This window comes from Rhopalosiphum padi, chromosome 2 (genome assembly GCF_020882245.1).
Source record: "Rhopalosiphum padi isolate XX-2018 chromosome 2, ASM2088224v1, whole genome shotgun sequence".
NCBI classification, from domain to species: Eukaryota; Metazoa; Arthropoda; class Insecta; order Hemiptera; family Aphididae; genus Rhopalosiphum; species Rhopalosiphum padi.
The window spans coordinates 42,540,871-42,610,732 of record NC_083598.1 but is presented as its reverse complement, the minus strand read 5'-3'; the positions used below and the strand labels follow the sequence as shown (position 1 = coordinate 42,610,732).

The following is a 69,862-nucleotide window of genomic DNA, read 5'->3' as shown; positions in this document are numbered from 1 at the left end:
GAGATATAGCCTATAGCCTTTAGCCATACCCCTGTCCGTTTATATCGTCGTTTACCTCTCCGTTTCTATCGGGTCTTATGGTCCTTTACACGCGTCCAAAACGGTAAATCTCTTTCTCTCTGACTCCGTGTCTCTCTCTCTCTTTCTCTTTGCACTGAAGTTCGCGCGAATTCGTCGCGTCAAACGGACCGAGCACTCGCGGAATCGTGTCGGTCGCAGAACAATTTCTCTTCGCAATATAGTCGCTGCTGCTGTTATCCGTCGACGACCTCGATGACGGCGTAACGAATATACAATATATAATATTTGATTTATATAAGGCGTATTATGTATATATATATATATATTATGTTTCGACATGAATCGATTATCGTATAAGACGACCAAACGTACACGATCTTTACCCATATACTGCAGGGAACGGTGAGATAACAATATTATTGTCGACAATAGTTTTCACACGGAGTTTACGACGAATTACCAATAATACCTATTTTTCAAGTGCGCAGTATAATATTATTACGCACTTGAATAAATCATATAATTTATGACGAACGTGTACGGATACCTCCAAAATATATTTTTTGCCCGGAAAATATGATGTTTTTTAAAGAATTTAAAATAATATTTCTGCCTATTTATATTGAAACAAAAATAATTATTTATTTCACTTAAATTCTATTTTATGACAATTATTATAATTGTACCAAACTTAAATAATAATTGATAAATGTATTGACAAAATTAACGATATTCAGTTATAACAAATAAGTGATATAGGTACATTAAGACAGAGATACAACGATAGAAAACCATCGTGCGTTCGTTCAGGCGGAGATAGTTTTAAGCTCATTCTATAAGTAAATTAACAATCAATAGTTATTCATTTTTAAAATAATTAACAACTACGTATGTAGAGGTATAAATAACAAATGTCAATCGCTGTGTCATCTGTAAACAAAGAGTATAAATAACGAATTAAACAAAGTTTGAAACATAATATTATGGTTAGGTTACGTTAGGACTTATATTATAAGAGGCGTAATTTTAATGTGCAAAAGGATAACTGTCTATGTTGTTTGCTTCCGTGTAAGATTGGAAAAAAATTATAATCTGATCATCGATAGACACTGAAGAATACTTAAAAAAAAAAATTTAGTCTGACAACAGCTATCCGAGTAAAAAATACTGCTTTTAAATAATAAAAAAAAAATTCACAAGCGACGACATTAGTCGTAATAGTTATGCAAAGTTGATGATTTATCAAAAATATTATACCTATGTCCTATACATCAAATCAAAAAAACGAAAATATTATTTATCCACACGCGTTACGCTAAATTTTGGCATTCAACAACCAAATTTAACACGGATGTATTTTTTACAGGAAATGACATGCACGGAGACAGTTGTAATATATATTATACAAATTTAAATTAAAATATTATCACCTAATATCAAATAAATGTAAATATAATATTATAATTATATATTATTGTGATGCATTGATTGGTAACAGTATGTTACAACTTTTGAAAATGTTTGAATTTTAAAAACTTTTTTTATATTTTAATGAGCAAATAATACCATTTTATATCATTGAAAGAAGTCCATGATTCGTTCTATAGTTTAAATTATGCAATGGTCGATGAATAATGATAACCTGTCAAACGGTTAGTAATTCACGGTTCATACATTTATGCTGCGATATGCCTAGGTATAGAATTTAATCGATTTCCGCATTAAACTTCGAGTTCATAAATAAACGATACACTCGAAAAGCTGCAGCGGCAAACCTTTTATAATCCAACTTCCATTTTTATTGTTCACGCTACCAACGATCCGACGTGTCAACTAATAGTTAGATTACGTGAATTTTTCCACTAAACACTTTTATTTTAGTCTCTATTTAATATAATATTTGAAAATGATATCAAAATACGTTTTTACATTTTTGCATGCAATTCAACTCCATTAGATCGTTGAAAATACTAATACTAATACTTTGTAAAGTGTGTAGTCATCATCTATAGTATAGTTAAAATATAGACGCTATACGTAAGTTACAAAAGAATTTCAATACTGCAGAATAAATACATATTATTGTCATGGAGAAGTCGGACAAAATTATTGAGCTTTCAACAGAAATTGTTTATTACATTGAAATAAATTTAAAACGAACAATATCGTATTTAAATTATTTTAACTGTGCAGAAATTATAAATATCATTTGTATATTGTAAATACTTCAGTTTATAAACAAACAATAATAATATTAATAATAATAATCGCAAAAACAAATTTAAATCAATTTTCGAGTTTTTTTACAGTAGAAATTGTAGTGCCATAATTTTTTTTTAAACATACTTATAATATTGCATTACTCCGAAAAAAATAAAACCACAATAATGTATTAAATCTCTAGAAAATATGAAAAACTTTCATTTAATAAAGTCCATTTATTATTTTTATTTACTCGAATATACCTCGCAGCGTAATATTGCGATATTACCTTACTGTCAGAATAGTGTTTGTTCAAATAAAATAAACGAAGAATAAAACATGATCGTGTAGCCTGTCTGATGGTTTGGTTTTCGTAACTATACTTCAATAATCTTTTATAACAATATTTGTATTTTTAACTTTATATAGGATACTCGTCTCTAGTACACGAGTATTCAAAATGGTTAATTGTTTTAATTGTTAAACAAATATTATAAAATGTACCTTCACTCTCCAGGCTTCAGTAAAATTAAACTGAATATCATTTTGAATTTTAAGCAATTAACTTTTTTAATTGTTATCTACAACAGTAGTTATTATCTCAGAAAACATTTACGATGAGTATCTTGCGATTCGTATATTATTCGATTTTGAACAAAAAACGATAAATGCATTTTTATTTAGTTCTGTTATTTAAAATCAATCTTTTTAATACAACGCTACTGTACGCCGTGTACGATGACCGTGTGAAGAGGAAAAAAACCCTTGCCAGGTCTAAAGCCTTCCGCCGTACACTAGAGCACGGTACGCCTATAAATATATATCATCACACAACGCAAACAAAAGTTCTCACTTCCCATTTTTGTAGTTCGTTATGAAAGGGCTTTTTTTTACTCTAAAACTTGATACGACATGCATATAATACGGTCCCTCATATCATCCCATACGATAATGGTGTGTAATGTTTCGTAGGATCGAATAACGAAAAACGTAAACAGGGGAGAGATCGGTCACTGATTACCAATAGAAAACAAAACACATGAATCATAACGCACGCGTTGTATATACTCGTATAATACTATATAGCTGTACATTTTTTAAACATTTAATGTCAAAATAATTTTTTTTTTTTTTTCTACTGTGGAACCGTTTAATTAAATGTACGTTGCGGTTAAAAACATTTGTCATTGTAGATGAAGTAAGAAAACACAAATTCCAGTGTAATTATACACTACACTATTTAGTTTTATTTTAACCTAACGTCTGGAAAATATACAACATTATGTATTTATTAAATATTTAGATATTATTGTTACCAGCACAAAAATGTCAAATGTTTATAAAAAAAAAAATCTCATCAACTAAATATATAGTCATAGTGTATGTATACGTAACATATTATGCACTATTATATCTGAAATCTGAATTAAGAATTTAATTTAATTAAAATCGTTCGAATTTTGTTGCAGTAGGTATTTTAATATTTCTTTGTGTATAAAATATTTCCCTTTTGTTTAATGCGACTTAAAAAATGTAAACGTTTCAAAACTATTTTAAAGTCGTTAATTTTTTTTATTTTTTTTTGTGAATTTTTATGTGTCGTTTCAAGAGAAGATATTATAATAACAATTAAAAGTGAAAAAATATTTACACAAATGAGCCTATATCAATAATATACTATTATAGAAATAGATGCTTAAAATCGTACATTGCAGACTGACCTGAATCAATATGCTTACACGTATTTTATGTCAATTATAAATATAACAAATCAATTGATTTACGACACTTTTGTAGTCTTAACGTATTAAGTTTTTACGATGACACTATAGGTATTGTATAGGTATATTTACATCTGACACTGCACATTATTATGGTTACGTATATGCGTCTAACGATTAAGAATGTTAATTTATCGAGTGCAAATTGTCGATTTTAACAAATCGTTTGAGAAATAACTATAATATAGTTTTATTGTTATTATTAATATAGTAGACAAGATAAATCGGTCGTTTTGGTTCGACAATCAAAACAGCGACGTACCAAAAACCGTTCATGGTATTTAATAACTAATTTAATGCAGTCACAGATGTCAGACAGATTGGTATAAGCCGTAGCTTTGTTTATGCCTAAAATTTAAACGCAATGACTGCATTTAAAATTAGCTGTCTATCATAGTACGAAACATTATTTTTTGTTGTGGTTTATGTAGATATATAATATTTTTCATTGATTAATGTCGCAAACTAATTTGTTTACAACAATATACATCTATGTACCCAATTCAAACATAATATAATATTAGTATTATTATGATGCAGTGGCGGATCCAGGGAGAGCGCCGATCGGGGCCCCCGTTCTCTCTCAAAAAAAAAAAAATAGTTTGAATTCCCTGATTTTAGTTTTTGACGTGATTATACTTCAAGGGTAACGAAATTATAGTGATATATTTTTTTATTACTATTATTATAAAAAATATTTTTTTAGAGACTGTGGAAAGTAACATATGTATGTACCTAAATAAATACTTTATCAAAATTAATGTGTGCCCTTTAAAAATCGCCCCCCTGTTATCTTGGTCTGGATCCGCCCCTGTCACGATGTATAATATGGAACGTAATAAACTATTAAATGTTCAATAATTTCATTAACGCTTTGCATAAGTATTGTGGTAACATAAGATTTATATTAAATTCATCATATACTTTCTAGCCAGTGTTATTATTGTAATACACTGAATAAACGCCGATTATGCGATATAATATATACTATTACGATTCTGCGCGCGGAATAAATAATAATAATATTCTTCTTTGCGGTAATTAATGTTTATTATTGTCGGAAAAAACGAATTTAACGTCCCCTCCATAAAGTTTACGGTTCACGATGACGATCAAAATAAATACAATCTCACTCGGCAGTTTCGGGACAACGGAGTTTGTGAATCCTATACCGGGCGCGGTGTAATTAGTCCCACAGGTCGTTTATTTGTGTTGTTTACGTTTGTGCTGAAGAAATTGAAAAGTTATTCCCAGCGAGTTTGCAGCACGCGTCGGGCTTAAAGGGCTGTTTTCGCGCTTCCCTATTTTTCGTCGTTTTCTTTTCCTTCTCCTTCTTTTTCCTTCTCCGCCTCTTCCTCTTTTTCTTCTTATTTTTCTCCTCCGCATCATCATCAGACCTGTTTGTTGGCTTTTATCGATTCGTCGCGGGCGAAACGGACTTTTATAATATAAGTCCAAATTATCATATTATGATAATTTGGAGGTTCGGGGTGAACAAGCGTCGGACTGTTTTAATCCTTTTATAAAAATAATTCTCATGCACCTATTATATTATATTATATATACTCTCTCCGCAGCGCAAAGAAAAAACGACCAAAATAAAAAGTCCTTTGAAATGATAAAAATAAATCTCCTAGCCACATTAGCTATTTAAATGTGTATATATATATATATATGTTATTACCATACTGTTATAGTGTATAGTGTTTGCTCGGTATACCTACTTGTGTTTTTTGAATAAATATAGGATGTGACGACGCGAAGAATAAATATGTTAAGTGTAAACACTATAAACACTTAACGATTGTATATAATATGAATGGCTTAATTATTCTGTTTAATATGGTAAATTTATGCGTAATCGGTGTATAAGCTTTAGCTGTTATATAACATTATAGTAGATAGTTCATTATCATTCATCACATATTTTAACTAGGTACTTTTTTTTTTAACATGTATCGTTTTTCTTATCATGAAATCTTAAATAAATCTATAATTATTTAAAATTCTAATAATCTGTTTTTATTTTTAAGATATTTGTTCATATGGAAACCAGAAATCAAGTGATACAAATTTTCGATTTTACTTAGGTACACATAACTGCAAATACTGAAATACGTATATTTAGTATTATAGTGTTATACATCAAATATATACAGAGTGTCTCGCGGTATTTATATTCGTACACACAAGTCGCTAATCTTGCAGGTATATCGTCGAACGCTTGTAAAAACTTTAAAACCTACATACGAGTATCATGTGAAAAAATAAAAATAAATTAGGTACCTATGATGACGTGATTTCAATTTTAAATCAAGGGCTCAGAGGCATAGCAGTAAACCAAAATATGGGAAATATGGAAATATGGAATTGATTCCCGGGTAAAACTCAAGTGTATACGAATTGGTTTTTCATAAAAATTACTCATCGTATCGCAAGTTTCGAGCTTACAACTCGTAAAAAATGTTTGTAATGATGTACCTATACCACATTCATTTTTTTATAATTATTTATTTTAAATTAATATTTCAAGGTTAAATTATTACCTTTTGTTATACCTATTGGCTTTTTCATTATTATTAGTTATTATTACTTATTAGTATTGACAGTATCTATATCTTATAGATATTTCGGAAACTTCTAAATCTGTATAAACACTATTAACTATTATATAAGGAAACTATTTCCGATGATTGAATATAGAATAATTTTTCAACTTTAGTTAGGTTAGTTCATAATCATAATAAATTTGTTTTTCATCTATTTAGTCCACCGAGAAACTAATTTATAAGCGTGTCTGCGTGTACACTTTTACATAGAAGTACCTATATATAACACCTGACAACCAATTCGGTAATTGGGAACCAACCCGGAGACGTTCAAAAAAAAAAAAAAAATATTAATATGACATTACTATAACATCAAAAATCTTCATAATAGTATGATTACTAAAATATAATAATGTTTGTAAAACAAATTTACAGATGCGTTCGGGACATACCCATAACCCATCAGCTGTATATGTATACATAAATATATAATACACAACGTACTTTCAGCTAAACCCTGTGGCCTGCAACAACCACGCGAACGACACAGTCGACACATTATATACTGAGTACGTACATCTATTTATACTGTGAATTGTCATTATGGGACATTATATTTATGCTTCGTTTTGGGGTCGGTTTTCTAGCCTCTCGCACGTGATTAGCGTTCGAAAAACAAACAAAAATAAAAGGGAAAAAGGTTCGTTTCCGAGGACGACTCATGTTATATGTGTTATATATATTTGTGTGTGTGTGTGTGTGTGTATTTGGCACTTGTTCTCGTTTTGAAGGTATTTCCCTTCCTACCATCCACCCCGTTCACAACGGTGTCGCTTAAATTACGCAAAAACAATCTATACCAGATGACAGTTGAAATGTGGCACATTTCCACTGGGACCCCACGAACGCTGCGCTATATAGGTACGCCCGTCGCTGTAGACGATTTTCGTTTATACATTGTCTAGAATACGTTCCGGCGACGAAAACGACTAGATGTTTGTAATATATTATATTATTGTTTTTAGAGGTTGTAGCTATTTTTCGTCAATTTTCTTTTTTCCGACAGCCTTGAGCGCAAAATATCTCTACTACCTATAACGTTATACAACATAAAATGCATTCGTCTTGTTTTTATATAACAATAATAATATTATATGCAGTCCTTGGACAGATTTCGCGGTCGACCCAGAAACAATCGGATTCGTCGATCGCGGCCTCGCCGAGGTCATACCATTATTATTATTATTATTATTATTACTATCGATACGACGACAAAAGAGAAAAAAAAAGGATCGCTTTTCTAGATCGATCATCGTCTTGACACGGTGTTTTTAATAATATGCGCATCCGTGTAACACATACAGAGTGATTATTTTAACCACAAACACTCAATATTTATTGTACATACTACATGTGTATGTTTTATATCTTTGAAATTTTGTTTTTAGATAATTTGAATTTATTACAAATAATATAATATGGAAACTAATTTGTTAGTTCAATACTCGTTCGTTTTTATATGTACATCCGTATATCTTAAAAATTGTTAGAAATATATTTTGCACTACGAACGTAAAAAATAAACATTTTGTCATTCAAAAAAGTTTAAAAAAAAAACCGATAACAATTAATACCTAATCTAATAGTAAAACGTGTACTTAATTTTTTTCAAAAATTATTGTAATATAATAATTTCAAATTATATGTATAATCATAATGTAACATAAAAAAAACATATTTTCAAAAACTACGATACTTTTTGAGATGGTTATAGTGTTAAATATAAAAAAAAAAAATAAGCACTTAAATAGAAATTACAGCGTGTAAGAGATCAAACACGGCCGATTTCATATAAATAGTGTTTTGCTCTGCCAATATAATAAGTACCTAACCGATAATTTATAGTATTACTATATAGGTGTGAAGTGTATAATAATGTATATTAATTAGCTACGTAATTTCAATCATGTCGGACGAAATCTTAAAAAACACGAAACGACCGTCGCTAATGTGTTTTTAATTATTCTTTTGTACGGAACGCCATTGCGAATAAATACGCTCGTATTATATAATCAATCACCGTCCTCGTTAGTCGCTACTACAATCACAATTAAATTTCGTTAGATTTGTACACCAGCGTTTGAATGGAGCGAGACTAAAATCATGTAAATAAATATAGTTTCGAACACAGTATCTTTGAATTCAGTCATTCAGATTTCGTGCACGAATTATATATTTTATACACCTGTGTGGTCTGGCTATTATATATAATATATTGATTGTTATATATATCATCTAATTTAAATTTTAACCACTGACTTAAAGTTAAGAAAGAGTTAAACAAATTTTTAATTTTAGTAAATTTTAGCTAATTATGTTGTTGTTATAAAATAGACATATCACATATGCCATATATGTAATGTTGATATGACGATCAAGTTAAAATCCAACAAACAGCGAACAAAGGTATAGAATGACCTCTAAATCCAATCGAAATATTAATTGAGCATTGTACACAGTCATAAAAGTGTAAACCCATAAAACGGTGCGCAACGTTTGAACATCCGAACACACTCCACGGTTAGGTTAGGTTAAGTTAGAGCAGAGATTCCCAACCAATCGGGTTGGCGCGATATTATTTGAAATATATTTTTAGTCTATAGGCCATAGGGTGCCTCCGGATTTTTAGAAAATGACTAAGGGTTCTGAGAGTCAAAAAAAGTTGGAAACCTCTGAGTTAGAAAACAAAACGATGATAATCTGCGCCTTAATACAAATAATATTGACGACTCAAAGTAACGTAGCTTGAGGGAGGAATAATAAAGTGTATAAGACTACGCAACTACATAGATTAAATGATTATAAAGTTGTATTTTGACGATACGATTGAAAAACGTATTGATTAAAACGTAAAACGAAAAAATAATAATATATTTAATATTAACGTTTATCGAAAACGTAATAAATTAGCTTTTTACTATTTAGTATGAAAAAAAATCAAAGCTGAAAAAATAATGTTAAAATAGTTTTAAAACGTTCAAACCATGAAAAAATTTTATTTCCCTATACCACGTAATTATATGCCGTTGATATTAAGGGCCTAAAGATGGTAGGACATTTTAATTAAATATGATAATCCTATCCTAGGTTTCCAAATGTCGGTTTGGAATTTTTCTGTATCGGCTTGTAATGATATGCTGACAATCGTATAATTGTATAGCAGTTTAAACACATTAGATAAATAACGGTCAAGTGGCCACGCGCAGATAATGGTTAATTTCAATATACACATATTTTATCACTGATGAAAAGGACGATTTACACTGTAAGGTCACAATGTATAGAAACTCACACGTGTTTGTGACAATGGGGGCCCAGGACGTGTGATGTTTTCGTGTGCCGCCAGAGGCATATAAGGGATGGTCCAATGAGAGTGTCTGCCACCAAGGATAAAGCTATATATGTCTTTGGAAACGCATAGGCTTTTGATAGGATCGCCTGCGACTCTGGCCGGCATGACCACGTCGTCTTTCTCATCAGTGCATGCGCACCAGTCACATTAGAAACGTCTTTTGACAACCACAGATCCTGCAAGCGACAACTGTGCCTCTTTTTGAACGGGCTAAGTGTTGTTTTTATTTGGATTCACGTGTTCATCAGAGAGTTCTTTATTTGTGTCACCTTACTGTATCACTGAATATGGCATTTATATACAGCTGCCAGTCAGGTAATAATGTACTATATAGTATATATATACAGCTAATAGCATTATAATTTATACACATATTCTATACATACAGTGCACTTGATCATATTATTATCGAATACACGACCTCGTGAGTCCTCCGAACATCAGGAAAAAGATTATAGCGTAAATCTGAGATTAATATCTGGTATGTAGTTTTATTCCCAGCACTTTTGAGTGTAGGGAAGAATCACCCAGACCTGGACTCATATACCAATGGGCTTGTGACCTTATTATTACTATCTATCACTTTTACCCTTTTAACATTATTTTTAATTTTATATTTCTTTTATTTCTATTTTTACGTTATTACGCAGGCTCGTCACCTCAAAGTGTATATTAATACACTATTGCTGTTTTACGATACGTAATAATAAATGTCATCGTCAATCATTATTTAATAATAATAATATGATCGATACGATCAATAATGGTAGGCAATAAGCTATTTTATGTGATCGGCATGATAGATTTGAATAAATATATTAATATCTATAACATCCTTTGTCAATCGTAAGATTTTCGGATTACCCTTTCCTTATTTTTACGAAGAAAATGGCGTCTGACGGTGGCCACGAGAAAAAAGTGTTAACCGTCGGTTGACACGAAAGATTTTAATCAGAAAACCGAAAAGTAAAAACACGAAAAACGTGTATACGGCATCACAGTCTAGTGGTTTAAGTCTGTTATAAATTTGTTGATAAGTTTAAATACACGGCGGTAGACGGCGCTGCTGTCATCGTCAGGGTCGCGGTGTAGATAAACAAATACAATGTGCATAGATTTTAGAGTAAAAAACGTTATTTTAATTGCATATGGTCCCGACTAGCCTAATATTTTTTACGGTTTATACATTAAAATGGTATTGCGGCATTGCGCGGAACAGACTTATAACGGAGACAGTGTTCATATTAAATGTTTGCTATTCGTATGTAATGTGTATACTTGCTGCACGTCTTGAAGCATGACCTGGCGGCGGTCGATTTAACGTCAGTTATGCGCAGTCGGCTTCAGATTGGTTTTCCAAACACACGTCCATCACCTAAAATGATGGAGGAAGTGTTGTTTTTTGGAAGTATGGCTTTAACTTGCGACGAGTATATATTATAGAAGAGACTTATGCATGCATAATATCATCATGTACTCATATGTCATTGAATGCTACACAAATATTAATTATTATTATGTAGTTGTTTTTTGTCTAAAAGTACCAATATTTGGAAAATTATGCTAATTAACCTCTATTTATCAATTTATCATACAAAATTTCACGTATTTGAATTTGTGTATCTGAAATCAACCTTCTTATATTTTTAAATCAATATTATAATTGGCATTATAAAATCATTAATATTTAAATTTAATAATAAAATTGAAGTGCTTAAGAATTCTATTTCAAAAAAGCGGAAAATTTGTTTTCAAATTAACTTCAATGAAAATTAAATTATGTTTTCAGATAATATTTTCCGACTATACAATTGGCATAAGATTGGTCTATATTGGTATAAATCACAACCGGGATCAAATCTTACAAAAAAAGGGTTTTATCTAATGCCATTTTATGCTATTCATATAATATTATTGGTTCAGTATCCATTAAATCATTACAATCTAATGGATGGCAAATGATCATATTGTGGTAATTTAAAATTTAAATAGATTTATGTGCGTTTGAATCCCTATAGAAAGTCCCTTGTGACTTTATTATACGCGTCTTAGCGAAAACTATACAGGTAAATCGATAACTCTTAAATGTTATTTTATTAAAAACATAACCTAACCTGTTGTGAACGCATGCAATCGTGTTTCAATTTTCGTAACGATAATTTCATAAATATATCTGTTTGTTTATTGCATCATTTAATTGGACTTTTACATTTACACCGACATATTTAGATGCTAATGAGACCCATCTTAAAGTACTATAGGTCAGAGGTTCCCAAACTGTGGGTCGCGACCCAAAAGTGGGTCGCGATTATACTTTTGGTGGGTCGCGCTATTTTTTTAAATAATACAAAAATATAATCATCTATTACTTTTCGTTGATGTTCAAAGTTCAAATTCAGTTTTATCGTCAATCCTTATCTGTGAGTGTGACAATTACGAGTTTACCAGCGGCCGTGTCAAATCGACACAATCAGATTAATAAAGAATAGTTATTGTAAATATAACGATTTACCTATCTGAAACAAATTAGTAGATACGTGAATGTCGCTTGACGTTCAAAACTTTTGATTATTTTCAGTAACACGCGGCACATCGAATACGATACACGTACGCAGTTTTATATTAAATAGTACTTTTTGTTTTAAATAAATTCATTTTTTGTACTATGGACAATTGGTTAAACAAAAAGTCAATGAGTCAAAGTCAAGAAAAAATGGAGACAATATCTGTGTCAACAGTCAAAAAAAGAAAATTAAATTACGATGAGCCTTCAACAAGTTCTTCGGAATTAAAACAAAAAAAAACTTGCAGAAAATATTGTCCGGAATATTTGCAAATTGGATTTACGTGGAACGGAGACGAAGAAAATCCACGACCACAATGTGTTATTTGTGGATGTATACTTGCAAATGAGAGTATGCGACCAAACAAATTACATCGACATATCGATACGAACCATCCAGAAATGAAAGGTAAACCACTCGATTTTTATAAAAAAAAACTAGAATCTCTAAAAACATCCAAAAATAATATTTTTAATTTTACTGCAACTACCCAAAAAGCTACGTACGCTTCATATAAAATATGTTTACGAATTGCTCAAACTGGTAAGCCTCACACAATTGGTGAGTCTTTAATTTTACCAGCAATCAAAGACGCAGTCGGAATCTTGTTTGATCAAAAATGTTTAAAAGAAGTTGAAAAGTTATCGCTTTCAAATAATACAGTGTCGCGTAGAATCGATGAAATTTCTGAATGGGTAGAAAATAAACTGATTGAAAGAGTTAAATTGAGTAGATGGTTTTCATTACAGCTAGACGAGTCCACAGATATCCAAGGCTTATCTCAGATGATTGTTTTCGTACGTTACATATGGATGAATGAATCTCACGAGGATTTTTTGTGCTGTGAACCGATTATTCGAGGTACAAGTGATGAAATTTTTAATACTCTTAATACCTATATAACAGCGAAAGGAATTGAATGGACGAAATGTGTCGGGTTATGTACGGACGGCGCCCGAGCATTGTGTGGTAAGAACAGTAGTGTTATTACTAAAATTCGTGAAATTAACCCTAATGTGCCATGGATGCACTGCAATATCCATAGGGAGGCATTAGTATCAAAATCTTTGTCAGATGATTTTAGAAGTGTATTAAACACGTCTGTAAAAATAGTAAATTTTATTAAGGCAAGGCCGTTACAGTCCCGTTTATTTGAGAAGCTTTGCGAAGAAATGGGCAGTATTCACAAATCACTTCTCCTTCACACTGAGGTACGTTGGCTATCGAGGGGGAAAGTTCTTACAAGACTTGTCGAACTTCGCGAAGAAGTCACTTATTATTTGGACGAAAAAAATGATTACGTAAAATTCTTACGTGATGTGAAGTTTATTTTAAAGCTTACATACTTAGCAGATATATTTTCTAAATTAAATGAACTTAATTTATATTTGCAAGGTATAGGCGGAGATATATTTTCAGTTCACGACAAAATTCGAGCATTTATGAAAAAACTTTTGTTGTGGAAAAATAATATTGAAAACAAAATGTTTGACTGTTTTGAATCATTTTCTAATTTCATAATTGAAAATCAAATAGAAGTTGATGATAGCATTATTACATCTATTTCTGATCATTTACAAACACTAAAAGATAATTTTGATTCATATTTTCTGAGTGAAATGGAGAACTATCAACAAATGAAATGGATTTCAAATCCTTTTCAAGAACATGACATGACAAGTGGGTTATCAATAAGAGCTAAAGAAGAATTAATCGAACTATTTGAAGATAGTGTGTTTAAAATGAATTTCAATCGAAAAAAATTAATAAGTTTCTGGTTATCAGTTCAAGAAAATTATCCAACTGTTTCCAATGAAGCTGTAAAGATGCTACTCCCATTCATTTCATCATATAATTGTGAGGTTGGTTTTTCGGCAATGGTTGCTATTAAAACCAAATTACGGAGCAAATTGAAACTTTCAAACTCACTGCGTCTCAAGCTAACCAATGCTGAAGTGGATATCGATGATGTGATGAAAAAAAATAGGAAACAATTACATCCTTCACATTAAAATTATATACTTATTAAATTTTACTAATATATTATACTTATTATACTTTTTTTTCGTAATTACATAAAATTTTATAAAATAGTTTAATTTTCTGTTGTATGGTAAAAAAAAAAAAAGGTCATTCATTGATATTGTGGGTCGCCATATTTTAAAAAATTTTCAAAATGGGTCGTACAATAAAAAGTTTGGGAACCTCTGCTATAGGTCATGAATTTGGGATCCACATACTGTGAACTGTATTCTACTTTGGCTTGAAAGAGTTTAAGAGTCCAATGTAGATTTTTAAAACTTGCAATTTTTATTTTAGGCATTTAATGTCCTCGTCACGGTTACACTCCTGTCAAAATAATTCTTGGCCTAAACTCCTTAACTGGCCGTGGACACAAATTAAACAAGACTTTCTAAGCGATCTGTTATCTAGTGCTGTTAATTCTTTTACTATCGTATCTCTCATTAATTTTTAAGTTTCACAGTATTTTGTCCGTTCACCCATATCCTTTCATATTCGTAATTTGAAATCAATTACAAAAAAATTAACCAATGAGAATTATATCTATCGCCAAGTGTCGGCCTTTCTTATTTAATCATATTTCTTTTTGTTTAGTTACTTTATAATTGTGTGTGAATTTGCAGTCAAAGCACCGAAATATTTTCACACCAACCAAGAATTGATCATCATATCCGAGAGAATATTTGATGTTACAGCTTCAATCATTGAATTGTCTGTCATCAATGGGATGATGTTAGTTGCATGGATAAATAATACGTACCTCAGTTTGCGCTGTCCGAGAAGGCGTATACTAAATATAAAATCATTTTATATAAAAAATATCATCATATAAACAATTCATATTGGTATAAGTTTAAGGATAACAAACCTGCGCGGCTTATCAAAGATTTACAAAATATTCAAGTTCGACTTTGATTATTTTTTTCACGAAAGTTATATGAGGAGATTTATAAGATTAAGTCCGACGACGTACATGCTTTTTGGAATAAAATGTAGAAATATATAGATATTATAAATAGTAGTTAAGTTAAAAATGTAGATTCAAGTGCAATTGAAAAAAATAGGTAAAATGTTAATTTTAGACGAGAGTACGAGACTGTAATGGCGAGTCTTATCTTTATAATGATGTAATATAATAGATTATTCCGTTTAACGTTAAGTATAAGTTTTTCAACATCGCGATCCTGTAAAAAATGAGTGGAAAAAAACACTTGTCATTTCTGTGTATCTATATAATTTCTAGAATCTTCGTGTTCTTCGTCCTTTACAAAAAAAAAAACGTTTTATAATTATACGGGATTCGGGGATTGTATAATATGCTGCAAGCACGCGCATCAATCGGGGGAATCGCATAAAACTATACGTCGGCTTGTTACGCAATATTAAAATTGATTTTTATTTAAAAAAAAAAACAAAAACCGACGTCTTCGCGATCATCAGTCGTCCGAACCGAAGACCATCTCGAAAAACGGCCGTACGACCGCGTCGAGCACGTACGCGGAGCCGTTTTCCCGGATCGGCACGAAACACCAGACGAAAAACCACGTCCGGCACATCTGGTACAGCGGCACGAACCGCAACACCGGCCGGCAGAGCGATTCGACGATCAGCGCCGCGGCGAACGTCATCCAGTACGCGAACTTCTCGTTGCGGGCCTCGTCGGCGGCCGTCACGCGGTCGTACTTGCGCCACACCGGCGGCGGCGGCAGCGGCGAGACGGTCGCCGACACCGTGGCCACCGCGGGCAAGACGAGCGCGAACACGTTGCTCATCAGTTCCGCGGTGGGCTCGAACATGAACAGCACCGACGCGACCAGGACGACGCACAGCAGCACGCGGAACCTGGGCAAACCGGTCAGCGCCTCGGCCCGCACGAACGCCGCGTGCCACGGTTTCGACCTGTCGTTCAGCGCGTCGTCGATGACGCCCCTCACCAGTTCCACCCTCGTCAACCTGGCCATATTGTACGACGTCGGTATATTATAGGCGTACCGCACGTCACGTCACGTCATGTCAGCGCGGGCCGATCGCGGAGGTTCGGTATTATTACGTCGTAGAGAGCGTCGCGAATATTTTAAATTGTCGTGTTCTGCTGCAGTTTATTGCGCGGTCGACGACCGATGTGTGTTTGTTATTGATTCGCGAGGATATAATATAAACACGTCGTTATCGGGTTAGCAACGCTTAGACGAGCACGTCTTGACGACGACTCCGCTCCGGCCGCGGTGTAGGTATTCCGTAAAATAACATAATAATATTATGTAATTTCGTTCGCTGCGGGCCAGACACGGAAAATCGGTCGGCGCGACGTTACCTATTACCGTGTTATCGTGCCATCACACGAAGTCCCTATGTCAGGGGTTACCAACTGGCGGACCGCGAACACTTTTTCAGGAGTGGACGACAATTCAAACGGCAGGCCCCCCCACATCACATTTTGGCCCTGGTACAGAACTAAATTCGGGCCCCTCTTAAATAACAATTAATTTTTTGACATCCCTTAAATTATATTAGTTTTATGTTTAGATTATAAGTTATATATAAGTATACCTAATTAAAAAGTAAAATATCAACAAATTTATAGGTACCTATCCCTTAAAATTGAATACATGTATAATATTACATACATAGTACCTTTGATTATAAATACTATATACTATAATATAGTATTTATAACCAACGATAGTAATATAATAGTACACACTAAAAATGTATGTTAAAAGTAAAAATCTCGAAAAAAAAAGTTATAAAACATTTGTTAGGTAAAAATAAAATAGTGTAATTGTTATAACTTATACTGTAGGTATAATAGGTATTTGAATGTATGTATGTATAATTCTGGTAAATATAAATTAAAATACTATTAGTACACATCACTTTAATTCAAATTTCTATTACCTACTTATATGTCAACAAACTCAAAGCGTTTGGAGCCGCAGTATTTGTCAATGATGCTAATGTGATTATCTACATATTATTTCTTTTATACTTATTCGGCGCTGTTGACGGTTGAGTGTTGATTATTTATTTGTTTTATACTCATAGGCGTAAATTTGCTTTATTAGAAGGGGGCAGGGGTGTATTTAGAAATGTCTTAAGGGGGTGGGGGGGGCACAAACAAAAGGTTCAAATTTGCGTACATATACATGGGTCGTAGAGTTAAATATCTCATATAATAAAAATAAGTATAAAATACGGTGAATGCGGGGGGCACGGGCCCCTTCCTTAAATACGCCCCTGGAAGGGGGAGCTAAAATTATAAACATAGAACAGGCCCAATCATTTAAATTTTATTACAAATTTACAGTTCAAAATTCATACATGCAGCTTAAATGTTCACATAACACATACTTATCAGATATCAGATATCCTGATTAAGAATTACGTTTTACATTTTATAATTTTCTCTCATAAATAACCTTAAATTTCTTGAAAATCTTAAAAAATGTAGGGGGGCTAAGCCAACTAAGTCCCCCCAGGCCCCAATGTATGCCTATGTTAATACTTATTTTAATAATTCCCGGTTAAAAAAGTTGAGTGGTTGTCAGAATTGTAAGCAAACTTTGTTAAAACACAAAAAACAACTGTGTTATTAACAACTATTAAAAAACTCAAGACTTGTTTCGTAAAAAAACCTCAACAGTTGAAAGTAAATATACACTATTATTATAGTATATAACATGGGTTACCAAATGGCGGCCCTCAAACACATTTTATCCGACCGGCAGACAAATAATAAATAAGTTATTTATATGTTATTTAAAATAACACATTTACACATATTACGACAACATTATATGTGTTATTATTGTAAATTATTATTTTTGATAAATATTATTGGTTTTTATATAATGGAAATATGTAGTTAGAATTTTGATGGCCGTGAAAAATTTTCAGATCCCTAATGTGGCCCTTCAAAAATATTAATTAAAACCCATGGTATCTAACATAAAATATGAATTATACTTGCAAGTTACAATTAACTACCTATGTATTAATCAGAGCTTTTAACTTTACACTATAAAGATTAAAATGTACAAAATTAAATAGTTTAAATTTTAAACTTCTAAACTTTAAAATATAATAAACCAACTACATATTAGAACTTGATAAAATGTGTGTAGATAAATTAAAATTGAATTTGTATTAGAATTGTATTATCAATTAAGTAATTAGTAAATAGTAGGTGCAATTGTACAATAAAATGATACAAATAACCCGAGTATTTTACTAATATATTTATTATTATACATGAATTAGTATTGACTGATACGCCTCATTTGTTTATTTCCCTATTTACCAAAAAAATTGAGTTATGTTAGAATATAATCTTATTTTTGAGTAGGCCCTTTAAGGGGGCACCAATTTTTTTTTGCTCCGGGGCGCAAAATGTCTAAATATGCCATACGGCACTGCCAACTTGTTTAACATGTGCCAAGAAGTATGCACAGGCTGTTTTGAAGACTAAAAGAAAAATTATTGGAAATGCTCAAAATTCAATTCAGATTTACGAAGCTCATTTCTCTGGCCAATGAAAGTACAGAAGTAGATTATTAGCCGGAGATGCTCGTAAGTAACCCTAAAGTTCGAAATGCGAACGAAACACAATCACATACACAATGAAACATAGCTAATAGCAACCACAATTACAGAATACAAATGATCGAAGCACATTTATAATTTTAAAATGAATAATACAGAAACTGACTTGTTAAATGAAAAAAATGGAAAATTGAAACGTAGGCAAAGTTTTAGAAAAAAAGTAAAAACATATTTATATACTAGAAAAGCAAAAAGTTAACACATTTCATAATATAGGTAATGTAAGTGTATTGAATTATTGAATTTTAAAACTACTTAATAATTTTTGGAGGTAGAAAGGAATAAATGCAAAGTGTAACAGGACAATAAAAGAGGTCAACATTAACATTAAATACTAAATAACTAATAACAAATAAATACCTTTCGGTAATCAGATTACATTCAAGGCTCACTAAATTTTAATTTATGATACTTCAATATTTTCACAATATAACCAATATGTATACTACCTGTACTCTGTATACATAAAAATACTTTTTAACTGCATCTAGTGTATAAATGGTTTTATATTTACCTAATAGTTCCATAAATAATTTAACAACATACTATGTAAAGAATACATTTCAAAATATTTTATGCTACTAATAAGTATTTAAATTTTTTTTTAGTTGATTAGGTTTATTTTTTTTTCAACGATTATTTTGCTTTGCCTTGTGCAGCAACAGCTTCAATTGCCTTTTTTACAGTCTCTTCGTCACCCAAAAACTTCATTGAAACCACAGGTTTAAAGTTCTCATCTAATTCATATTCAAATGGTATACCAGTAGGTAAGTTAAGAGACATGATTTGGTCTTCAGTCAAATCTGAAAAATATATATTAAGTAAATAAATATGATTATTTTTTTAAATTTAATTTACAAAAGCCAGTGAAATTAATACAAAAAAAAAAAAAAAATTGTCAAAATTAATGTACTTTTTCAATAAAATCAATAATTGTATAGTAATACAAATTGTAGCCATAACCCAAAAATGAATACTGATAGCACATAATTAAAAATAAATTAATAGGAAACTCACTGTCTAAATGTTTGACTATTCCTCTAAGACTGTTTCCATGAGCAGCTATTAATATTTGTTTTCCTTCTTTTAGCTGGGGAATAATAACATCATTCCAGTAAGGCAATGTCCTTTGAATCGTCAATTTCAATGATTCAAACATAGGAAACTCTTCCTTTGAAGGTTCATCTTTGTAACGAGGGTCATTTACGATTTGATCATAGTATGCATGGTCTGTATCCATGGAAGGTGGAGGAGTGTCGAAACTGCGTCTCCATATTTGAACCTGAAACCAAAATATTAAACAATAAATATTAATACTGGAATTAGATATGGAAATTAAACTTATGAATATAATGTTAAAATAACAAAAAATTGAAATGAGTATGATTATATTACCTGTGCTTCACCATATTTGGCTGCAGTTTCAGATTTGTTCAATCCAGTAAGGCCACCATAATGTCTTTCATTCAAACGCCAAGTTTTAGATATCGGAATGTCTTCTTGGCCAAGTTCTTTCAATATTGCACCCAGCGTGTTTTGTGCTCTCTTTAATACAGATGTGTGTGCCAGGTCAAATTTGTAATTGCCTTGTTTCAATGCTTTACCAGCATTTGCTGCTTCCTCTTCACCTACTCAACAAAAAATAATGGCACAAGCCTTTATTAAATTGAAACTGATAGAATATCAACATCAAATCGACAATACAACTCGAAATAAGCCTCAAGTTAGGTATAACAAATCTGATTCCATAACATTTGAGGTATCAACTCTTTTAATTATACAAAATTCATAATTTATGCACTTTAATCTACGAATAGTACAAAATTACAAACCTTTGGGGCTTAACGAAGCATCATACCATCCGCAGAACAAGTTTTTTTGGTTCCATTCACTTTCGCCGTGTCTAACCATCACTACCTTGTACTTGGCCATTGTATTTCGTAAATTGAAAATCGGAAATTTGGAAATATTGAAGTCTTCTAACGAACTATTGAAGGTGAATTGAAACTTTTTATAACCTTGTCATTTGCTAAAAGTCAAATTTCAATAAATGAGAAAAACACCGTGACGTCACTACTGATAAGCATAAAACCAAGTGTTACCAAATTTCAAAATGGTAATAACCTTTAAGAGCTCCACTGGAATGATAATTTCACGAAACACACCTCGGGCTGTTGAAAATGTCGACAGAATATTAATATTACTACATCGTCACAGACACATACGACGTGTGTAACATAATTCAAAAACAGAGTAAAAATCCTCGCTTTTTACGAAAAATCGAATACGTTACCGGTGGACTATTATAAATTTTCGAGTTTCTAGCCGTTTATTTGAAGTGAAAATTTGTGGGCATATGTTTTCGTGGAGGAAAAAACTAATTGTAAACTTCTTCAATGAAATTTAATTTATTACAATCACCGATTACGATAAATACGATAAACGCACGTGATGATATCATAGACCAACAGGCAACAGCTATATAAAATAAATTTATTTTAAGTTATTTTATATATCTGTGCATAGACCTATAATAAAAAATTATAAATATTTTATTATTTTTATAATAAAAACTATAGGTTTATGGATGATATTAACTGTTTATCAGGATCTCAAAGTACAAACTATTTACTATCATTATGTATATGGCATGTATACTATTCTAATAGTATTTTAGAATTTAGAATATTATTAGTGTTTTAGTTTGTAGTATTGTAGTTTAATGTTCAACTAATAACTATTAACAAATAATATATTATTTATCCATAATATTTGGCGATGATTATTGAATAATATCTCCCGTCATAAATGAACAGAAGTCAATAATTCAGTATTCAAATAAACAGACAGTACTAAGGTTAAATAGTATTAAATGTTTAATTTTAAGCATTTGTAAACTTCAGTCTGAACAACGACGTTGTTAACACTTGAATTGAGATGACAAACGACACTGCAAATTTCACTATGTTTTCTACTAACACTGTAAAAGTCAAGTGTGACTGGCAGTCAAACGTTTGTGGAATGGACATCGAACACTGTGTTGCGGCCCGTCCAAAGCAATCTGACATTGATGCGGAAAAACTGTAAAACAATATTATTTTTAAAATATAAATTATTATTATTTTTATTGTTATAATAATTGTTGCAGTGATGTATTGCAATTAATAACAGAATTTGATTGCAAGAGCGTGAATTTTGAGAAACCTGAACATCTAAGTGACTTATTCATAAATATCAACTGTGATCCGACACATGTAATTGATACAGTAGCTGTGTGTTCAGAGGTAAGATTGTGTCATTTTGCATTATGATGTATATTAATGAGAACAATTATTTTTTTTGTTTTTCAGGCCAGAATCATAGAACTGTTTGGGAAGACTGGAGAATATGTGTCTATACATCAGTCTTTAAGTCACAGTGATTTTGATGGAGTTCAAATGTACTCTCATTTGATACCCATTGACAGTACAGAATGTGCTTTAAAATTAAAGCAATTTAATAATTCAGATTTCATTTGGATTTTTGGTATAATTATTTATTTAACCGAAATCAAAGAACATTCTAACAAATTCTTGGGTCCTATAAATATGCAGAATGTTCAAAATTTGTTGGAGTCAAAACCATTAGACTTAAATGCTTTAAAACTATTTTCTATGTTGAGCCTTAAACAATCGCAATCAATTAATAATGATGTTTTAATGTCGATTTTTAAAAATATGGATAATTCCAAATTTTCAAATAATGATCCAGAAGGTGGTGAATTCAAATCGGTTAGTTTCAAACAATTCGAAGAAAAAGTAGAGCACCGACTTCAAAATATGGCTGTTCAAATGAATACGATTGAGAATAAAATTGAAACATTAAATAAAAAGTTTGACTTGTTGATAAGCGCATTACACGATAAAAAAATTTTGGTGTGATATTATGTTTTGTCTAAAATGTTTAAATGTTACTTTTATCCTCAAACTATGACAAAATCGAAGATGGAATTTTAATTCTATTTTGTCTTGTTTTTAAATGTATATATTAATTTTATTGTATAAACAGACTGAAATATTTAATGTATAAAACTAATAACAAACTTATCTGATATAATTTTATTTTATTTTCAAAGAATTTGTACTTGTATTTATGTACTGTTGCAACTATAATATAATTTATTTGTGTTAAGAAGGAACCTTAATGTCATCTCCAAATAAATAATACAATAATCTCTCAAATATTGGTGTGCTCGCCATATAGTAAAGTTGTAATCTTGGACCTTGGCATACAAGTCTGCAGCCAAAATCATTCTAAACAAGCACTGATTTTCATAAATTAAAAAAAAAATATATCTGAAATATTTTAAGATTTATATTTTGTATTAATACTGCTCATAACTTTGATAATATTATAACACATTCCTTTGCAGACCTTGTAGGCCTAGGCCAATTTGTAATAAATAATAGTTTTCAATTTTTATATAATAATACTGTAATTATTTAATTTTTCACTTCAAATCTACTTGATAAAATTGAATATCTTATAATATTATACCTGTAGTAGCGTGGACAAGTACACAGAAAAGTTGTACTATATGTTACAAACAAACATAAGAAATGCAGTTAGGACTTAAAATTGTATGCGCATTCAACAATTTCTACTATATATACAGTGTATTATTAAATGAATAATAATAGATGATAAGAATACTATTATATTATAATATTCACGGCAGAGATGCCTATTTAAAAATTAAGTATACAAAGTTTGAATGTAATACAAATATATTCAAGATTTAATTATTAATACATTTACATAGTAATAAATAGACATTATAAATTTAAAATGGTTATAAATTGGTATAAAACATAAATATGAAAGCCTTAATTGTTCGAACAAGGTTCTAATTGATGGAAATGGAACACATAGTTTATAATATTGTAAAACTGACTCAATATGAATATAATTACAAAAATAAAAAATAAAAATTATATACACATACCTAGATAGTCATACATATATTCAAATTAAGTAACTAATATTTTTAATCAAATTTAGTTAATAAAATAAAAGTTGGTATCCATTAATTTTAACATTTAACACATGTTTAGTTTTTACTGTATAGAAAATAAATAAAATTCTTTCAAGTTTTAGAGAAATAAACATTTTATAATTAAATATAATATACATAATAAATAACCTACAGATTATCAAAAATATTTTAATGAATGGTCAATAAATGTTATGGGTGTAAAATGTATGAATACATAGATACCTAATTTTCAGATTTTATTTATTTCTTAAACTTCTTCTGATTTAAAGTAAGACCATCTTCATGGTTTTCTCGTTTTTGTTGTGATGAATCTTCAGACAACCTCAATGGAGGCGTTGATGGCCTTGAATCTGAGGCCTGAGAACTTGAATCCAAACTAGTCATTGATCCTAGTCTATAAATTAAACACAATATCATCAACATGTCTATGTCAGAATTATGGTTCAGATTAAAGTTTAATGATATATTGTGTCATATACTATTTAATAAATAATATGGTATTGAATATAAGATTATTATTCTTGAAAGAGTTTATTATTTGTTCAGTCATAATTTCACAGAAAAATTAATTAAGTTAGAAAAGTTGTTAACTAAATTAAGTAAAACATGAAAAACTAAGTAATGTTTTTTTTTTGACAGAGCTAAATTTTCATTTATTACGTATAACTTCAAGCTGTATTTCCAAATAATAACTCCAGAATAATTTTTTTTCATGTTTACATCATCAATATTGACAATTTATTGAATATTTTAATTGTCATTCAAATCAAAATTTTTTGACCAAAACATTAAATGCTGATGATGAAATTTATTAAATACAATATTTTTTTATCATTTTAATAAATATATTTTTCTTTTAATATTAGATTGTTTAGTATACATTTCTATAATTTGAATTAAATATTGAGATCATTTTTTTTTTTTTTTGGAAATACAATGAACTAGTTACATATTGTAACATAGTAGCTCTGAAAAATATACCGTTAAAAAAATTACATATCTGCCCACGTTGTAACATACATGATTGATCCGATCAAACTGAAAGTATTCACTAATATTGTTGTATTTATTTTATTAAATGTTATTTCACAAAAAAATTTTGGTCATCAAGTATAAATTAAGTTTGCAACCCCCAAGACTAGCCCATAGGAAAAGTATTAAATTTCTTAATTTTCCACTCAGACCTATTAAAGGATAATACTAGTTACACAATGCATACAAAAAACTTTAATGATATTAATTATTATTAGATCAATCTTAAATAATGTATAAATATCCACATTTACTTTCAATCATTGTAATGTATATATAAAGCACATGTTTCTTATATTCATTTACTTACGAGCACAAATTTGAACTTGAACCCGTTGTCAAGGCATCATCGTCATCATGTCTTCTATCAGGGTCCCATAAATGTAACTTAACTCTCCAGTTTTTAATTAATCCATCCCAGGCTCGCCTAGTATATTTCAAATTTTTTGGAGGAGTTTTAGGATGCCTCTTTGTACGTTCATGTCTAAAAATATAATACTTATAATAATTTATTTACTTTATTTATAAAATATATAAAAGTACATACTTAGGAACCTGTTCTAGATACTTGACGTATCCAATAGTATTTTTACCAAAATCTATTTGTTTTTGTCTTCTTGCTAAAATTAATGCGTCTGTTTCACGTCCCAATTTTACTCTACAAAAATATAATAAAATATAAATCATCAAAATAATACTGAATTAATAAAAATATTTCAAAATAAATTACTCCATTCTAAAATAAAATACTGAAATATAAATGGATAATTTTCAGTGTAATAAACACTTAATATTGAAGTAACTAACTAACAAGATACAAAACATTTCATTAAACAATACTCATTTATTTTATTAAAATTTTTAACAAAAATACATGCTTACTTGGGACTTTCTACAGAGTCATGTATATTCTTATGATCTGTGGATTTTTTGTTAACTTTGTTGACCCGCTCAGGTGACACGGAATCAGTAACCACAGACTCGCTTTCAGAAGTTAATCTTCTCTTAGCATGCTGTACATCCTTCTTGAGGTTTTCTTCTTTACAGACCAGCTCTTTAGGTTTATCATCTGATGTTTTATTTGACTCTTCCTTTACAAATGGACTACAAATGGTATCTTCGTCAAACATATGTGTCTTTTCATCAAATTCCTGTTTGACTGGCGTTACCATGTGTACATTGTTCATGAAAGAAGTCAAACTGAGATCGTCCTGGGTCGAAGCTTTGACAAACTCCTTTTTAACTGGCTGGAAAACCATATCGTACAGATCGTCCTCGTCATTCTTCACGCTCGGATCGTCGACGTTCTTTAGTGGCGAATCGGTGTCTGTCTGCGACTGTGATGATTGCGAACTGTCGCAGAGTTCGGCCCAACTCTTACCGGATAGATCAGTGACAGTGGATTTAAGTTTTCGTTTAACGTCGGCCATCGCGGTATCGTTACCAAACAAGTCGCGCGGCGGGACGACGTACCAACGAAAAGTGTAATTTGACTAATTCGAGCGTGCCTCGGTGCGAACAGTATAAATAATAGCCAGAGGTCAGCTACAACGATATCGCGTGATAGTAGTGGAACGACTGACGATATAAATAATAAATACTTTAAATTAAGTTTTTTCAGCCTACACTTTGGTAGTGACGAGTGACGACTTACGAAAAACACCAAACAATGAAACAACAGTAGTACTCGGACTGCTTGGCGCGTGCACTAGAGCAACAGCGACAAACTGGCTAAGCTACAGTCGAACACTTTGTGCCTTTGACAAAATATGATTGTACGATATTTTTTGTCTTTTCATATAATCGTTGAAAAAAAAATTCCAAAATCGAAACGCAGTATTACGCCGCAACGACGTGCTAATGTAACAATGTAAAGATATCACTAAAAATTAATAACATTAATATTTATTATTTAATAATATAATATCATCAAATATTATAATATTTGGTAACATTATTGTTAAAATTTAGTATACTATTAGATACCGCCGAACCCATATGTAAACAAAAATCGCGGGAAATCGGTATTTTTACTAATACAGTTGCGCCAATACACAGAAATTCTCGTTTTGTGCGTTACATAAATTTAAATACTATTGAAAACACTGAAAACTAACATTCTATTCATTCAACAAATTTAAACACGAGTATTTACGAGAAATTATTATTTTTAATATATTACAACACGACGGGATGTCATGCCGTCGTCAAATATAATTATTAATACAACAACAACTTAGAATAAAAATAATATTTTCGAATTTCAAAGGTTACATCTGGTAATTTTGAGTCGACATTCTGTCAACCCTGTGCACAAAATCCAAACAATTCGGCCATATTTATTATCGACGTTTTTTTGTTATTGTTTCTTGCTTGTCGTGTTCACCGGGTTTTGCGGTATTAGATATAATCGTCCAAAGTTTTGCCGAAAGCTCGTTTTTTGGGTTTTTCGACAAACCGGCCCTATTTCGTCGTCCGATCGTCCACTACCCGACGCTACGATGTTGGCCTTGGGTCCGAAAAAGGACGGCAGTCCGAACGTGAAATTTTTTGAATCTCCCGAAACGCTGAACATGTTGGAGGGCGTTAGGACGTGGCTAATGAAAAATCACAAAAAGGTTCGTACATTTTTGTTTAACAACATCTAGCCTTTTATGTCCGGACGTATCCGACGGTCCCGTCGCGTTGTATTGGCTATTAAACGTGTGTATTGTGACGGTTTTATTCTGTTTCTTGTTCAGTACCTTCAAGCAGATCCACCAACCAACAAGACTCTTGCAGCCCTGGTGTTGCAGCTCATTCAATTTCAAGAAGACAATCTCGGCAAAAATGTCAGCAAACCACCACTCACTCGCTTGCCTGTTAGTTGATTTGACAAATTCTCATTGGTTCCGTTCATCTGTGATTTTTTTTGATCCACCGATTGTTATCGACATTCTGTTGTAGATGCGCTGTTTTATGGATTTCAAACCTGGAGGTGCTCTGTGTCATTTGCTAGCTACCGTGTACAAGTTTAAAGTGGAACAGGGGTGGCGAAGATTCGATTTCCAGGTCAGTAAGGTATGATTTGGCGAGACGAGCCTTCATTTCACCTCACCACTAACCACTAATCGGACGTGCACGCCTGACCTGTTGTTATAATCCCACGCTGTCAATTTGTATTGCTATAGCTCGTCTCCAATTTATTATTATTGGTATTATAATATGTGTACGAAATTTGTTCATGTTGCCCGTGTTGTGTGCTTTTTCTGTGGTGACCACAAAGTTAATTACATGCCGAGCACGTACTTTCTGCACCTGTCTCTCCTTATTCCTATAGGATAATGTCCTAATCCTTTGCAATATGTACATCAATGGATTATACAAGTAACACAAACTACTCAAGTACTTTTTTGTATATGTAGATTAACAATTTAGTAGTTTATCAATAATTATGTACAGTTTATCTACATAAGTTCTAAATATTTAATTGAACACATATTTATACTTAGGATTAAATTAAATTACATTTAATAGGTACATATGAGATTAAAATTATGAATACCTATAACATTTTTTATTTTCATTAATATTTATCAACTAACTTGGATCCACCGAATCATAGGTTGTATTATAGGTCAGCTAATGAAAGTTAATCAATTTATTGTTATCAATACTACTCATTTATTACTTTTTTCAAAAACTAAAAAACCTTAAGTCTTAACACTATACAATTGTGCCTCTCGTATGAAATTATAGTAGAAGTCATAGATTTTAGCAAAATTGTTATTAACATAAAAAGACATTGTTTTCGCCTAAGTTTACACCATCATGTTTACACATAACAGCAAATATTTATGTTTATATTTTCAGAAGAATCCATTTTATTCTGTTGCTAGAAATAATAGAGCAAATTGACGAATGTGTTATCCAAGGTTCTACATTTTTTTTTTATATTTTAATTTTGAAGCGAATTATAAGCAATTGAGTTGAAAAATACATTTAATATTTTAAATGCTTATAATTTGTTGTAAACGTGGAATCCTGGATAATATTATTTTTAAATTTGATTTAAATTGACAGATTATTTCACCCTTTTATTTTAGTAAATTAGTTTCTTTTTAATATACAATTTCTATGTTATATTATGTAACTTAAATGAAGATAACTTATGTTAAAAATGATAACCTCTTTAACTCTCAAATGTTTATTACATTTTTAATTTATAATATAGTTAAAACTTAATATTTTGTTTTAGTTATAAAGTCATATAGACTGCACAAATTATTTAATTTTTAGCATAATATAAGAAATATTATATCACCTTTAAAATCATCAATAAAAATTAATTCTATGTAAATATTTTAAGCTATACGCCTGGAAAAAAAACGCCTTTTACGCATGATTCTGTTATAAGGCATGTAAGTGATCAGTAACACTTGCTATCAAATGCCTATATGTTTTTTTTATATTTGAGCCAATGAAAGAAAATAAATTTGTATTTTAATAATAAATGGAATATATTTTAACTGTATGATCAAAACCATCAAACAATTATTAGTCATATGGTATTTACATAATTACAATTATATTTGATTATAGGTTCTATGTTGTGATAGTGAATTCCAAACAATACATATAATTTAGTTATTTTCTATTATATACATTTAAATAGTTTACTAAGGTTGAAACTTTTTTCACAATTTTTTATCAAAATAATATAGGTATATGTGTATTGTATGCATTCATATGTATCTATATGAAGCATAAAATTATACAGTTTTATCATTAATATAAATAATAATAAAATTGTTCACAATGCACTACTGGCAAATAAAAATAAATTTAATGGGAATTTATAAGTGTATTATAAGTATAATTGGGACTAAGAACTGCTTTATATGTTTAAAATTATAAATATTTTGGTGTATATAGAAATAGTTTTAATAACATTTGTGTGCTTGTTCATGTGAACTAATATTTTTCTTCTACATTCTTATACTAATTCAGTTATTAAACAACATGTTAGAGAAAATACTTGTCAATATTTTATGTTATGAATAATAATGTACAGAACTTAAAAATCTTAAGACATTGTTTAGTAGTCCAAAATTTATATTTCTTATTATTTATTCAAAAACTAAAACTATCATTTCTACAACTTAATCAACATTTTAAAATGTCTTTTACTTATGATCTACAATATTTTATTATTATTTTTGTCATTAAACACATTAAATACATGTTTGTATTAAATAATATTTTAAAGTACTGTACATGTTTATTATGTTGTCTTAACTATATACTAAAATTATATTTAACTTTTATGAAGTATACTAAAGTAAAATTTATATTCTCATAAATACTGTTTTATAAATTTGAGATGTTGGTATATTATTTTCAATATAAAATAGCTAGCTCTTATATATGTATGTATATATTTTTTAACAAATCTCATTACTTTTTTAATTTATTTCATAGCAATTTTACTAAATTTGCATAAATGTTTATCATTATTATTTTTAGTATCCTTCATAGAAGTTTATGTGTTTATCTTTAAATGTATTAAAGTAAATTAATTTTTACTTGATCATAAAAGTGATTCTGGTTTATTCACAGAGTCCTTCTAGAATGGACAGAAGTATTGAAATGTTTATGAACGTTGAAAAGGCTTTAATTCATGCCAAATGTCTATCTATGCCAGTTATACTTATTCATCCAGATGTTGATAAAATAGTTCAAAACCGCATTAAAGATATTATCAAAAGGCATCAAGGAACACTTACTGGTATATATTTACAAAGTTCATTAAGCATTTTACATTCAAATGAACTATTATTCTTAAAAAAAAAAACTTTTAGAAAACGAACAAGAAGCTACTCATGTCTTATTTCCGGTTGTGGATCCATTGGATGAAGAATATGCTCGTCCCGTTTACAAAAATAAAGAACGTTGGATACAAATGCATTGGTATTATTTTCCTGATTCTCATGATTCATGGGTGACTACTGAATTACCAGTTGAACCACCTGAAGTATTATATGGCAATCAACATCCAACTCCATGGAGGGTAACTTAATTTAAATATTTATTATTTATTTATTATTCATTTTGAATTTGAACTGATTTTTTAATGCTCCACCACAGGACATTTACATTATGTTTAACTTGTAATTTTAACATACCTAAATGTATGATAAATATGTTTTCTAATAATTCTAATATTATTATATTACATAATTTACTGTTTAAGTATAATTGTTTATTGGTATAACAAGGTGCTATACATTTCATTAAACTAATAGACTTAAAATATAATTAACAATAGTTATAGAATATTTTTTAATTACATTCATATGACAAAAAATTCTATGTTAGGTAGTTATTCTACTTAAAATGCATAAATAAATTTATTTAAAGATTAATAAACAATTACTGTATTTTAGGTCACAGCGTCTTGGGTCTTAGATTTAGATACTTATAATGAGTGGATGAATGAAGAAGATTATGAAGTTGATGAAACTGGCAAAAAAAAAGTTCATAAAGTAAAATAATAAAACTTGAACCTTATTTTATATATTATTTAATATTGAATTATTTTACTAGTTACGTCTCTCAGTTGAAGATTTCATGAGTAATGACCCATCTGGAGGTAAGAAAAAGCCTAAACGAAAGCGAACGCCATCACCACCTTCAAAACCAAATAAACGTAAAAGGTAATAAGATAATTTAATAATTTAACTAGGGAACAAATTTAAATGCTCTAAAAAACAAGAAAAATGCCTTAAAAAAATATGATTTTAATGCATTTATAACAGAATTTTTTTTTTTTTAATGCTCTTAAAATTATTTTTAACATTGAAAAAAATTTTTTAATTATACAAATTTTTATTCTTAGGTATTAATTATTTGTATTGTTTTCATAATCTTCTAGTTCTCCTATCTTGTTTTTAATTTGAAATTTATTTCCAAAAAATAAATATACAATTTAGATAGATACATTTGTTATACTTTTACCCTGTGTTTCATAATAGCACTGTATAACCAGGTGCTGCTTATTTTTTATCAAATTATATCAATTCCTTTATAAAAATTACTTAAAAACATAAATAATACAAAATAAAAGTTACAAATTTTAATTCCTTCATTTATGAAATAGACTTTGTGCTTGGATATCAATGTTTTCGAACATTCAGAAAAAAATGCAATTTGCATTTAAATTTGTTCCTTAGATGTAATTAATAGTTGTTATTTAACTTAATTATATTTATTAATTGTATAGTGGACGTGGAGGTTCTGTGATGAGTGTAAAGAAAAATAAAGTTGATGATGATAGTGATGATCTAACTAGAGATCTTGAAGATCCGATTTCAGAACCCAATATTTCTGAAGTTAATTTAAATATTTCTCAAATAAAAACTGGTAATTCTTTATAATATTTTGTATGTAAAATACCTATTAAACATAATATATTTTATATAAAAAGGATCATCTTCATCAAAGAAGGATAGTGATTCTCAGCCAATTAGAAGTGGTACTCTTATGGATTTAGATGAGGATTTGGATAAAAGTGAAGATAATAAAAACTATGATAATAACGCACAAGATGGTACAAGTTGTCCTGCATCGGGAGTGTCTAGTACTGGAGGTGCTTTATCAATAATTAAAGAAGAAGGACCAGAAGATAATGCCACTGAACAAATGCATCATATTGTTATACCAAGTTATGCTGCATGGTTTGATTATAATTCAATTCATACAGTTGAGAAACGTGCCTTACCAGAGTTTTTCAATAGTATGTATCCGTATATATATATATATATATATCATAATATTTTTATAATTTGTTAATAATTTTCCAATGTATCTATTGTTTCAGACAAGAATAAATCGAAAACCCCTGAAATATACTTAGCGTATCGAAATTTCATGATTGATACATATAGACTTAATCCAACTGAATATATGACAAGTACTGCTGCTAGGCGTAATTTGGCTGGTGATGTTTGTGCAATTATGAGAGTTCATGCTTTTTTGGAACAATGGGGTCTTATTAACTATCAAGTAAATATTTTATTTCATTTAAATTTTAAAAGGTACACATTTTTTTTTCTATGCATTAATATACAATGATAAATAATTAAGGTTGATGCTGATAGTAGACCAACTGCAATGGGTCCACCACCTACATCTCATTTTCATATCTTATCTGATACACCCTCTGGTTTGCAACCTGTTAATCCTCCTAGAACCCAACAACCTTCAGCTGCTAAAACACTTTTAGATTTAGAGAAAAAGCCTGTAATAGCAGATAAAGATGCTGGTCATCACCCAGAACCATTATCTAGTTTTGGACTTAAATTAGATCAGTAAGTATTCAAATTTCTGATAATTATATTTATGTTTTTAAACATTTTATTAGTATTATATTTTTCTTTTTATTAATAATCGTGTTTTTTTAGATATGCTAAAAAACCTGGTTTATTACGAAATAAGACAGCTGCTGGAATGACAAGAGATTGGACTGAACAAGAAACTTTATTATTACTCGAAGGATTAGAAATGTATAAAGATGATTGGAACAAAGTTTGTGAACATGTTGGCACAAGAACTCAAGATGAATGCATATTACACTTTCTTCGTTTACCCATAGAAGATCCCTACTTAGAAGATTTTGAAACTGGTATGAATATTAAACCTGTTATAACATATTATATGTAATAATGTTATTTATATAATATTAGTAACTGTATACTATATGGCAGAGGTTTTCAAAGCGTGGGGCGCATAAGCTTTATAAGGGGGGTGCGCAAGAAAATTTTAAAATTAACATTGCATTGGTAGGACAGAAAAAAATTTGTGAAATGTCCACATTAATAAAAACAAGCCTACCCATCACATTAAAATTGGCCGATTAATTAAAACCTTTAATAAAAAATACATTTTATTTTAAAATAAATTTGTAATATTAATATCGATATTAGTCTATATTTGTTGTTTATTTTTAACTTTTTGTTACTCTAAACATGACTATTAAAATTATTTTTATGAGGGGGCGGCTCAGGTCTGGGGTTGACCAAAAGGGAGGGGGGCCTGGCCTGAAAAGTTTGAGAACCTCTGCTATATGGAATGGTTTTTTTCGGTATTCCGATTTTGAAAACTATCAACCCTATCAAGGTTGTTTTTAAAAATTCTAGTATAATGGATTTCTGGAATTAAGGTATATCATTTGTACCACAGTATGTATCGGTATCAAATTTAAATACCAGTAACATATTATGTATACTTAAATAATAAAATACCTTGTATCTATCTATCAAGTATAATTGGATTAATTTCATCATATTTTCTTAAATAATTGATTCAAATGTATTTAAATTATTTTTTATTAGGTGGTGCTTTGGGTCCTTTATCTTATCAACCCATTCCATTTAGTAAATCTGGTAATCCAATTATGTCTACTGTTGCTTTTTTGGCATCTGTAGTGGACCCCAGAGTTGCTGCTGCAGCAGCTAAAGCTGCTATGGAAGAATTTGCTGCAATTCGAGTAAGTTAATATAATTTTATTACTTTTAATTGAGAGATGGTTTAAAAAAAAAAAATTATTTCAGGATGAAGTTCCTTCTGCTTTGATGGATGCTCATGTTAAAAACATTGAAGCAGCCACTACAGATGGAAAGTATGATCCAGCTGTTGGGCTTTTACAGGTAAAATGATAAAAATATTACTGTACATTTAAATGTTATCAATTATATAATATTTCTATTGTTGTATAGAGTGGTATTGCGGGAACTTTCCCAGAAAAAGAAGAAGAAAATGAAAAAGAAAAAAAAGAACCTGAAGATGTCAAAGATCCATCATTGACAACAGAAAATGATAAATCCGTCAGAGCCGATAAAGAAGTAGTCTCTGAAAAAGATAAAGAGCAACCTATGGATGTTGATAAGAAACCTTGTGAAGAAACTACAGCCAGTACTCAGTCTACTACTGTTAATCGTACTGCTGAAGAAGAACCTGAACGAATAGTTAAAGTAAGTTGTAATGTTAAAATTATCTCATTCAAATGACTAATATTTGTTTTGCATAATTATTAGGACTCTGAAGTACAAGCTGCTGCTGCTGCAGCTTTAGCCGCAGCTGCTGTCAAAGCAAAACATTTAGCAGCTGTAGAAGAACGAAAAATAAAATCTCTTGTTGCATTACTAGTAGAAACACAAATGAAAAAACTAGAGATAAAGTTAAGACACTTTGAGGAATTAGAAACAACTATGGAAAGGGAACGTGAAGGGTTAGAATACCAAAGGCAGCAGTTGATACAAGAGCGACAACAATTCCATTTAGAACAGCTAAAAGCTGCTGAATTCAGAGCTCGCCAACAGGCTCATCATAGATTACAAGCTGCAGGTGTTCCTCCTCCAGTCTCAAACCCTGAACATGTTGCTCCTGCATCACCCGCACCTCCAATGGCCACATAAAACATGCAATTCCAGAATTACAAAGCCTTATAATGTGAGTTATATTTAGCCGTTTTATCAATAGTGAAATTTTTATCATACAAATATCTTTTAGTTTTACCAACCTTTTAACATTAAATCCATCTTCCTCATTGTATAAATTGTTAAATATATTTCATTTCACTTTTTTTGTTTCTTAAATAATAGTTTTGGTGTTTGATCTTCAAAAAATATTGTAAAAAATATTAATATTAATCTAAAACCATTAGAATATTTACTTATTTATATATATATATATAATCCCATAATAAAATCAATTATTTTATCATTAAATATATACATATACAATTATATTATTTCCTATTATTATTATAATTATTTTATCTTTTATCATTTTTATTTAATATTTGTACTAATAATTATGTAAAATTACTTTTTTTAATGTATTAAATTGAACTAATTTTTATACTTGGAGTATATATCATTTATCTTATTATTTTTTATGTTAATTTATTAAAGAAAAAAAAGTAGAGGTTAAAGATAAACAATACATTTGTAATATCATATCCTTAAAAACGACTAGTATTAATTGTTCTGTTGCTCATGGTATCATTTTACATAGAATGTTTAACTGCTCTATATTTTGTTTATAGTTCCATCTTATCAAAATAAACAAGTTTGAATTCATGTCTATAATAATATACTATGTTTATACTACTCATGTAAGAGTGATGTTAGGCAATGATTTTCTTCACACAATGGTAACTTATGCCCAGTTTAGGGAGTTTCTTAGTAATTCAAACAATCATCTAGTTTGCATTTTGCTTATATTAATTAGGTGAAGAGTTGTGGCCGACTATTGAAAATAAATACTGAAGATGATAATTGATTTATTGAGTGGCGTATCTCAACTGGACAATAATTTATCATCGCCTGAAACCAACTATTTAATATTTTATTCAATATCTATGTATATTTTTCACTTCATACTATTACTTTTATTGTTTTTTTTTTTATTATTGAGCTTGGAATATATTTCAGATTATTTTACTTCAATTTTTATCGGTTTTATTTAGAACTCTTGTTAAGTTATAAATTACATTTTATTAAGTTTTATCTCTAAATAATAAAAACAATTTAAAAAAAAATCTTGATATCTATTAGATAATTTTATATTTTGTAATTATCAGGAATTTATTTTACTTTTTTTATAAGTGTTATTTTTAATGTCCTTTATATAATCCAATAAATCTTAATTTTATGTTAAAATTTGAACATTATTTTATAATATATATTTTTGTCAACAGGTATATTATGATAAATGGTCTGTTTGAATTCTGGATTAGTCGTCGATTATTTAAAATCAGTGGAAGTTCTGTAAGTACTTTTGTATTCACTTGTAAATATTTAGTTATTTATAGGGTCTTACTGTAATAGTTGATTTAATTAGTATGTATTAATGTATTATTAAATGTATTCTAGATAATAATAGGTGCAAATAAATATATTAACTTGTACTGTTAGGATATAAAGAAAATTACATAATTTATTTGTTTTAATGTACAATTTGACAAAGAAAGAGAAATGTTTTATTTAATATTTTAATATTTTTTATGTGTTACAATCTTATACTGTTTTACTACATTATTGAAATAATTAAATTTTGTGTAGTTTCCAGACTACTTTGTGTAACTTAATATACGATTGTATGATTTAATACAACTAAAATGTAAGTAATTTTTATATTAGATAAATAGTAATGTAATATTTAAGTCATGTGTTTTCCTTTTTTTTTTATATATATATATATATATTGATGAGATAAACAAATATACATATATTTATTGTATTTTCAATATACACAATTATTAGTTATTACTAGTATTTATTGAACATATATCTATATTTCTTTGATAATTAACAATTACAATTGATACTATTAACCAAAAAAGGTATTGACCCCATCGGTGCCGACATCTTTTAAGGGACCTGTGTTTACAAAATAATAAAAATCCTGATGAAAAAACTATCTACTACTTTGAGTTATTAACACTGGCCCTTTGATTCCTAATCAGATTTTTATCAGAATTAGATATATCTAATAATAATGATATTGTTTTTATTAATGTTATTACTTATTACTATAATACTATCTACGGGTATACCGCAATCGGAAACATACCGGAACATGAAATATTGAATATAGAGCGATTATGAATTATACAATAATTATTAACCTTGAAATAGGTTTATACATCTACTAGACGTGTGGTAACAGGATCTGCAGCAGATACATTAACTTGTGTGTATTAAAAGCTAGTTTTTTTTTGTTACTGAAAACCAGTTGCTTGGCAGACACTTATCTGATCAATGATGATGATACACTGATTGTAATTTATACTTGCGTTGATTATCATAGTCGTGGTTGTTTCCGGCGATTGTGCGTTTCCAATTGTGGGGAATTATGTCAGACCTAAACTTTCACCATTTGATAATCTATTTTTAAAATTTACAAGTCACTTAAAGGACCATTGCGAGCTTTTATTGTTACAAAGTAAGCCAACCCAATATGTCCTAAAACTTCGAAAAGTTTTATCCTCAAGTTTAATTCTGTTAATATGTATGCACAACAGAATATTAATTGTATGTAAACAGTGGTTGCTTCCCTCTAGTTCAAAAAGTAACAACCCTATTATACTGAGACTGATAACTACAGTAAAATTACTTCGATTCTTGAATGACCCAAGATTGGAACCAAGTTAGATCAACTTTAAAACTTCAAAATATACTGATGGACGCCAAAGTGACTTGAGAATAAAATCATTAGGTTTCATTTGATAACAACATTAAAGTTCCATTTCATAACAAGTGGGCCAATTTCACAACTTCAAAAGCTGACTGAATAACTTGCAAATTAAAAGTTATTGTTTATTATTTATAATCAATGGTATAATATACTAATATATACTCTCAACCCGTATATGTTACATAATTTCGCATTTTTACCATATTTCATTTTAAATGATTATTCACTTGTCACGGGGCTTAAAGGGGGAAAAAATGACAGGGGAGGGACTAATGTCTTCATATAGTTTATTAAGTGTTCCATTTATAATTTTGTATATGTATTATGTAATGCATATAGTATAATATGTAATGCATAAACAATGATTGTGTAACATACCTATTCATCCCACTTTTATCCTTGAATGATGTTCAAAGTTCAAATTTGTAATTTGTTTCATGAAAAATTTAAATCACAAATAATACTACATTTTTAAGATTAACTAATGTTTTATACAAATTTAATAATTGGAAAGAGAATATTTTTTTCTCATAATATTAAATTGTAAGTATATACCCAGACAAAAAAATATTTAAATCTTAAAAATGTAGTAATTTAATGCTTTAAATTGTATAAAAAAATATTTAAATTCTATGCATACTTAAAAAAAAATCACACATTCGCACTTTACCTATCTATATAATATATTATATATGTAATGAAGAGTGAAGACAATGTCCCATTTAAACTCTATCAATAATTAAATTTACTATTTTATTTCTCATTCACATATAGTCATATTTTATTCATTAAGTCTAAGTATCGTGTTTTCTTCTTGGGACGTTTTTAATATATTTTTTATGTTACTGTCATTACTTCCAGTAGTCCTTGGTTGCATATAAACCTAAGTGAAATATACTAGATGAAGAGTGGCATGTAGAAGTGTCACTAATGGAACTTATGCATATTATGTGTATGTATAGGATGGGTAGAAGTTAATTATATAATTGAGTATATTGTATAGGTATTAACTATAATAGTTCCAAAAGCCAAAAAAAGAAACAGAATTGCAATTATTTTTTTTTAGTACAATGTATATTTGTTGACTGTGTGTGTGAGTGGAAATTTAATTTTGCCCTACTTGACGAAAAAGTTCTGCATGTCACTATCATGTTAATGGATAGATTGATTTAAAAAAATTAATCATAGAAAATTTAGGTAGATCTATTCAGTGACGGATTCAAAAGTTCCAACCAAATTTCTAAGAGCGTTGGTACTTAGTGTTTGGTTCTTATAATACAACATATTACAGTAATTATTAATTATAAATCATAATAATCATTGAATTAATTATATGCTGACCAAAGCAATGCATATCAATACAACGACGTGTCTACACTCTACAGTTATATCCGATACGAACGATGTGCAATAAATTCAACAATGTTAACATATGAGTATAATATTGTATAATATAGTATTTATTAGCGCTCGCTCTATTTTTATCGCTTCCGACAGCAAATTATTAGTGTTTCTGTTAGTCCGAATAAATTATTGGTAATGTTTATATTTACTTCGTAATACATTGATTAAATATATAGGTAATATAAAAAAAAAATATGTATATATTTATATTTAATATATTTTAATATTATTTATTATTATTATATTCTGAATATAATATGTATTATGGTAATATTGTAATATTATTATATAACCTTCTCGAATACAATTATAGTACATCATTATGACTGATAGGTCACTAAACACACTTTCTTAAGACGTTCAAACATATAACTTTTTCGTCTAAATTAAATATATTATCTAAAACTAAACCAAATTCATGTATTATCAAAACGTCAATTCAACTAAAAAACTCCTCCAAAATCCAAACTTAACCTGTCGGAGATAGAATATGCTAAAGCATTCTTCACTTTGATTGGTTGGGTCTCCAAACCGGCCGCGAAGCGGAACTAGTAACGCGCAAGCCTACCCCAATAAGCGCCGGTAAGAGATTGTTGTCGCAAGAGAGTCTTCCCGTCCCGCCGGTGTGTCTTTGCGGCATTGAAGGGAAAGTCGACCGTGTCGCGTCTTATCCGTGGTGGCGGTTGTGACACTTCAGACCAGTCTCTGCAGTGTCTGTGCTTTGTACTGGCAACCGTTGCGTACCGTGTCATATACTGCATAGTACCTTTTACGCGCCTTGCAGCTAGTCCAGCTATCTCGTCCGTCCACCAATGCACAAACTTTCGACCCTGGGCCAGGGTGCGACGAGGTATGGTGTGGTTACATAGATCTACCATGATTTAAGCTTTCAGCCGTGGCGTCAGCATCTGCTCCGGTTTGAATAACGAACTCATGACGTAGGCGTGTTTACGGGTGCCATACCTGCAAAATTAGCGGTCCTCCCTCCCCTACGCTGATATCACCACCATTGAGTATACACAAAGAACAGGACGAGCCGAGTTTTTCAAATTCAATAAAATAGAATAGATATAATATTATTAAATTCTTATCATAGGCAATTTTCTAATCGAAATTACTCAAATTAAAATAGTTTGCTGTAATTTATGTAAGTTAAATACAATTTTTGCTAAATTGAAAGATAATTTTTAATAAACTTGTTCCAGGATGAAGTTCTTTCTACGTTGTTAAATACTCATGTTACAACACAAAATAATACAATAAGTTATTAAGTTTACAATTGCTGTATAGTATAATTATTAATAATTGCTTCAAAAATCTTAAACCGATAAATCCAACATGTAACACAAATGTACATTACTAAAAATCAAGTTGTTTTTGGGTATCAAGTAGTTCAAAATTTACAGATAGTTGAGAAAAATCGACAAATGGGTGCTTCTAATATATTGAATACTCTTTATGCACTATATAAATAAAATATTTTTTATTGGCATTAGTTAATACTAATATTCATTTAAAACTAATTACTTTTATTAATTTGCATAAATCTAAAAAAAAACTTAATTAAAACAATGTGCTATACAGTATGTATATATGACTGCTGGATATTGCTTTTGCACTTGAGCTTGAACTCTGTTTAGATGACCAAACATAACATTTACTTCATCATAAGATTAAGCCACTATATGAATGATTTCCATGTTTATATTTTGTTCTTCAAAGTAATGCATTATCACTGAATAAATTTGTGTTGAATTTTGACCATTGGAAACATCTATGAAACCTAAAAATATTTTGAAGACTTTCAATCTTACAGCACATTGTATACGTATTAAGAACTAATCTTCTTTATAATTTTTAATAAGATTATTAGTAATTACATAACCATTTGGCTAATTATAAATTATTTAATATTTTTTTGATTTTTTTAAGTTTGTTTAAGTATATTGCATGTGTGAAGATCATCACTTTGTAGAGCTTTCAAGTATTAATGAAAAGAACAAATAATGGAATATAGTTGAACATATTTAATACATTATTATAATATGGAATATGGATTTCTAAGTCATTAAAAATAAAATACAAAATCTACGGTCTTTACGTTAACTTTAGAGTACTTATTGTATTCACTTGTAAATATTTAGTTATTTATACTTTCTTACTGTAATAATTAATTTAATTAGAAGTATTAATATATTCTAGATAATAATAGAATAATAACATATATAATAATAATAATAATACATTTTGCAAAACAACAGGTAATAAATTATATAAAAAATAAATATAAATTAATTTCATAATCCCCTATTAGCCAAGAGTGTGCCGGGGAAGACTGGGAAAAATTTAAAAATGATTTACTATACGTTTGACATAGTGTTAGACGATTATATAAAATTAAGCCAAAAACTTAATTATAAATTAACTGTTTAACCATCATTCATACTAATTAAAAGCTACTAAAATTTAAATATGAGGTTCTATAACATACAGATTCACACTCAAATTGATAATGTATTAAGTATTTACAACAACAATGTTTTTAATAATCAAAACAATTATAAAAGTTATGATAAAAAATAGTTAAATTTAAAATATTCTAAAGGTTGTAAAATTCATATGATTGGGGTTGATAATTATATTTATCAACATAATTTAAACTTATAGTATCTTATAACTACATATTACAATATTTAAAGGAACTTTGAATTTTACATTAAGTAAAATATCTTTAGTATTATAATATATTTTAATATTTTTTTTTTTGATGATTATACCTACAAATTTATTTATGTTTTACATTTATAATATAATATTATATGTAGAATAGTATAAACACATATCACAATACTAAATTAAAATACTTAAAAGTCATAACATCATGCCACATCAGTGTGTCAATCTTATAGTCATATATATCAATCTATATAACATGCAGTATATTATTTATATTATTTTATTTTCATATCCATTAAATTCTGCGGTGTACAATTTGAATCTAAAGTCGTCAAAATAAAATTAAAACCGCCGCCGCCATATTCTCGTTATGACTTATGTCTGTGCGTAGTCTTGGTCGGTCGTCGTCGATGCGAAATGTGCATTGCAGGCTGGGTCAAGTGCAATATGAGATCGTGTACGAATTGTACACGGTGATGCACATTTAATACATATTGCAAATAACACAACCTAATTTGCTACATTCTTTGCTTTTCGTCCTCGGCGTACAGAATAAAAAACCGTCTACCACTTGGCCTCGACGATTTTGGAAGAACTGTGCAGCAGCAGCAGCCGTCGACTTTTAGCAAAATCCTCCAATTGGCCGGGACATGTGCAATATTAGTCAAAATTATACAATAGTTACACAAGTCATCGACCAACTGGTGAAACGCTTCTCAGTAATAACCAATCTTTCCGCCGACAAAAAGCGTCGCGTCTGCCTATAAGTAAAAGACAAAATTAAAAAATTAAGTAATTTATATGATAATATTAACGCAGGACCTTGATACAAAAGTATATCTTATTATTATAATACTATCCACTGGTACACCGCAATCGGAAACATACCGGAACATTAAATATTGAATGCAGAGCGATTATACGAATGCGGAATGACACAATAATTAATAATATGGAATAGGTATGTACATCTACTGGACGTGTGTATGTGTGGTAACGGGATCTGCAGCAGAGGCATTAACTTGTGCGTGTATTAAAAGCTTGTTTTTTTTTTTTTTTTTTGTTACCGGAAACCAGTCGCTCGGCAGACACTCATCTGATCTGATCGATGATGATACACCGATTGTAGTTTATACTTACGTCGATTATCACAGTGGTTGTTGTGTCCGGCGAGTGTGCGTTTCCACTGTTTCCAGTTGTGGGAAATTATGTCAAACCACTCTGATCGCGTGTCGAGTTCGTGGTCTTCGTATTATTATTATTACTTAGATATCTCTTAACTATAACATAGGAATATTATTTGAAAAGCGAGACAAACAAAAATTAAAAAATGTATGAAAATGAGTTAGTTTTTTTCCATTATATACATATTATAGTTTAATATCGGCGCACACCGAACTCACTAAACATTAATTATGAACCCATCATAAATAATATAAACTTTATTTTAATTTCAGCAAATAACATCACACCTCGACGCCATGGGTCAGCATCACACTCAATGCATTATAATAACATAATATACGTATGGCGATGATTTTAGTATACTTTTATATAACAAAATATAATAATATGATATTATTGCGATTATTATATTAAACGCGATGTATGCGCGTACCTTACACATGCCACCACCACACCGGGCCTTGGGCTATCGACGAAACATTCAAACATCTGCCATCTTCCTTTTGACCACCACGCGACCAAATGTTAAATTTAAAAATACTACGGCGAACAATGAATCCGATGCGTGCTCTCGTTTTGGTGCGGACGGAATAATATAAATTGTGCGTACGACGTCTGTTGTACACCTATATAATGATGACTTGTGTGTACCTCTATGACAAAATTGTATTATAGCAGCGGTTTACCTATATAATAATAATAATATCGTTTTATACTGAACACGATATCTGCGGGCGATGGGGTTTTGTACCGTACTTAGTGATTCGCGCGTTCAATTATCATACGATAGTCATATACACACTACCTACATATATATAGGCGTACATATAAATAGTACACCGCGACTATATCGCAAGTATATCACGCGCTCATCGTCCTTGGACGTATAATAATATATTGTATTATATTATAACGTATCGTCACGGGGACGTCCGTATGATTGGCGAGGCCCAGTGCGAAAATAATTCCAAAACCCTATATAATAGATATTTCTATTAGTGAGACGTGTCTTTAAAATGCCCACTTTTTAGTTGTATCAACGAGTTCGTTTCAATCAATTCAAAAGTTAAGGACTTTGGAAGAATTGTCCATATTTCGGAAGAATTGACAATAAGAGTAGCAGCGTATTATGGTCTTTGAATTTCAAAGCTTGAAGTGCAGCTGGTATGAATATTGGACGATATATTGCACGATACATCATTTATCCAAGAAACTACTAATTGAGCAGTGTAATGTAAGAGCTTGATTATGCATCACTTAGAATATATTCTATTTAAATTTTACAAATTTGTTATTAAACCGATTTTTTACACAAATAATATTTCTGTTCTAGACATTATTAACGATTAAAGTGACCATTTTATTCTTTTTAGCTATAGAGATATTTTAACTGGCTTAATATTAAATATCTAAAATAATTTTCTAAATTTCCTTTTGTTATAACTGAAAAATATATTATTGTAGTTTTGCATTTGGTATACTCCCGTTTTCATTTATATTAAATAAAAAACGATCAATATTTAATTTCATGGTTGGTTATTGGTAAAATGTTTTATATCAACTTAAAATTCAGAAATTACACAAAAATAAGCTCTATTGAATTTTCTAAAAGTATATAACTGCACTCCTTGAACTTGTCCTACTTATTTATTTTCCCCATTATCATATGCTTGACCCCGAAAGTTATTTACTTATCACATATGAACTATTAAGTACCTATATATAACTATATTTATCTAAAAAAAAATCCTTCGTTATTTCTCTACGACATTTTAAATGTTATTCAATTATATGATTTTTGAACACCAGATTTAAAATCTAAGAAATAAACACGAGTACCTCCCCCCACCGTCCTACAAACATACCAATATTACTTAGGTTACACTTTCACGAAAAGTATTATTTTTTTGTTAAAATTGAATAACATCGTTGTACGTAGCTTACGTTGCTCGTGTTATTAATAGTGTGAACGATATGATTACAAGACAACGACGTTTGATTGAATGAAACGCGTGTTATACATTAAAAATGTACTTTGAACTGTCAATGGCGAAGCGTGGGGGGCGAGAAAAGATTAAACTAAATGATGATTACGACTGACAACGACTGTATGTGTATTTAGGTGTATGCGCGACGCGCGTGTTAGATTCGATGGGACTTACTATATCGATTTATCCGAGTACAGCACTACCGCGATTCATCATTTAATGGTAAACGAATTAATTTTCTCGAAAAGTATCGTTTTAGAAAATATTTCTTTTTACACAATTCAGTGATTATAAAACATCATTTTTATTAATTTCATACATAACATTTTGAAACGTCGGAAGCTGCACTATATATTTCTGGGAATTTCAAATCATAAAAATCGAATTTTAAACAAATTTATACAGATACAATAATATTGATATACATTGTAAATATTTTACTTTATTGTCTGTATTATAAGTAAACAATAAACACTCTTCGAGAAACTGAACGTTTAACATTAAAAGAATCATTTTGAGTATTGAGTTTGTATAAGAATATAAGATTATATATCATTTATACCCGAAATTATTTAGTATAAACGCGTGCGCCCGTATTATTTTACACCGGCGAGCGGTGATGGGTTTTCATCAAACGGTTGTGGTTACACGACTCGGCCGAGAGAAACTACTCGTTTTTTGAACAAAAATAATACTCAAAACCTACGGAAACCAGTTTTTTTCTTTTCGAGTAAATTTCGAATAGATATATTAAAATATTTATAGGTACTGCGCGGTCTCCCGCAATAATAGACGACTTGCCCCACCCCGTAAGTCTACAATCTTCTAATCAATCGAACACGAGATTCTTATATTGACCACGAGCAAACACAAGAGTTCACGTTTAATATACTAGCTACGAACATCATATTATTAAACATAGAATCATATGACCACGAAATATTTGCAAATGCTTGCGGGTTTCCGTCTTTTCTAAAATGATTGGTTTTGATTTTTGTATCGAAAATGTTGTCCTAGACCTGGGTATTTTCGTGTTTTAACACTTTCAACATTGGACCTATATTATATCAAAAAGTCTAACGATGATTCCAGACGAAATGCAAAATGATAGTCGTCTATAGAGCTGCAGTTAAAACAGATATTAAATATTAATAATATGTAAGGCACGCTGAGGTGCTTTTGCGAACTGCACTCGGAGCAGGACAAAAACGTATGACGAACAAATAATAGCATTATATTATTATCGCGGTAAAAACCTATAGGCCTATAGACCTAAAGGCGACTGTGATATGTGACACTGAGGAGCCTGCGGGTACAGTAATATAATATGACATAATATAAAAATATTACAAATACGTTTAAAAGCTGTAAAGGCTTTACAGTAAAGCTACACATATTTGTTCATATAGGTAATACTAATAAATAATAATAAAAATAATAGCGCCGATTGTACTAATTCTCACGCTAACTTCGCGCACTAACTTTTTAACTAATATAATATACATTAACATAATAATATACATTATTATAGATATACGTAAACGCTCGTCGTCACTGCTGTGGTCTATTTTTCACATGATATATATTACATTTGTGTGAGTCTAATATGTATGTTGTGAGGCTGTGTGTTGAACTTTGCCAATCATCCGAAGAATCTCGTTCCGAACGGTAAAAACCGCTCCTATATTGTATCGTCAACAGGCCACAGCCCGCAATACGTACGGGCCGCTACCGTCGCACGCACTCGCTTTATGTTATTAATTATTATACCTATTCTGATGCTGCTGTTGTTGCCTACCTATCAATCGTCCACGTCGAGTTTTTTTTTATATATTTATTTATTATGAATTATTTTGCACTGACCAGTCCGCTAATCGACGACAACGAGTCCCCTCCAGTCTCCACTCCATCACGAATGAACGATTTCGCGAGACATTTCCGTCCAAGTCTGATTTGTAGCGCTAAAACTTATACATCAATTACTAATCTACTATACCACGGTGCAATCACATCTTTAAGAAAAATCATATTTTTAAAAAATCAATTAGACGTTATGCAAAACGTTGCTCCACTTCTCTAGCACCACTATCTAAAAACATATTAAATACATATAAAGTTATAAGTTATGACACTTATAACTAATTATCTGATTGTCCAAAGTTTAATTTTTATTTACCTATTGAAATTCTTAGAATATGAAATTAAAAATGTATAATGTCTTCAAATAGTGTAAAAAATTGTTTATACTTCTAAACAAATCAATTTTGTGATCTAATAAAATTTAAAAAAAAATACGTCAGTCAGCACCGGTTCAACCTTGGTTTCCGGATTCGAGTGTCTAAAACCACGGTGGTCGGAAGTTACTTCGCGTACACAACGTCTGCCAGCGATTTTTTTCAAATAATCATAATAATAGTAAAAATAACGTCGGTGAAATACGGTTTTCGGGGTCCCCGCAGCAGGGCATCGTGCGGGCCTTATGCGCTTATACACATAATATATTATACATCACTATACAAAATATATAATATACTGCAAATGCCAAATACATATAAGAATCATTGAATTATATTATTATTGTTATTGTACATGTGTGTGTGTGTGTGTGTGGACGATTCCACCAAATGGACGGCGGAAATGCAAGCGCGTCGGCCAGGTGAAAAAGGAACATCTGATAGCCGGGGCGACCCGTGTCACGCGCGCACGCTCGCGCCAGCCACCAAGCCACCAAGCCTCCAACAAAAAACACATCTGTCGTTTTTGGAAATTATATTATTACACATCGTGTGGGCGATTGATGGAGTGTGTGTAAGTACGAATACGAATACCGTGTACCTTCTATATTATTATGCCTACTAATATGCAGCACGCGATCTAAATCCATGTGTTGTTGTAATAATATATACCCGTGATAAAGATCATCGTAGTGTCGTCGGCGTTGTCGTCGTGCCGTTTATTGCGTTTAGATAATAAAATGTAAAGACGACGCGACTACTGCAGTTTATATTAACATATTTTATTATTAAATTTTAGTCTTTCATCCGGCGAAAACGTACTCACGCGTGCCGACGAGGAGGGGGGAGAGAGATCTTCTTTTTCATTACCCTACCATCCTGCATGGGGTCACCACGAAGCGTTTTTCGATTTCATCGCGAAAATCTGAGCTGTTTTGTAGAGCCATCATGTCAACGATAATCTCGATATATCGTCCACTCCCCCTTCCCCACCACGGGCTTATCACAATAAAAATATTTTGCTTTCCGCGGGCTTAAAAAATTAATATATTATTCATGTACTTGAAAATAATAACAAATCACGATCAATAGGTATTGAGATTGTTCGAGAACAACGCTGCTACGGACTGAAACGCGATAATGGAACAAAAATGTACAATTCTATAGGAATAAAATTTTCCCCGCCAACACGTTGGTCTCAAAATAGACGACGCACGAAAAACTTATGAATGTCGGTGCCCCTGACGACGATATCCAAACAAGGCTAGTATGTATATAGATAATTCAGTTGGCGGCAAGCCGGTATATTATACAATTTTTTTTTTTTAAATTTATTTCATAAAATTCCTATAAAATTATGCTAATTAGTAATTACAAATATTTTGCTTTGAATTTAAAACCTAAAATACCTGTAGTATACATAATACATATATGTGGTATCTATTCTATTTGTTTAAAATGTATAGTATCTAATCTATTATCAAATAAATAATTTATCTTTCGCAAAGAGGAGTTGATGAAAAAAAAATCCCAGCACTATCCGAAATACGATAAAAAAAACATCACGTTGATTATTTTATAATTATTATCATAAACGTTATTTGTACATCGTGTACCGCACAAAAGAAATCGCTTTTGAATGACCTCATGCGTGTCGTTGTTTTTAAGCTAACAACGATAATCTTGCTCTGAGAATCGAACGCGGCGCATATAATATAATATGTACTATTGAACAAAAAGTTTAAAAAAAAATGTGTATATATTTAAGCGTGTAACATTAACTGCGGTCTATGCATAAAAATTGTTAATTTACAAATTCCAGATATACGATTTCGAAGATAATGTCTTTCGAGTCACGCGAAATCTCAAAATGGTCGGCGGGCGGTACCAATTATATTATACATAGATATAATATATTATAATAACTTAGTTAAATTATTACACACTCGTCATTTGAAGCGCAATATATAATATAACTGTAATAATATATAGTATACACATTACACATGTATATACAGGGTGAATCGCCAAGCATGCTCACTCCTTTTTCTCCAATATTTTATACAATTATTTAAAAACTTATTTTTGAATTAGATTTAGATAAATAATACATTTTGGCGAAAAAATTATTTATCGAATAATTTACAGTAAACAAGAGGGTTTTCATTCAAGTATCTAGTACGAAAAAATATCAAAAATACGAAAATATCATCTTATAGTGTATTTAAAAAATCCAATTCAAATGTCAGATTTGGTTTTCTAATAAACTACTGGATTTCAAGACTACATTATTGGAGGAATAAAAGGATTTTGTGAATCACCCTGTATATATAATAATATATTATAACGTGCACACGTGTGTTATAGTTACGACTAAAACAGAGTGCTATAAAGTCGTTTTTTGTTAAAACTCGGCGGTGCACATGCGCGAACGCTCGCGTTATTCGCGGTCGGTCCGAGTGCGGTAAACTGGTTTATATCATTTAGGCGTGACAATATTGTTGTATATACTTCTATAAATGCGATCGTCTTTAATTTTTATTCATTTCCTGCTGCGCCGGCCTGCAGTAATTTAATTAAGATCGGTCTAGTCTCTAGTGCGATGCTGTTCGTTTGGCACCGGTTGACCCAGGACCGTAATTTTATCGCGTTATACGTTGTGTGTGTTATGTATACACACGATATATCCTTACCGACCGCATAACAGGTTCCAGGTTACTCGTCCCCGTTGTTTTAGTTTATTAGGTACAATATAATATATAATATAGTCGAGCGCGTATTCTTTGTTGGGACGGTTTTCGATCTGTTTCTGTCGATATTAAATTATATCGTTGAATATATATATAAATATTAAAATAATATACGTATATAGTATATACACACATGCCGCCGCGGTGTCGAGTTACGCGAGAAACAAAGCGTTATTATTATTATAGTTTAAAGTGTACACAACAACAAGATTACGTGTTTGAAGTCAAAATAGTATGTTTTTCGAACCCTGACAAAATCGAATACTTTTTAACCGAACGGGAAATAAAAACTGCTGCATAAACGCATATAGGTATACTTAAATGCGTATTATAATATTACGCTAGAAGGAAACTGCGCATACCTATATTATAAATTATAATATAATATAGTTGGATCGACGAAATATCACGAGACCGAGAGACGAAAATGCGCATAATATATAGTGTACACGACACTATACACGTATGTACATAATGTTATATATAAATTAAAAACGAAGGATATGTAAGGGATAGTTTTTATAGAGCGCAATATATTATATATGGAGAGTGCAGTACGTACATACAAAAGTGTATAGGTATAATGTATAATAATATATACCCCCCGTACGGAACAAAACTCCAAAAGAAGAGAATGAGGTAGAGGAGGTGTCCGGGTCTCGGCAGAAGGTTCTTGTCATCTGACACGGCCTCCCCGGTCGGGAGAAGAATTGAATGAAAGACCGTACAAAAGAGACATTAGCAGCGCAGCCCTCTGCAAGGCATACCTATAAACACAATATATTATAATATAATATATATTATAAACGTACAGTGCTATGTAGGTACATGTACATAGACTGTGAAGTGTGCAGTGCGATTGTGCGAAGAGTGCGCGCGCGGACGGGAGACCGACTATACCGCCGGCCCACATTCTCATTTTCGGTTCACGAAACGAGAACATTACACAATGGAAATGGTTTTTTATCGAAAAAAAATTAATCCCCCTTCGAGTAGGTTTTTTAAGACTTGCTCAGGATACGCATATACATACACACAATCACGTCGTATACGTTATAACGCCCGGGCGCGGTCGTGGCGGTAAACAAGAGCAGCTGCCGCCGAGATTCGGCAGCGTCCGTTTCCCCTATAGCACACTGCGCAATAACAATATTCAACGGTTACCCCGACGATATCGTATAGAGTATATAGGTAGTACCTATACATAGTGCAGTTTCAATAAAACGACGACGAACCTATATTATTATTATTGTTATATATGCGTGTTAATATTGTAGTTACATACAGGATGAGTCACCGATGAGATTTCCAGAAAAAGGTTGTCGCGGGAAAACCGCAAGCACTGCAGGATGCATTGGGGTGCATATAAAATAATTTATACTCTACCTAAACAATATATTAATATTTTACAATATATATATATGAAAACGTTATCTATATATGTGTGCGTATATATGCAGTGTAGATAGGTATGCACAAACGCGCTTTTATCACTCACGCGAATATTATATTACAGTAAAATAATTATTATAAAATACATATTTTGTACACGCGCATATTATCATAATAATATGTGCTATACCGCAGAGTCGATTATTCGTTTGAACGCTGATAGACGCGACGGCGGCGTCGGCGGCTTTTATTTTGAAGTACTACTGGTGTATTATATAATATAATAATATATCATAATTCATAATAATATACGATCTCGTTGTGTCGCGGGTATGTGCGATGCAATGCCCCGCCGTGTGTATTATACACGGAATTATTGCTGGCTGACGTTATTAAAACAAGACCGATTATTATTATTACTAATTTTTTTTCTCCCGACAAAAAATGTAATGAAATATATATCGTTATTATTATTATTATATTTGTCGGCAGCGTTTTTGTACTGCACTGCGCGCCCGAATGCCGAGGAAGTGAAATTAATAGAAAGAAGAAAAAAAATTTTTTTTTCCAAAAACCGTCCACCGTGCATAATTTAATCAGTCATCCGAGCAATGCGCCCTGCATAGACTTGTATCGCGACTGTTTTTTTTCTCTCAAAATCCAACACATTTATTAAATGTATACATGTTATGTTTGTTCGTGTCAAAACGATTTCGTGTAATGCATCGCGAGAAGAACTTTGCCGCATGTGTATATGTGCAATGTGTATGTCGAAGGCCCACGCTCCATAAAAACGTGTACTATATACTCGCTGCTCAACACGCATAAATTAAATATTGTTATACAGAGAGTATACGCGTTGACGAATTTCTTAAAATCTAATGTAAAATTCCGCTTGACCGCGAGTCCAGGAATAATTACTCATATACCTAGCTAAGCATAAGCGAATAATGGGCGCATTAAAATCTTCTACGTCAATAAATAATAATAATAATAATATGTACATTATTATACTGCGGAGTTTAGAATTTTCGCGCTAAATAAACATTAATGTAATACACGATTATACGGATATACGCGCGTGACACGAATCGACTAGAAGTTGCTTAAGTTTGTTCGTCGTTTCCCCTTTTCCGATTTGCATATCGCAGTTACCGTCGACCGTTTGAATGCAATAAATTAATATAATAATGTATACATGATGAAATCTCACGTGTTGCGCTGCGCAAAACCCGAAATGTGAGAAGAGGGTTGCAGTGCACGCGGTGCTTTAGTCGTTGCCAAGCAATAATAATAATAATAATAATACTGCCCTTCCCTCTAGCGAAACAGTACGCGAGTGTATAATGACAATCGGCTATTGCGTACTTAATAAATTCGTTTTCCTACGTCGTCTTATAATGAAGTATTATTTATTTCTATACATACATAATATAATATACTTCACATAATACAATTTAATACCAATGTAAAATAATATTCGAGTTGAATCGTCTTTCCAACAACACTTGACATCTTCATATATAGAAATATAAAACAACGAAACAAAATTCGAATTTATATAACCAAAATCGTATTTTGTTTTTCATATCAATTCAATAGACAAGTATACAATATATACCGATTAGTTTTTCGTTGGATAGTTGTGTTTAAAAGACTTATGCCGTGTCACATGGAAATTTGATTAATTTAATGGTTCAATAATGGGCCACTAAATCATGTTAAAAAGGACCATTGGTTCACAATTAATTAATTAAATGTTTAATGATATTGTTCGTGCAACACGGAATTATCGGTGTATTATGTGAAATAAATTATAAAATGCATAATATTATTATTAGTTTAAAATAATATTGTCTTACCACCATATATGGACAATTGAAATATATATAGATGGACATGACGTGTTGCAGCAGCCGCGGTAAGCACAACATAAATCCGAAATATCACTACGATGATTGAAATATAGAGATCACAACACGGTGTAAAAAAAAATTGTTATACTCGACACGGGTTTTAAAATTGTGTTTTGCTAAGAGAACGCGGTTCGAATCGTCGGAGCGACGTGGTGGTGATGATGTTGGTGTTGCGGACGACAATCGCAAACGAAATAAAAACGGCGACAGCGCAGCAGAGCGGGTAGCGAACGATCACCGCACGCACGCACCCGCACGCCCATAACCTGGGACAACAGATCGCCGGTTGGGATGCGCGCGGCCTCCTCGCAGCAACAGCACCAGAGGGTAGTTTCGATGAGCTGCGTATAGAAGAGTAGAATAAACGCGTATAATATAGGTATACGTGTACAATAATAATAATAATAATATTGTAAACACGAACACGCGGTGCGCAACCAAAACAACGAGTTCGCGCGGCAGTGTCGGCGCTCCGGTTGCACCCCTCTCCATGCGTGAGAAATTCGAAGGTTTTCGGTAACGCATATTATACACATTATTATATATATATATATATATATAAAGTAGAAGTGGTGGTGGTCGTCATCGCGGTGCCCGCCCCAGTTGACAACGCGCCGCACGTGAAACGCGTTCTCTGCAGAGCCAACCCCTCTGCGGGGCGTACGCGCCACCCCTACGATACCGCGTGGACGAGAGTGCGCGCACACACCCCCTACTACGATTTATACTGCGCACATAATATATTATATTATGTATTATTACGGCAGCCGACTGCGAGTGCGATTTTCGTAACGGAAACAACTGCCGCCGTCCAATGGTTTCTCAAAATATTTATTTTCATGATGTGATACCTACATATTTATACATTATATTATATATATACCTCTCGTGTATACAACTGCATAGAAAGATAATAAAATATGTACGTAAAGGAAGAATAATAAGTGACCGCGAACGCTCGGATTTTTTTTTGCATTAAGTTCCCCCAAATACTCACTATAGGTAGTGACTATAATATAATGCATCGCCCACTCTATATACATACTTAAACATAACAAATTTTTATCTAGTGAAGAAATAAAGAGTGGGCACGTTTATTTATAGTAATTTTTTTAATATATGTATTCAAGAATGAATTATACCCGGGAAATTGCAAGAATAATACAACAAAGTACAGCAAGCACGTGATACAGAGCTATTCACGAGTTTTTATAATACATAACATTCAGTTCAACTCATTTTTTCATGGAATCAAATATAAACGCATCACGTATAGTAGTTTATTTATTAAATCGACATTATCGAATTTCCCAAACATATATACGAAATCATAATGCAGTTTTATCGATGTCGTACATGCGTCGTCGTGGGGAGGTACGTGCGTTATTGGTTATATCGGAACACCGCAGCAGCGGCAAAACAAACAATCCCGCAGCAGTCGACGTGTGCACGCCGCCCGGCAGATGAAACACAATAATAATATAATGGGAACCACCGAAAAAGCATCTGCTGCATATTTGGACCCGAACAGTATTTTCGCTTCGATTTTATTCGATTTTCGAAGCCAATACACCACGACTCTGCGATACGAGTTCCGCCCGCACCTGGACCGCGCGAATAATCTGTCATCGGTCATGAATCATGATCGATAAGAGCGCGCGTGCGCGCGACGAAACCGCTGACAACATATTCTAATGTTTGCGGGCTTAGTAAAAGCCGAAGAGGGTGTTTCATTCACCGCGTAAACGATATTGCTATGTAATTTATATTTTTTCAAAAACCATGGATCATGGTCTACATCACGCGTTATATAATATATTGAATGATGTATAAAGTATGTAATAAAACATTCTCGATCGGTAAAAAATTTAATATATTATGTATTATGCTATTGCGCCACCCCACGATAGAAACACCCCGGAAACTTTTTTATTTCGTTCATACTTCACGACTGTATGAAAATGACTTTATTGAGGGGAGGTGTAGATTTTTATATTTTTTTTTTTTTAGAGAGCAGATTCGTCTTGATGATCGTTTCAAAACCCTCGTGACGGCTGGACCATTAAAGGGACATTATTACACCGATAAAGGTCCATTTCGAAAATTGAAATACGGGGACTCGATTACGTGACATTGAACACTACGCAGAGGCTTTGAGGGTGAATATTTATTTGCACAACTCTTTTTTTCATTATTATTATTATTATTGTTGTTGTTGTTATCAGCCGACGACGAGCGTTGCAAAATTTATGGAGAACAAAAAAAAATTCACAGCGTATAAATACATATATAATATGCGAATAGGGGAAAACTCGATTCGACATTTTGATTACGAAACGCATCGTGAAATTAATTTTCTTTATTAAAAAATAATGCAAAAAGTATTGTATTACATCAGATTTATTTACTCGCGATGAAATTATTATTTATTTGAATCATAATGGTGCAGTACAGTGTAGGTGCTTACACACTTTTTATTATTAAAACTATAAAAACGTAATTTTCCGCGAGACACCAGAAAGCAACTTATGCACGTACAGATAAAATATTCTTTACTCTTCGAAAAACTATTTTATAGTTGCGGCATGTCAAACTGTACTTTATGTATAACAGTGAAGAAATAAGTTCAAATCGAAAAACAACAAGAGTACAAGACCTAAAGAAAAAATACACTAATATTCATTTTCATAAAAATATTTAATATAAATCATTATAAATTATAAGTTTTATGCGTTACTGGTTAAAATATACCTAATGTATTAATCCGCACGATGTGAGTATGTGAAAACATACTTTTTACTATCACAATTTGTATGAAACTATCAGGTTTAATCAAGATAGCCGGTACTCAACACAACACATATAATCAGTTTTATCCTACACGGCTACACACGAGCTCAATTGTTTAACGCCCGATTAGACAATTGCATTTCTAACATCATATTGCTCAATATTTCATTGTGAGAAGAAATTAAGAATTTATATCGAGACTAAAATTATTTCTCAATTGGTTTTGCGTGATAATTCAATTTTAAGCAAAGTTTATTGTAATAAATAAATACAAAATATTTTGTTATATTATTTTACATCATGCATATCAAACAAAATCAAATAATTTAAATATTATATATTCCACAAGTCTTATTAATTATTCCCCGACTTTCGTATCATCAAAATAATTAATTTGTTGATGACTCTGACCTACAAATGCAAATTCACGTGTGATCATCATATACGTTATAATAATACGAATCAACTAGTTGCCCACAGCACGCTTGCACTATACGTATATACAGTATATTATAATACTACTTTATTATACGGTCAACTATACGCGGTAACCACATTTTACAAATTATTATAATAATATATTATTTATTTTATCTATCACACATTTAATAATTGTATTGATCTTTGGTTTTTAATGAGTGTAATATTTAAAAAAATATTGAATGAAGATGGATGAACTCTAAAGGGATGCGTATAAAAAAACTATTCCTTCGGACCCATTACCATCTGTCGCCGAGTTGTTGGCCAACCGTAGCTGATTATGAAACTCCTCATACATCTGCTCCTTTTTATTATTATCGGCCTCCTGTTCATTGCATTACAAGCTTATAGTATACGTTCTTACAACACACACTCTCCCCCTTGGTAGGAAGCAACTATTATTATTATTATTATTATTATTATATATGTATTTTTTTTTATCCAAATAACACTTCCCTATTGGTTAAAACTAAGTCCTTACTCACAATTATTACTCAATTTCACTTTAGTCAATGACCAAGGATGACAATACTAAACAATCGGACAATCCATCAACTTTCAACTTGGGGATTTATTATAATAATGATGCTAGTAACGGCAAAGGTTACCCAATCAAGACATACAAAAATATTAAAATTGAAATAATAATAAAAACAATTTAAATATTTAGGGTTTTATTTTGACTACAATATGTCATTTTATTAATTTAAATAATACTAAATGTTACAGTAAATAAAAATTATAATTTTATTACACAACTAAATTTAGATGTTGTCTTTGTTTTACGTCATATATGTCCTGTAATGTGGGCCCATCTGTTATAATGCCAATTAATAATTTCATAGATCATATTGTATATGTATACCAAGGTTTCTATTCGTATTAAGTATTAACTGACATCCCCAATGATAAGTATGATTTGGACTTAGATAACTGTATTACAACTTAAACGTATAACGTATATATATATATATATCACAGTATAAATACAAGTGTATTAATTATTATAAGTCTATAACCTCGATCAATTTTACTATAACACTAAAAATGTATGATTTATAATGATATAATCATTTAAATGTAAGCTTTATAATGTTAAATCAATAAAAGTTGGTGGTCTATATTTTATTTAAATAGAACATAATTGGTTTTTATCAGTATTCCACGTAGACAATTATTATACTATGTACACGTTTTTCACAGGTTAAAATCTAAAGCATTACGTATTTATGTCTATAATCTATACAAACTATACAATTAATTAAGTAGGTACCTATTTATCATAATATACACCTATAGTAATGGTATTGCTAAGACATAGGTGAAATAATTTTAATATTAAAGGTAAATATTTTCATTACCTATTTATTGTACACGGCTCACGTTATATTATGCTGTATTAGCTACTTCTTAAACTACCTAATGTATAAAGATTATACATATTTAATAAGTTTATAACTACTGAAATAATATGAACAGCCTTTAATATGTTATAAATCAAAATTTAAAGATTCAATTTAAATTCAAAAAATAAAGAACTGCCATATAGTGCCATACACACTGCACTAAACACAGTCGTATAAAGTATACATATACGTATAAAGTTTATGTTAATACTTAAACACAAAAGTTAAACAACGCTTGGATTTTTAATGAAGTTTATATTGAATAACGCTGCTTTTATTTCAATCGTCTGTGTATGGGTATAATATACAGGTATTGCTTAGCTATATGAATTTGTATTATTTATCCAATCCCAAAAACGTATGATACTAATTCTCAAATTGTACACAAACAATATGCATTTGAAATTTAAGATTGTAAAATATGATTTATAAACTACGTACCTATGCCTAATACATAAACATATAATACGGGGATAATAATATGTAAATTAATAAATGATGAAGGTATACACACATTTTAGGTTTAAAAACAAAATAATATTAAGTGGGTAAGAATAATTCGAAAACGCCGAGAGATGGTGCCAACGACCTGTGGCGATTATGCAATGTTTTTCGTGTCAAATTCGATGTTTTTCTAAACATAATTTATTTATCAAATACATTTGATATATATATATAGGTACAGCCAATCGATATACGGATATATATATCGGTTATTCTTTATATTATCTACCTGTTGCATAATTCAACTATAGGAAAATGCACGCAAAAAATAACGGCGATCCGACGATTGGTTTATTTTGCAATTCCCATTATTTAAAATATGTCACCGACTCGTAGAAGCAGTTTACAAACAAACAAGATATGCATATAATCGCTCACCATATTATGCATTATTATTACAGTATAAACATTAATACGTAGATACTATAACATTTGGGGTAACGCCATCAAAATGAAAAAAAAACCATTGTTACAATATAATATATAGACAAGACCCTCAGTACGTATTAGGTAGACAAGTGTAACATACGTTGGAATATAAAGAATATACTTTTATACCACCAAAAATAATTCTAAAAAAAAATGTCTCTGTACCGAGTTCACTAAATAGGCGGTTAAAGAAAAAATAGAAAACTACAATATTATAATAGTGGTATATAACTAGTTTTTACGACATATTTTTAAATTTTTACGACCGAGGGTAGTCCACTAGTGCATGAGTTACGAGTTACGACTATCGAGTATGTACACATATAATATATTACAAAAGACCTTTGTCAAACCGATGTGTCATATTATCGACGTTATCGAATATCCGGACAGAGCGATTTGTAAAATTTCTGGAACTCGTGTCGCCAATGACCTCTACGAGTGTCATTAAACTCGCGTATGTGTACGTAATAATACGTATAATGTAGCTTGGCGTTATCTTCTTTTGAAAGAAGAATTGTATATGACCTTTCTCGTGTGCTTTTTAAAAATAAAACTTTATGTCAAAAATTGGTGGATATTATTGTTATTATTATTATTTTGTTTTACTGTCACATGTTCCATAAACAACTATCACTTGTAACTTAATAGGAAATGTAAAGCCATCCGTTCCGGACGTTTGCGTTCGGATTTCATGGACTATCAATTTAATTATATAAATTATAACATTTTATCATGCACTGCAATGTCGTGGTGACCAAAGAGCAGGGCATTTTTAAGAAACTATATAAATTGAAAACATTTTTTCATTTTTATTTTTTGTACGAACTATGGTGGTATTGGTATATAGGGACTAGTATAACAGGCATTATACTCGTACATATTTCATCCCAACAACAAAACACGTGTTATACCTTATACCTGAATATCTGACATTGTATTTATCTTCTTTGAACAAAAATCAGAGCAATATATTTGAAGGTCTCTTTTTCTTTCTTTTTTTGCTCGGACATTGGGTTCAGGAATTTTGGACCCAGATTAAATGAAAGCAAGCTACCTGCTGGCACTCACCCTTCAGACGGCGTTTCCACAAACGAAGAGAAATCGCCATTCAAGGAACCCAACAGGCATCGAATGTCGTTGGCGTTAAACTCCAATATAATACACTTCTGGTCAAAATATCCATAATACCAACACACGCTTAAAGGAGAAAAAATGTTTATCTCAAATATTTTAACAAGTCAACACTTCAATTCACTCACATTAAATGTGCATGAACCAAAAGCCAATAAATGACAAAAATTATGTTTGAACTGTTTGAACATAAATATACTTATAAATAACATTTGCACAGGATAGCAAAGATAGAGTATAGTAATATAAACATTCTCTATTGACAAGTGCGATTTGAAAATTTGAAAACAAATATTACTAAATATTTATAAATAAATACAATTCTTGTCGTTATCTAAAATAATATATAAACATTACGGGCGTAAAAAGAAAAACTATTTTAATGATATTGATGAGTTTTTTTAAATTAATGTTTAATGATCTACCTAAAAATCATTCGATATTCGACATATAAAAAGCGTCAGTTAAGAAAAAAAAATATTTGCTTTTCGATGTAAATTGTACTAGTAATAATTTATTTTTTGTAAACTAAATACAAATTGCACAAATCTAAATATTTATTAATATAAATAAGTAATAACTAATAACTAACTAATAAGTAGAATAAAAATATTATTGTCAATCCAATAGCGTTATCAATCAACTATTATTATAAGATATTGTATAATAGAATTATTACATAATTCAATTATAACAAGATACTTAGAGATACTACTAATTAAAATCAGACAAACCTTTTTGCGGTGGGTGCGAATACATCAGTATACAGAATTCAGTATCCGATTCGATTGGTTGTTCAAAATAATCTCATTGGTTTAGTCCTAAAGGTAAAAATTCGAATTCTTGATAACGCCTACGGAATTACAGCAGACACCATAGACAATTATTAGACTGGTTTCATATAATAAAAAATATATTTTATGATTTACAGCTATATTAATAATTATATAATTATATAAATTTATAGATTGTTAAGTACCATTTTATTTCTTTTGATTTGATTTTCTAATTTTAATCCCGAAATTTCAATTATATTAGTATTATTATATGATTATGAAAACCTATTCGGTGGACCCTAATGTACAGGAAATATTTGCTCGCTCGTCCGCGTTCTTGTTTTTAGTTAGTAAATGAATATACGAATTATACATAAGCCAATATTTGTTCAAGTCAAACATAATAAACAACGACTAACAGGTAAGAACATTGTTTGTTGATAGCTGTGATTTATAATACAATGCAAGGTTGAAAAGAATGATTTTCTATTATATACATAATATAACCTACTCGTGAAAACATAATGTTTACAACGGGTCATACCCCACAGGACAGAAAACACGTGAAATAGTAAACGTTTTATAAATAATATGCTGTTTCTGTTGTATAGCGGTATTAAAATTTAAAAGGTTTATTTAAAGACAGTTTAAATAAAATACTAAAAATATCTGGACCTCCGTTGATTTTGTCTGAGATCTGAATAGCCAATACTCTAGTATAATAGAATAAATAATTGAAAAAACTTAATAAACTTAATATTATTAAATTTAAATAAATAAATATCGAAATTATCGCATGTATTTATGTATTATGTACATGCACAATTATTGAATCCGATTAATGTACACGTTGCTATTACAATTGAAATCTATAATATAATATTTTTTTTCCTAATTTTACTAAGGAAAATGGGTCACCAGATATACATTATAGCGGTTTAACATTTCTCGACGACAGCCGGCAGACGTGATCCGGCAATTGAGTTTGTATAGAATGGGCGAGGTTTCCTGTACGCACGGGGCTCGGCGTCGTATATGAGCTTCCTTTAAATCCTTTGTTTTTGTCATCGTCCATTGGATACATAATTTGATGTTTACATAATAAACGTCCATAAAAAAAATTAGATATTAAACGTCTTGAGCCTCCCATCGACGGGTATATATTATAAACATATCACAGAACACAACGTATCATTATATCGAATGGTCTCATGACTGGTATATATAGGAACACTGTATACACCCTGTATACCACCCTAGTGGAAGTTGTGACATAATTTCTTCGGAAATAAATCGGTATTAACGAGTAGACAAGTGGGACGACATGAGGATTGTCTCCGAAAATCGGCTTATCTTCGTGTATAGGTAGGTACCTAATATATAATATAATATATTTATATACACATAGAAATGACGAAAATCATAATATTTTTTTTAGTGGTTAAAAATATCATTGAAGCAGTATTATGAAGTTAACTTAGTAAAAGACGCGACTGGCAAGTAGGCTATAATGAACCCCGTGGAAATGTTCTACTTGGATTGTACGTATGGCAGTTCCTAATCTGTGCGAGAATATGGTCAATACCTAATGTGTTACTGAACACTGTATACATATATAAAATAAACAATAAACCCATATAGGTACATTGAATACCTTTATATTTAAGTATTTATACATACTTTATAGGATATAGATACTAGATGACATTGGACGAAAATCTAAAATCTGGTATACAATATTGGCAAATAAGGACATTAAGACGGCGATTCACGAATACAAAGTAAACGCAAATAATATTTATTGATAAATAATAACTATAATTATTATATAATTTAATACATATAACATATTATACAACGCCCTAACATAAAAGCACGATATAAATGTATTATGCAAGTCGAATATAATAAGCAATGATGATTTTATTATGCAGATGTGCGGCAAGCAGTTTTGTCACGTCCGACACGGCAATACTAAATACAAGATTGGAGGTTGAAACGTTTTGATATTGTTATTTTTTTTTCTAACCCAATTTCGAAATTTTATCGGAGGGGAGTTAATGTGAACATAATACACTGCATATCGCGTTACGCGGGGCGGAAACGTTTGAATGGAATACCTGGGATTATTACTTATGGAATACGAAAAAGTATACGTTATCTGAAGGCGATGTTCACAAAAGACGAAGTAGCTAGTACACATATTATATAATATACAATAATATATATTTAAATACTGTACTAGTGTCAGTAGGGACAGATGCGTCATGTGACCAGTTTTGGTGAGAACACCTGGTTGGTGTTTGCAAGGAGAGTCTGAGCTGGCATACGATTTGAGCATTATAATATGTCCGCAGCGCAATAATAATTATTAACAGTTATTAAAAAAACGAACCAATATATTATGATTATATGTTTATGTACATTTAATATTATAATGCGCGTAATATGCGTTTACTAAACGTGCTCTGATCTTTCGGGTGAAGATAAAAAAAACATTGTCACCTGAGAAGTAAGGACATATAGACCCGACCCCTGCAAGTTTTCACCTGCCAATAGAGAACACGAAAATAATAACAAACCCGTCGGTCTCGGACAAAAGTAACAAGAACTCTTCTACATGAGCGGCAATAGTGTGGCGACATTAACATATTATTATATTTACATAATATTATAAGAACCGTGTTGGATTTGGATAGAGCACAATAACGTTAATCAGATTTTAACTAGCTATCTATAAGTAATAAGTTCGAGAAAATATGAGATAATAATATTTTAAAGAATAGAATAGACATATTATACATTAATAACAATAAATATTAAAACTTAATAAAAGCATTATATTTTAGATCGCTAAACAGAAAATCGTTTTGTTAATTAAAAACTAAACATAAATAATATCAGATTCAGATAATGCATTTTTTTAAACGCCGCCAATTCATTACAATGTACGGTTAACTGGTTAATGTTAATTGTTATGCAATAACTAACAAGTGTAGTAACGCGTATGAAAACATTAACCATAGATTTTGGACCGTGTTAATGAATAATCGACAGAAACGTCAACCTTGCAACTATATAATATCTGCTTTAGAATAATGCCACAGCCACATTTAGAAAGATAATTAATAACTCTTCTGTTCCTTTTGTTTTAACACTTGAATCTTTTGATACATATCATTATGATAATAAAAATAATCGTGACTAAAATAGCACTAAAACGTCTATAATACAAAAACGTAATTAAATAAGAAAGAAAAAATTATCATTTATTATTTAAATTATAAGCTATAGCGCCATAGCGTGCCGTTTCCGTAGCACGCGACTCGATTTGGCACCGAAAGTTTTTCTATAAACATCGATTGCTATTATAACGAATTGGATTGAATCGCTGTACACCGAACAATATTTATAAACTACACGCGACACTATTATAGTTGTAAGCATAAATTATTTTTAACATTAATTGCGATCTGCGTTTAAAAACATTGTAAAATTGTCAACAATAAATCTCAGCGAGTGTCACATCGAAGAATTAATAATAAATAATAATAATAATGATAATACTAAATAATTTAAAATTAAAAATAGGCGTTATAGAACGTCAATCGCATTGACACTGTTATTGTAATTTCTGTATAAACGTGTACACATGCATAATATATAATATTATTATATTGTATTATTGTAATGCAATAAGTGTTATCGTTTATATTTATAGTAATGTGTATAATAATATGTAAAGAAATCGACGAGAGAAAAAAAAATCTTACCGGGATCGGAGAAGAGCTGATACCTCGCGAACGACCAGACTTGACGATAATATCGTGTGCACAACTATTATTGTTATTAAACTTGTAAAACACAATCATTATTACCAAATTAGTATTATAGTTATATGTATGAGAGACGATGATAAATAGATCGATGGTGCGAGGGTAAAGTGCGTGCCGATGGGGGGTCAGCCGACGGGCGACGGACGGACGACACGAGCGGACACGTGTTCCGTAGCCGACTACTGCGGGCCGTTTGAGATTCCCGAAGCCGAAGCCGACGACGACGACGACGAATATCGGGATCGCAGGAAGGACACGCCGCCGCCGCCACATGTGTCCGCAGAGAAAAAACGTTTCGAACTGGAGGGGGCAAAAATCGTACGTCTACACACGTTATATGTCGGTTGAGAGCGCGTATCCGTCGTGTATGTGTATAAAATAGAGAGAACTTTTCCGCCGCCCGTTCTGATTTCCAGAGATGACGCCGCGACGATTGATATCGACGGCGAAGGCGGTGGTGGTGGTTGTGGTGGTGGTGGTGGTCATTGATATTACTGTGGCAACATCTACCGCATAAAATGCACACTACGCACGTGCGTGACCTGTTAGCGGCCGCGATCGCGTTTTTAACGTGAATTCGCGATTAACGTGTGTAATAATAATTAAATATTATACAGGACGACTGTGAACAATATGCTCACCCCCATTTTTTTCGTTTAACAAAGAATTTACTGACATTTCAATTTGTTCCTGTAACCATACGGCATACAAAATTACAAACTCTGTTTAACAAATGAGAAACTCATTTTTACTGTAAACTATTTATTGGCTAAATGTTGATGTATATAGATATCTATTTATAGGTATCTAATTCAAAATTCAAACGTGTAGTTTTTCAGTTATTAAACTGTATATAAATGATAATAGTCCTTAAAAATGGTTTTACAAAAGTATTAAATGGATACAGTATTAATTATTAGATCTTGTATTATACTATTTATACTTGAAGTATATTATATTTACAAATTATAAATATTCATACCTTCCAAACCAATTATCACGGGCTTATTATCTTTAATATTGAACAAAGTTAATTAACTAAAAAAATATATACTTGTTAGAATTTTGATTTTAACTCCTAAACATTTTTAGAACAATTAATCACTAAATAATTTATTGTAAAAATGGATTCTCATTTGAAAACGAGAAGTTTGTATCTTCACATGGCATCCTTCAAATAGTAAGTACAAACAATCTCGACAATATTTGAAAACATTGTCTAAGTAAAATATTCAAAATAGTAAAATATCAAAAAAATAAATTTTTTGCGTATTCTACGTTTAAAGAAAAAAGGTACTGTTTGGTGATTACTGATTCACCTTGTGCATTATACATATTACATACCTATTGGCTATTACCTCTATAGTCTATACGTAAAGCTAGTATTTATCAATTATGATTACAAATACAATTGTCCGTGGTCCGTCTCAATGATACAACATATCTTTTTTTTCTAAATAATGCTCACTTGCGTAGCGCATACAATGTTAGAGATAACGGAAAATGACTAAAATCGAATTATTATTCAAATATCATAGTAATAACTAATAATAATAATAATTGATGAATAATCGTGTATTAAATTTGAAAACAAAATTCACGAAAACAATATTTATTTCAATATAACACATCGATATCGTTATTTAAGCTTGTAATAATTAATATGAAACATTGAATAAAATATATACGTCTTACTTATCAGTTATCTGTATTTAGACATTTATAGAACTTCATATTGTTCAGCTTTTTTTCGTATTATTATCACTAATATAATTAATTAGGTATTATGACTATAATATTATTATGAAATTTGATGTACGTCATAGTATATATAATATTCTAATGTGTGTAAAAAATGAATAAAACAAATTTTTAGAAATAAATTATGATATAATATAAATGATAAATCCCTATATCAGCCCTATTTGTAGAGTCCGTGTTGAGGTTGTTTTATTGTTTTAAGTGACAGGCTTGTTGACTGTAGTGTTTATACGGTATGACGTAAGATCTCGATAAAATCATTTATTTTCATAATACAAAATTGATATAGAGTTCAGTTAAATATTTATATTTACATAATATATTAAGAAGTTACTATACTTTATTTAAAGAAAAACTTGAGTTTCATTTTCAATTAATTCATTAATCTAAAAAAAAAAAAATAATAAAACAATCATAATTAGGTAATATTTAAAAATAATTTAAATAATTAAAATACTTTTATTACCTTTTAGGTGGCCTATTGCCTATGGAAGGATTAATGATTATTAAGGCATAAAATAAATGATGATTAGTGAAACGGAGGATAATAAAATTGTTTTAGAGATTATTTGTTTATTATTTAAAAGAAATAAATATCGACATAATAATAGTTTTATCTTATTTTCATTCATTGAATAATTAAAGAAACTAAATTGTTTATTATAGATACTATGTTTTGCTATTGTTTAAAAATACAAACTACAATGCTATTATTTACAGGAAGTACATTTACATGCTTAACAATCGTTATAATTTTTAATATAGCTGTACCTACCTATTATTGTGTGTAATATGTACAAGATTAAACATTTATAAACTGCAGTTCATATAATATTCAAATCATATTATACTAACTAGACTAATCAATAATTTTGTTTTTACTGTAATGGAATTGGACAGAATCCAATCTATCCTATAAAATAATTGTAATAATGTGTTAAAAACATATTAAAACACAATAAATTGTGTAATAATTATATAAGTATTAAGTATACGTATAATATATCATAACAAATGAAATGTTGAATTAAGATAAATAATTAATAAATTATAATATTTTGTTTAAGGTGGTTGGCGATTGCTCAATTATTTGATTTATTTTACTATTTTTACTTATTAGTTATCAGTTATCACTTATTACTTATCATTCTTATCAACTACTTTTTGTTTAAATAAGAAAAACATAGAATGCTAGGATATTATTAAACGTTTGAATTGAGTTTGTTGAACCTTACACGATTTGCGATATAAAACAATAAGATATGTTTTAAAATATCGTCGCTATTATACAACCCCCCCTCCCAAACATAATACCATAGGAAAAAAAATGACCACCCAACCCTCCAAGAAAAAAGTATGATGCCACCTTTGACATAAATAAATATATACCTATAAATAAAAGGTATGTCAATACATACTAGTATCGATAACATCAACAAGTTTATTGGAAGATATCGACAGGTTAGTATATACAATATACTATATAAACAATAAGTATTGACAGATATTTATTTTTGGAACAAGTTTATTTTATTATGCTCATAGGAAAATTAAAAAAAAGAAACTATTGGAACTAGTAATCATGTATGTAAGATTTAACTGAGTTAAACATGACTAGATGGTACAACTAAAAATTGTTACCTACTCGGACTTCTTTTCAAAGTTTGATAATCACGATTCACGGTCATCATCACGTTTAGATATAGTGCGTGCCGCACGCAGATAATATACATGCACTAATGATTTACCATTTATGCACTAAATATAGGAAATTTGCTCCAAACTTTGAAAAATGTTCGAAATTAAGCAAAGTAATTAGTAAACTACGAAAAAAATAAAAAAATAAAAAATATATGTAATCAAAACATTACATAGTGTATACAGTATATTATAGTGTATTTGTGTGACAAACTAACAACTGACAAGAGCGGAAATTGTCTTCTCACCCTTGCTATACTATTTTTTGTCACGCCTATGCCGCCTTTATCGACATTACGGTAATAATGAACTGTTTTCACTGTTCTCAGTATCTAGATTCGCCATAGGTACTGTTTTATTAAACAGTACGGAAGTAACCCACCTACTGGCAACTGGCAAGGCAAAACGAAAAGGAATGATATACGTTCATCCGTGCATGTACCTATATGTTAATCTGATTAGAACTGAAACTTTAAAAAACACTTACAGTGAACAGTCGGATGAACGAGAAAAAGTCATTTTCTATGGAAAATAACCTAAACGTTACAACGTTTCAACCGGCATCATAAATAAAACTTTCGGTGTAGGCGTGACAAAAAGCAGTTATATGATGACCTAACGCGAATTAAATAGATATTAAAAAAGTATATTATCACTGCAGTACAGTAGGTGTCGAGTGTGCTTCGTCATTCAGTTGGAAACTGGTAAGTCACTGTAATGTGTGTGTTAAATTTAAATTTAATGATAAATCATTGCATACGAAAAGCTATTCTGAGTGAAGACAGATTATCAATCTATACAAGATAGGTACTGAATATTTTTATATGTTTTTAAATATTGCTACTATATTAATTTATTGTACCTATCATTAATATAATCGTAGGTAAAATTAATGTTTGCTGAAAAATTGCATTTATAATATTATTAATATTAGTATTTGCTTATATAATTTATAATTTATTGTATATAACTTTCAAGTCAATACTGTGGCTTTATCACTTGTAAAATTGTGTTATTAGGTTCGTCACATAGGCGCAACTAGAC

General features: G+C 30.5%; 6 protein-coding genes across 7 annotated transcripts; 3 read left to right on the top strand and 3 right to left on the bottom strand.

Moving 5' to 3' along the window:
- Window positions 1-12,234: 12,234 nt before the first annotated feature.
- Window positions 12,235-14,620, top strand: LOC132922887 (zinc finger BED domain-containing protein 5-like). The gene has a single exon (XM_060986613.1). The coding sequence runs from the start codon at window positions 12,631-12,633 to the stop codon at window positions 14,539-14,541; it is 1,911 nt and encodes a 636-aa protein (XP_060842596.1). The 5' UTR covers window positions 12,235-12,630; the 3' UTR covers window positions 14,542-14,620.
- Window positions 14,621-15,987: 1,367 nt separating this feature from the next.
- Window positions 15,988-16,512, bottom strand: LOC132918966 (receptor expression-enhancing protein 5-like). The gene has a single exon (XM_060980321.1). It carries the CDS (start codon window positions 16,510-16,512, stop codon window positions 15,988-15,990), a length of 525 nt encoding a protein of 174 aa, XP_060836304.1.
- Window positions 16,513-19,528: 3,016 nt separating this feature from the next.
- Window positions 19,529-21,205, bottom strand: LOC132922542 (phosphoglycerate mutase 1). Its single transcript, XM_060986111.1, has 4 exons — window positions 20,986-21,205; window positions 20,549-20,781; window positions 20,171-20,435; window positions 19,529-19,956 (listed from the first exon to the last, which is right to left on the bottom strand). Exons 1-4 carry the CDS (start codon window positions 21,083-21,085, stop codon window positions 19,790-19,792), a joined length of 765 nt encoding a protein of 254 aa, XP_060842094.1. The 5' UTR covers window positions 21,086-21,205; the 3' UTR covers window positions 19,529-19,789.
- A 113-nt stretch (window positions 21,206-21,318) lies between these two features.
- On the top strand, window positions 21,319-23,248 carry LOC132922541 (uncharacterized). The gene is made up of 3 exons (XM_060986110.1): window positions 21,319-22,236; window positions 22,302-22,437; window positions 22,504-23,248. Exons 1-3 carry the CDS (start codon window positions 22,091-22,093, stop codon window positions 23,071-23,073), a joined length of 852 nt encoding a protein of 283 aa, XP_060842093.1. The 5' UTR covers window positions 21,319-22,090; the 3' UTR covers window positions 23,074-23,248.
- Window positions 23,249-23,901: 653 nt separating this feature from the next.
- LOC132922540 (histone RNA hairpin-binding protein) lies at window positions 23,902-27,186 on the bottom strand. Its single transcript, XM_060986109.1, has 4 exons — window positions 26,103-27,186; window positions 25,768-25,878; window positions 25,531-25,704; window positions 23,902-24,582 (listed from the first exon to the last, which is right to left on the bottom strand). Exons 1-4 carry the CDS (start codon window positions 26,648-26,650, stop codon window positions 24,429-24,431), a joined length of 987 nt encoding a protein of 328 aa, XP_060842092.1. The 5' UTR covers window positions 26,651-27,186; the 3' UTR covers window positions 23,902-24,428.
- A 387-nt stretch (window positions 27,187-27,573) lies between these two features.
- On the top strand, window positions 27,574-37,682 carry LOC132922539 (SWI/SNF complex subunit SMARCC2). 2 transcript variants are annotated; one of them, XM_060986108.1, is made up of 17 exons: window positions 27,574-27,838; window positions 27,962-28,081; window positions 28,167-28,271; window positions 30,819-30,987; window positions 31,061-31,269; window positions 31,646-31,744; window positions 31,806-31,915; window positions 32,482-32,621; window positions 32,686-32,994; window positions 33,079-33,263; window positions 33,345-33,568; window positions 33,662-33,882; window positions 34,592-34,746; window positions 34,811-34,906; window positions 34,976-35,230; window positions 35,294-35,708; window positions 36,961-37,682. In XM_060986108.1, the coding sequence occupies exons 1-16, from the start codon at window positions 27,722-27,724 to the stop codon at window positions 35,672-35,674; spliced, it is 2,895 nt and encodes a 964-aa protein (XP_060842091.1). In that variant the 5' UTR covers window positions 27,574-27,721; the 3' UTR covers window positions 35,675-35,708; window positions 36,961-37,682. The 2 variants fall into 2 exon arrangements, with proteins under 2 accessions (XP_060842091.1, XP_060842090.1); XM_060986107.1 differs by having other exon boundaries at window positions 28,167-28,280.
- Window positions 37,683-69,862: the final 32,180 nt, after the last annotated feature.

What these genes read in the sequence shown, in the direction of transcription:
- LOC132922887 (XM_060986613.1), top strand. Translation starts at nt 12,631, where the DNA reads ATGGACAATTGGTTAAACAAAAAGTCAATGAGTCAAAGTCAAGAAAAA.
- LOC132918966 (XM_060980321.1), bottom strand. Translation starts at nt 16,512, where the DNA reads ATGGCCAGGTTGACGAGGGTGGAACTGGTGAGGGGCGTCATCGACGAC.
- LOC132922542 (XM_060986111.1), bottom strand. Translation starts at nt 21,085, where the DNA reads ATGGCCAAGTACAAGGTAGTGATGGTTAGACACGGCGAAAGTGAATGG. An exon ending in TGCTTCGTTAAGCCCCAAAG is followed by an intron (nt 20,782 to 20,985) that starts GTTTGTAATTTT and finishes TTTGTTGAGTAG; the next exon opens with GTGAAGAGGAAGCAGCAAAT. An exon ending in CCAAATATGGTGAAGCACAG is followed by an intron (nt 20,436 to 20,548) that starts GTAATATAATCA and finishes TTTTGGTTTCAG; the next exon opens with GTTCAAATATGGAGACGCAG.
- LOC132922541 (XM_060986110.1), top strand. Translation starts at nt 22,091, where the DNA reads ATGACAAACGACACTGCAAATTTCACTATGTTTTCTACTAACACTGTA. An exon ending in GACATTGATGCGGAAAAACT is followed by an intron (nt 22,237 to 22,301) that starts GTAAAACAATAT and finishes TAATTGTTGCAG; the next exon opens with TGATGTATTGCAATTAATAA. An exon ending in CAGTAGCTGTGTGTTCAGAG is followed by an intron (nt 22,438 to 22,503) that starts GTAAGATTGTGT and finishes TTTGTTTTTCAG; the next exon opens with GCCAGAATCATAGAACTGTT.
- LOC132922540 (XM_060986109.1), bottom strand. Translation starts at nt 26,650, where the DNA reads ATGGCCGACGTTAAACGAAAACTTAAATCCACTGTCACTGATCTATCC. An exon ending in TATCTAGAACAGGTTCCTAA is followed by an intron (nt 25,705 to 25,767) that starts GTATGTACTTTT and finishes TTATATTTTTAG; the next exon opens with ACATGAACGTACAAAGAGGC. An exon ending in TCAAGTTCAAATTTGTGCTC is followed by an intron (nt 24,583 to 25,530) that starts GTAAGTAAATGA and finishes TTTAATTTATAG; the next exon opens with ACTAGGATCAATGACTAGTT.
- LOC132922539 (XM_060986107.1), top strand. Translation starts at nt 27,722, where the DNA reads ATGTTGGCCTTGGGTCCGAAAAAGGACGGCAGTCCGAACGTGAAATTT. An exon ending in TAATGAAAAATCACAAAAAG is followed by an intron (nt 27,839 to 27,961) that starts GTTCGTACATTT and finishes TTTCTTGTTCAG; the next exon opens with TACCTTCAAGCAGATCCACC. An exon ending in AAACCAAATAAACGTAAAAG is followed by an intron (nt 31,916 to 32,481) that starts GTAATAAGATAA and finishes TTAATTGTATAG; the next exon opens with TGGACGTGGAGGTTCTGTGA.